The following is a 72,089-nucleotide window of genomic DNA, read 5'->3' on the forward strand; positions in this document are numbered from 1 at the left end:
AAGAGATCAACTTAGCCTGAAACCATTCGAAAATATACCAAAGCCATTTATGTGTAAATATCCCATTGGCAGATATGTATGTAGACGTGCATGTATATGATTAGCTATATATATATATATATATATATATGTATGTATGTGTATGTATATATATATATATATATGTATGTTATGTATATATATATATATATATATATATGTGTATGTATATATATATATATATATATATATATATATATATATATATATATATATATATATATATATATATATATATATATGTATATATGTCTGTGTATATATATATATATATATATATTACAAAGAAAAGAAAATATGAAATTATTATTACTATTAGTTTAATATTTTCTTATTTAATGTTCTATTTAATATGTAATATGTATGTTCTTTGTAATGCATGTTTGATGACCCTGATAAAGGCCACAGGTCAAAACACATCAGCCTAACTAAAAATATTCTTCAATACTACTTAGAGGTGCAACGATTAATCGATTAGTTGTCAACTGTTAAATTAATCGCCAACTATTTTGATAATCGATTAATCGGTTTGAGTCATTTTGTTTATAAATAAAATAAGATTTCTCTGATTCCAGCTTCTTAAATGTGAATATTTTCTAGTTTCTTCTCTCCTATGTGATAGTAAACTGAATATCTTTGAGTTTTGGACAAAAAAAAAGACATTTGAGGACATGATTTCAGGTTTTGGGAAACACTGATCCACATTTTTCTCCAAGTTTTGACATTTTTATAGATCAAACCACTAATGGATTAATCAAGAAAATCATCAACAGATTAATCCACTTTGAAAATAATCATTAGTTGCAGCCCTAATTCTACTAGTGTTGCTGGTGTTTTGACCTCTCCAAGTTTGTGTCATGTGGTGTTTTGTAGAGAAAAACAGTGATGGTATCTCTGAGGGTCAGTGTAACGATTATCAATTCAATTTTCTAAGCACAAACGGACATTTGGAAAAACAGAAAAATGGGTTCAAATATCCAATTTCAAATTTTTTTCAGCCTTGACAAATAAAAAATTGAGTCTTTAACCTTTTTTTTTTCAATTTTCTGTTTTTATTCAAAGGATCAGAAATTTAGAAAATTGCGTCTGGGCTCCAGTTATTCAATACTGCAATGATATTCTCTCCCTCGTTCTGTCTAGCTACGTCCCGCCCCCCCACTAGAGCACAGCAGCCAGATCTAAAGACAGAATGAGAATGGAAGTCAAATATCCAAAAACATTCAGCGTTCACCGAGAGGTGAAACGCTTCTCAATATCCAGCACAGACTTGAATCAAGATCGCCTAGTGTCTATATCTATATTTAGTACATTGATCATCCATGTCAATCAGGTCTTCATTTGCCATCTCTGATGAGAGTGATTTTATGGGATAATTAACTCTACAATTAACCCTTCCCTTCCTAGTCTTGCATAATTCGAAAAACAGGTTAAAGATCAAATTTTTTAATTTGTCAAGGTGGAAAAAAATGAAAAATTTAATATTTGAACCCTTTTTACTGTTTTTCCAAATGTCCGTTTGTGCTTAGAAAATTTAACTGATAAGCGTTACACTGACCACTGAGGCCGCTTTTTACATTGTTTCTTTGTTGTGCAGATTTTTAGCACATGCACTGTTCCGTGCTAGCTGAGTGGTTACTGCTTCTTCAGAAACACTCTGCCTTTTTTTCTGACAAATTTTTCAAAGTGATCAGCTTTTGCTCGGGAGGCTCAGTACTTTTAAGGATCTCCTGGTCCACATTAGCATGGAGTGAAGTGAAATGGAGGTCGGAAAAAAAACTTGAAATGCTGGTTGTTGAAAATATTACCACTGATCAAGATGAGTAAGGCCACTAAGTAGATCCCGAATCAGTTGTAATGGTAAGAGATGCTCACTCAATGCTGGTGTAATAAGCCACATGCTGCTGTCGATTGGGCTGATGTGGCTGGACGGTGGAGTAAAGAGGTTCTGCCTGGCTCCTAGAGAAGTAGACTCTGCTATAGTGAAGCTCTTCCTGCTCTGCTGGTCGAGCTAAGATGTTTTCATACACAGGATCAGGGTTTAGCTGATGAGGGGACAAGACAAACAATATTACTTTGGTATTAGTATTTTATTAGTATCGTGGTACGCTTAACCTCTACAGGTTACTCTCTACACAGGTACTCTACACAACACTGGATAGATTTACATTTTTTGAGGGGGGGGCTCAGCAATATTTAAATACAGAAATGCACAGTAGGTATTAGAAAGTCAGTAGTGACCTTACAGCCTTAGAATGAATAATTCTGTCCAAAATATGTTTATTAATAAAATTAAGAAAAACTAATTCTCATCATGTTGATGATAAATTAATTTTGGCTCCTTTGCAGTCAATATTTGTAAGTGTTATTAAGACTTAAAAGTTGTTCAAGAATTAAAAATGTCTGATCTTTACCTGCTCTGTGTTGTCTGTTGCTTCCTCTTTAGGAGATTGACCCGAAGCCCTCTGTTTTCTGGTGAAATGAATGAATATGCATATGTTTATATACATAGACAAGGGATTTCAGATTAGCAATTGAATGTCATTGATCTGTGACGGAGAGCGCAGTGTTGCTCACCTAATCCAAAAGAAGACAACCAGAAGTGTGATAGCCAGGAGAAGAGCACAGACTCCTGCTGCAGCTGCTGCTGCTACGGCTGCTGCTGTCTGAATACTTAAAGCAGTCAGAATTATTTCACCAGATCTAATGATTTTTGTACCGTAATTGACAGCACAGGAGTAGTTTCCTGCATCCTGACTGCTAACTCTGTCTAGTTTCAGTTTTTTGGGGTTCTCTGGTTGGTCCAGACGTCGACTGTTTAAGTACCAGGTGTAGATTGCGTTGTTAGGCAGAGGACAGCTGGTACTGCAGGTCAGTGTGACCTGCTCTCTCGTCTCTACACGATCCATCCTAAGTTCCAGGCCTGAGAGATGATTGCATATGTCAGTAAATGTACTCAAACTAATAATATGTCCTTAATACCTTAACAAGAAATAGCTAATCAATTTTCAAGTTCCAAAGTGACTCATATAAAGGTTTTCTATTCTGCCACGCTGTGGGGTAAATAAATGCAAATTTGAGGCAGTTAAATTTAGGCAAAGATGACCTTAAAGGTTAAAAGAATCTAATGCCGACTGTTAGCAGTCTGATGCTTCGTGCACCCAACCATCCAGAGAAAAATAGTGAACATCTCGCTAATTCTGCTCTACCCTTGCTGTTTTGAGAGGACTGTTTTACTCATAGACAGTAAAAATGGACCAACAGATCCCGTTTATTTCTACGGAGACCAGTGAATGATATTAGAAGCACTTTTCCGGCGAGTGCTGAGCATTACTTCTCAGCCTCCAACTGAGCTTGAAGACGTAGATGTGACGTGAGTGGCAAGAGAAATCTCAATCATTCCCAATCTTACAGAGACGGAGAGCGTAGGTATATGTAAGGAGATAACATGGGCACAGGCTAATTACTGCTAACTAAAATGCTAGTTAACATTAGTAATTAAACTTAAACAGCTAATGTAAGTCGAAACTGCCTGTGAGCTTCTCCTGTACTATACGGTAATTCCTCTACTACGCGACAGCAAGTCGTTTGGTTATGACACAATCGTTAGCCTATTTTTACAAAAACGTCTGCTACGGAGCCATAACTTGAGGTACAAGGTAATGGAGCCTTATATACATTGTCGTGTTTCTTTAGAAATAAACAATGGACAAATAAAGTCTTTAAACACTTCAGATGTAAAGTTATTCTCTGTCAAAGTGACGCGAAAGTGAATGGCAGTCAATGGAATGCTAACGGCGGGTGATCGCTTGTTAGCATCAAAATGGCGCCATAGGAGCTACGCTCTGTGGAGGCAGGCTTACCCCCTTGCTTTTATTCACAATGAATAAAAAACAAAACAGATACACTGATTGGCTGTGCTTAATGGAATGACATCTGTAGGAAGAAGAATTTTTAGACCGCCCTTAAAGAAAGTCAAGCACAGACTGCAGCTCTGGGCCTCCTACACTTTTAGTCCACGAAACTTCAACGAGCCTTAAAATGCCAGAAACAGGCTCCTGAAACGCCCAGCACTTGTCAGTGAAGATAACTAAAGACTCTGGGCTACACAAAAGATCAGCTGTTCATGTGCACATTCCAACAACAACAACAAACAAAACGCTGTAATAAAGAGACCATCTGCGTTGTATTTATTCTACAGAATTACCTGTGACAACCAACATGACTCCAGGAAAGTCAGACTCTTTCCATGTTTCTTGATGTCTGAGTCTGAATGTGTATTCTGCTGAGTCATTCTTCTTCAGGTTATTGATTGTTAGGATGTGGTGATTGTTCTTGTCATGATACTCCACACGACCTGCAACCTCACTCAGTTCTTCTTTTTCTTTATTCCCAATGCCCTTTTTGTACCATATTTTTGACGTAGGATGAGTGTTGTTAGGGAAAGAATATTCACTTGAAATGTTCACTGAAGAGCCTTCCAGAGCACAGATTCTTCTCTGGACATAATTCACACTCCAGCAGTTCTTATCCTCAATACCTGAAATATAGATGAAATATAAAGGTTATTTTTTAGTTTGCAGTGTTTTTGTCGTAATGATGACTTTCATTTAACTCCTACCTAATTGACATTCAATTTGGAAAAATTGTTGCTCAAAGTTGGATGCTCCTGATTTCTCTGACTGACTTGACATGCTAGTGGCCACAAGTCATCGGCACAATTTCATCATTGATTTGATAGTGAGAAAAAAAAAAAAAATAATATATATATATATATATATATATATGTATGTGTGTGTGTGTATATGTATATATATATATATATATATATATATATATATATATATATATATATATATATATATATATATGTATATATGTTTCTATTTTCTAGAATCTAAAAATTAAATAAAAGGCTGTTACATGGAACTTATTTCAGGGCTACTCTGTTATCTTATCCACCACTATGATGGGGCAACATTGTTCAGCGTAGAGATCATCATATTTCTCATTGCCTTTCCTGTATTTAGATTTATGACACCAATGTGGGCTACCAATCCATAAGTTAAAACAGAGCACTCAGTAGTATGTTAACAGGCTCATACTCACAGACTTCAGGCGACAGCAGGCCTTTCACAGCACAGGAGAAGCTTTCATTAGACTGTGATACTGACAGCATATTCCCTTCAGAGTATAATGTTCTGTTCTGGTACCACGTATAGTCATGTTCAGCATAATTTCTACCACAGCTGGTGGTACACTTCAGTGATGCAGCAATCCTTTCAACATTAACTTCTGTTGGAAGATTATGAATATCCTTTTAATAAAAAAATGGGCCGTGTTACATTTTTAAATGAATTACATAAATTACATCTTGTGTTAAATATAACACATGTGATATGTACAGAAAGACAGAATGTGTAGTTAAATATGTAAGTAAAATGAGAATACAAAACACAAAGATATGACAGTGTTAACACAAAATAAATGGCCAACTCTGAAATAGATCCCTATTTTGACTAACAGATCAAGTTCTGAGGTTGAGAGGGTTGTACATGTTTGTAGAAACTTAACCTCTGGGATATGTGATGGAGCACGGCTCATCCACTGATTTCTTCTGACGAGAACACATTTTCCCAACATAGGTCACACTGAAGGTGCAAAACGTGACAGAATCTGGACAAACAAAAATTAGATTCAGTATTTTTATTCGTAATGGCATGTCATTAGTTCCACAATAATAATTTTTTTTTGAAAGTATAACGTGTTAACCACAGGTTGTGTAACATGATTGTGGAGCTAAATGCTGTCACTCACCCACTGAGACTTGAGGGGCTCTGAGATCCTCGTAGCCTTTGATAGCACAGGAGTATGTGACTGTTTTCTCACTGCTGACCAGCTGTTGGTACCAGGGAGACCAGTCCTGATAGAGGAACTCTCTGTTCTTGTACCAGATGTAGACTGCAGGGTTTTCAGTCAGAGGACAGCTGGTGCTACACATCAGTGTCACTGTCTGTCCCTCTGTGGCAGGAATCACCTTTACCTGCAGGTCTGAGGTTATGGAGAATAAAATAAGAATTTGGATACTAGCCTTAGTCTTAAAGTAATAAATAACTGGCAGCCACTGTACCTGCAACACGGAGCTCAGTTTTGTTGTTCCAGCAGAGTTCTGGGTCGTCAGTAGTCTCTCTGCAGCAGTAATCTTTTGCATCGCTCTCTCTCAGATCTTTGATTGTTAGAGTGAAGTTACTCTCTGCAGACATGTTGTACGTCACACGATTTTCATCTGTAGAGAGCTCCTTCTGAACAGTTTTAGATCCATTCCTGTGTACAGTGTACCACTTCATGGTTGTAGTGGGACGTTGAGCTGAGCAGGGCAGATCCACTGATGAACCTTTTAAGGCACAGATGCTGTTTGCTCGTCCATGAACTCCTTTAACAGAAGATTTTATTAGCAAACATCTGGACAAATTCGTACTTCTTACAGCGTTCTTCTCTGTACTAATCGGTCAATGATACTAAAATGAAACTCAAAGAATCTAAAGAGCTCATAGCCGCAGAATAAGTGAAGATATTGATAGCTAACATTATATAATTTTTATTTTTTTGATCTATAATCTGCCAACAACATGGCTGTTGTAGTCATTCAGCCTCTAATCGGAAAGGTATATAATTTAATGACAATGACATTATTCTTTAAAGCATATAATACACTTTCCCTGCAGAGTCCTTTTTTGATCTTTCGAGTTGGATGACTTTCTTCTGACATGTACACGCTTTTCATCAAACTCAATCAAAATATACTTTCCATCATCCCAGTGTTTAGTGTACCTTTTCATGCTTGAAGTGGGATATCTAGCTGAGCAGGGCAGATTTACAGATGAGCCTTTTAAGGCAAAGATCCTTATTCGTCCCTGAACCCCCTTAACAGACGATTTTATTCAAACATCTGGACAGATGTATACCTTTTATGAAGGTCACAATCTTGAGAGGGAAATTGTAATATATTCTTTTCATAAATCGATTTTCATTCAGTTGAAATATTTGGTCTTTTTTTTTCTCTTAAAAATGTCTTGAATAGTTTACAGTATATTATCATTTTACAAGAAGAGATAAACATAGTTCATACCTGAGATGTACAGGATGAAAATGATAAACGCACATCCAGCTTCTGCCAAAAACATGGCTGTTGTAGTCCTTCAGTTCCTAATCAGAAAGTTGATTGTACAGTATTTGTAAAATGGACTAAGAGCTACATTCGTAAAAAAAACATCCCAAAATAAATAAAGAAATGTAACCAAGTGGTTCAAATCACTGGCAGCTTGCTTACAGCCTAAAGGCTGCTGGTCAGAGTGAGGGTGGTTGGTAGATGGCGTGCAGTTCTGACATCACAACTTCACTTCCTTCCACTTCAACTGATTATTAGTAAAGGCAAACCACAGGTGAAGAAGCCATGTTCTCTAGTTTTTATACAATGCCATATTTCCATCAGAAAACCTTATTTTTTAACTATATAATATTATCTCATTAACTCTCTTTTCTCATAGATATTATTCATTTTTTCAATTCTTACTTCTTGTATTGGCTCTAAGTCTTTATGCAACATGCATGCAAAAGTAAATTGCATTATCTATTCATCGGAAGGTTGTCAGAGAGCTGCAGGATGTGAGGCCATCAGAAGATAGTGTTATCTGGTTGGTTTGTGGTTTTAAAATGAACCGTGTCAAGGAGAAAGCTGCAGACTTAACATTGATGCTCTTTTAATTCACTACACAACATTTCCATAAGCAGCTATCTATTTGGCATACATTGTATACAGTTTCACCGATCTATAGGTCTGCTCATTTGATCAGGACTGCTGAATACAAGCACAAAAGATTTCCTACATCATTTAAAGTAGGCCGTACAGGTATTGCCGCATGTCATTATAAAGCCTTTCTTTACCTGATTGGATAAACATATCACTTATCGGCATGTAATTTACTTTTTTGGAAACATAAAGGTTATTCTAATGTATGTACTGAAGCTATTTCCTGTTTACGTCTAGAGGTTTTACCTCTACTACACTGCCTAGTATTTAAGGTTTTGGTGTTTGGGGAGGCAGCGAGTTACATAATGAAAGCCTTGCTGGTTGATCATTATGTAGGATACCTGAATGAACTCAGTTGGTTGTTTCAGGACTTGAATTTGGCACGAGATTTAAACCCAGCAGGGACCAACCAAGTCTAAAGCTGTATCCAAAATCACTTCCCATTTCCTATAAAGTGCACCACATTTACAGCCCACTATTTTATTGGAATTTACAAATTCTGATTGTAAAATGTATGCATAATGTAGTTGCTCTCAAAAATCTCCACAACGGAAGGAGAAAGGTTTTCTTTAACAGTCCCACAATGTAATGCATCTCATTTAATAGATTCACAGTGTCCCAAATCTTAAATTCCTGTTTCACTACAGAGTGTAAAAAACAGTCAGGTAGGGGATAAAGGACGTGTGCTCTCTTACAAACAACTAGCATAACTAAAGCAGAAGTCACACAAGAGTCTTTAACAAATTAAAGTAACACACATAAAATCCACAAAGACCATCATTAAATATTACAGTGGTACTATTTTAATGCTTAAAAAAAGTTGTTTTTAATTTCTATATATAATACTGCGTCATACTGGAGCTAATGGCTGAATTTAATGGCAAATAATAATAGTTAGCACGTTTTAAAACTTTTATAGTTATAAGCAAGTTACTTGAGTGAAATTTTCTTTCTGATCAACTTAATTATGTTCTGTGTGACTGCCCCCACTCTTTACGTGGTGTTCTGTTGTCTCTGTTTATCACAGGGAGGGGTATGAAAAGATGCTTTCACATCGAAATTAAGTCTATTTCTTTGTATATTGTATTTGTCCCTCGTTGTGGGCTTTATACATAAATTAATACTCAAGATGAAAGTCAGAAATGTCTCCTTAACATCTCTCAAAGTGCACAACACTTCCTAACTGTATTGGGACGTCAGAAGGTGGGAAATGGAGCGCAGGCTGCTCTTTCTTAAGTACATCTGGATCTCTAACAAACATATAGACAGAAAAAAATAGCATGCGTCCATGCGTCATTCTGCTTACATTTATTTTTAAAAATACAAATTTTTCAGGGACAATGCACAGCTCCTTAGCAGTACCAGAGCTAGCTATAAACTAATGTTCATCTGTTGTCCCTGGGCAGGAAACAGAGTGCATGTAGCATGCAAAGGTTACGTTTCCACATAAGACTTAATCTTTCAGATCACTAATAGAAATATCAATACTTGACCTCATGATCTCAGCAGTAGATTATTGCAGTCAGTGAATCAAACTCGCGGGCATTTGGCCACATTTTCATGTGACATGTAGCAGTGTTAACTGATCGGAGCGATGTGGAGCTGTCTGGGGTTGGTTTGTTTTGGAAAAAAAGTTCAATGAAGACCAAGCTTCAAACGTAATATCTAGTATGTTTTAATACACTTTAGATAATGCAGGGTAGAACATGTTACAAAAACCTTTTTTACAGTTACAAATAAAATCAATAGCAATACAACATAGCAGAAAACAAAAACGCTTCAATGAGCTTACCTGACAAAGCCACGTTACATTTGGCAGTGCCATTACTCAATCTATTTACGACCTCATTTCAAGTTATCTGTACAATAGAGCAGGTGTGGTCAGTCTGTTCAATCAGCCCCTGAGAAGCAACTTAACCTGACACTAACATTGCTTTAAAACTGTGATGATTCAGCATTGACAGTATCAATGTACACAATCGGCTGCTTTTCACCTTTACAACATGGAATTATTAGATGTATTTAGATGTATTTATTAGTAGGATAACCCTTTGAGATTAATCATCTCATTTTTGATGGGGTCCTTTAAACAATTAAACAGTAAATACAAAACACAAAATACATTCACAAATACATACGTCACTCCCAAGCGTATTAGCTTCCTGTATATGAGTTTTAAATCCTTCCAACTGTCTGTCAACAATCCACAACACATCTAAAATCCAGTAGGTGTTATGGAACACAGGATGGTCCTTATGCTTCTCTTCCAAAATCATTTCATTTAAAAGTACACAAAGTGAGAAATCCTGTCATAACGTGGTCTGAATACAGCTTTCTGGACACCAGCTGCTCTCCGTGGATGATGCAGTGAAAAGTCCAAAACTGAAAAGTTGTTGCTGTGTAGAAGCAGAGTATGTATTCTGGCTCAACTTCCTACTACCAAGGTGTATGGAGAAGAGAAAAAAGTCTGAAGAGGTCAAAACTCTGGCAACTTGTTTAGTGAAGAGATCAACTTAGCCTGAAACCATTCGCAAATATACCAAAGCCATTTATATGTAAATACCGCACTGGCAGATATGTATGCAGATGTATATGATTGGCTATATATATATATATATATATACATATTGTGTCATTTGGTGTTTTGTAGAAACAAACAGTGATGGTGTCACTGAGGCCGCTTTTTACATTGTTTCTTTGTTGTGCAGATTTTTAGCACATGCACTGTTCCGTGCTAGCTGAGTAGTCACTTTGCCTTTTTTTCTGACAAATTTTTCAAAGTGATTAGCTTTTGTTCGGGAGGCTCAGTACTTTTAAGGAACTCCTGGTCCACATTAGCATGGAGTGAAGTGAAATGGAGGGCGGAAAAAAAACTTGAAATGCTGGTTGTTGAAAATATTACCACTGATCAAGATGAGTAAGGCCACTAAGTAGATCCTGAATCAGTTGTAATGGTAAGAGATGATCACTCAATGCTGGTGTAATAAGCCACATGCTGCTGTCGATTGGGCTGATGTGGCTGGACGGTGGAGTAAAGAGGTTCTGCCTGGCTCCTAGAGAAGTAGACTCTGCTATAGTGAAGCCCTTCCTGCTCTGCTGGTCGAGCTAAGATGTTTTCATACACAGGATCAGGGTTTAGCTGATGAGGAGACAAGACAAACAATATTAGTTTGATATTAGTATTCTATTAGTATCGTGGTACACTTAACCTCTACAGGTTACTCTCTACACAGGTACTCTACACAACACTGGATTGATTTACATTTTTTGAAGGGGGGGTAAGCAATAGTTGAATACAGAAATGCACAGTATGTATTAGTTGTCAGTATTGACCTTGTAGCCTTAGAAAGAATGATTCTGTCCAAAATATGTTTATTAATAAAATTAAGAACAACTAATTGTCATCATGTTGATGATGAATTCATTCTGGCTCCTTTGCAGTCAATATTTTTAAATCCTACGTCTGTGCTATCGAGACTTAAATGTTATTCAAGAATTTAAAATGTCTGATCTTTACCTGCTCTGTGTTGTCTGTTGCTTCCTCTTTAGGAGATTGATCCGAAGCCCTCTGTTTTCTGGTGAAATGAATGAATATGCGTATGTTTATATACATAGACAATGGATTTCAGATTAGCAATTGAATGTCATTGATCTGTGACGGAGCGTGCTGTGTTGCTCACCTAATCCAAAAGAAGACAACCAGAAGTGTGATAGCCAGGAGAAGAGCACAGACTCCTGCTGCAGCTGCTGCTGCTACGGCCGCTGATGCTGCTTCTGCTGCCTTTTCCTTTTAGTATTTACAGTCAGAGTTTTTACACCAGATGTAATGTTTTTTGTACCGCTTTTGACAGCACAGGAGTAGTTTCCTGCATCCTGACTGCTGACTTGGTCTAGTTTCAGTATTTTGGGGTTCTCTGGTTGGTCCAGAGGTTGACTGTTTAAGTACCAGGTGTAGATTGTGTTGTTAGGCAGAGGACAGCTGGTACTGCAGTTCAGTGTGACGCTCCGACCCTCTCTCACCTCTACACGATCCATCCTAAGTTCCAGGCCTGAGAGATGATTGCAATGTCAGTAAATGTACTCAAACTAATAATATGTCCTTAATACCTTAACAATAAATAGCTAATTTGTCAGTGCCCTAAAAGAAGTTGTTCCTGACCGTTCCAAAGTGACTCATATAAAGGTTTTCTATTCTGCCACACTGCGGGGTAAATAAATGCAAATTTGAGGCAGTTAAATTTAGGCAAAGATGACCTTAAAGGTTAAAAGAATATAATGCCGACTGTTAGCAGTCTGATGCTTCGTGCACCCAACCATCCAGAGAAAAAGACTTTTTGAAGTGAACATCTCGCTAATTCTGCTCTACCGTTGCTGTTTTCAGAGGACTGTTTTACTCACAATGAATAAACAAAACAAATAACAGATACACTGATTGGTCGTGCTTAATGGGATGACATCTGTAAGAAGAAGCATTTTTAGACCGTCCTTAAAGAAGCAGTCCTTTCAACATCATCTTCTGTTGGAAGATGATAAATATCCTTTTATTAAAAAAATGGGCCATGTTAAATTTTTAACTTAATGAATTACATAAATGACATCTTGTGTTAAATATAAATAACACATGTGATTTGTACAGAAAAACAGAATGTGTAGTATATGTAAGAAAAAAATGAGAATACAAAACACAAAGATATGACAGTGTTAACACAAAATAAATGACCAATTCTGAAATAGATTCCTATTTATTATTATATTATATTATACATTATTATATATTATTATGTTATATTATATATAACAGATAAAGTTCTGAGGTTGAGAGGGTTGTAAATGTTTGTAGAAACTTAACCTCTGGGATATGTGATGGAGCACGGCTCATCAATCACCTCTACCTGCAGGTCTGAGGTTATGGAGAATAAAATAAGAATTTGGATACTAGCCTTAGTCTTAAAGTAATAAATAACTGGCAGCCACTGTACCTGAAACACGGAGCTCAGTTTTGTGGTTCCAGCAGAGTTCTGGAGGTTCGTCAGTAGTCTCTCTGCAGCAGTAATCATTTGCTTGCTCTCTTCAGATCTTTGATTGTTAGAATGAAGTTACTCCTTGCAGACATGTGCTGTAACATTCCACAATTTTTCATCTGTAGAGAGTTCCTTCTGAACAAATGTAGATCCATTCCTGTGTACAGTGTACCACTTCATGGTTGTAGTGGGACGTTGAGCTGAGCAGGGCAGATCCACTGATGAACCTTTTAAGGCACAGATGCTGTTTGCTTGTCCATGAACTCCTTTAACAGAAGATTTTATTAGCAAACATCTGGACAAATTAATACTTCTTACAACGTTCTTCTCTGTACTAATCGGTCAATGATACTAAAATGAAACTCAAAGGATCATATTAATGTAATGTAATTCACCTAAAGAGCTCATAGCAGCAGAATAAGTGAAGATATTGATAGCTAACATTACATAATTTTTATTTTTTTGATCTATAATCTGCCAACAACATGGCTGTTGTAGTCATTCAGCTTCTAATCGGAAAGGTGGTTGTATCATTTAATGACAATAACATTATTCTTGAAAGCATATAATGCACTTTCCCTGCAGAGTCCTTTTTTGATCTTTATAGTTGGATGACTTTCTTCAGATGTTTTCTTGCTTTTCATCTGCAGAAAGCTCAATCAAAATATACTTTCCATCATCTCAGTCTTCATGCTTGAAGTGGGATATTTAGCTGAGCAGGGCAGATTTACAAATTAAGCTTTTAAGGCAAAGATCCTTATTCGTCCCTGAACCCCCTTAACAGATGATTTTATTCAAACATCTGGACAGATGTTTACCTTTTATAAAGGTCACAAACTTGAGAGGTAAATTGTAATATATTCTTTTCATAAATCAATTTTCATTCAGTTAATATATATATATATATATATATATATATATTTGTTACTCTGAATATTTTACAGTATATTATAATTTTACAAGAAGAGATAAACATAGTTCATACCTGAGATGTACAGGATGAAAATGATAAACGCACATCCAGCTTCTGCCAAAAACATGGCTGTTGTAGTCCTTCAGGTCCTAATGAGAAAGATGAGAATACAGTATTTGTAAAATGGACTAACAGCTACATTCATAAAAAAATCATCCCAAAATAAATAAAAAAATGTAACCAAGTGGTTCAAATCAATGGCAGTTTGCTTACAGCCTAAAGGCTACTGGTCAGAGTGAGGGTGGTTGGTAGATGGCGTGCAGTTCTGACATCACAACTTCACTTCCTTCCACTTCAACTGATTATTAGTAAAGGCAAACCACAGGTGAAGAAGCCATGTTCTCTAGTTTTTATACAATGCCATATTTTCATCAGAAAACCTTATTTTTAACTACATATCATCTCATTACTCTCTTTTCTCATAGACATTTTTTCAATTCTTACTTACTGTATTGGCTCTAAGTCTTAATGTAAAATGCAAAAGTAAATTGCATTATCTATTCATCAGAAGGTTGTCAGAGAGCTGCAGGATGTGAGGCCATCAGAAGATAGTGTTATCTGGTTGGTTTGTGGTTTTAAAATGAACCGTGTCAAGGAGAAAGCTGCAGACTTAACATTGATGCTCTTTTAATTCACTACACACCATTTCCATAAGCAGCTATCTATTTGGCATACATTGTTTACAGTTTCACCGATCTATACGTCTGCTCATTTGATCAGGACTGCTGAATACAACCACAAAAGATTTCCTACATCATTTAAAGTAGGCCGTACAGGTATTGCCGTATGTCATTATAAAGCCGTTCTACACCTGATTGGATAAACATATCACTTATCGGCATGTAATTTACTTTTTTGGAAACATAAAGGTTATTCTAATATATGTACTGAAGCTATTTCCTGTTTACGTCTAGAGGTTTTACCTCTACTACACTGCCTAGTATTTAAGGTTTCGGTGTTTGGGGAGGCAGCGAGTTACATAATGAAAGCCTTGCTGGTTGATCATTATGTAGGATACCTGACTGAACTCAGTTGGTTGTTTCAGGACTTGAATTTGGCACGAGATTTAAACCCAGCAGGGACCAACCAAGTCTAAAGCTGTATCCAAAATCACTTCCTATTTACTATAAAGTGCACCGCATTTACAGCCCACTATTTTATTGGAATGTACAAATTCTGATTGTAAAATGTTTGCATAATGTAGTTATCCCTACAATGGAAGGAAAAAGGTTCTGTCAATTGCATGAACACTATTTTCTTTAACAGTCCCACAATGTAATGCATCTCATTTTATAGATTCAAAGTATCCCAAATCTTAAATTCCTGTTTCACTACAGTGTAAAAAACAGTCAGGTAGGGGATAAAGGACGTGTGCTCTCTTACAAATGTGAAAGGATGAGGTTTTTCTCCTCCCTCTTACCTGCACATGGGAGTGTGGATCAGCATACCTGGGGCTCAATCCGCTTCATTGGGAGAGGTGGGGGCATTATTTAAGCCTGTGTGTGGACTCATTTTTTTCCTGTCTTCTCCTGTTGGGTGTGTGTGGAGACATGTCTGGGTTGGCGCGATGTACGTTTTTGCCACTGCCCTAGGTCGTCAGTTTGCTGCGGTGTGAGCCGACCCTGTCTTGGTTGTGGATGTCCCCGTGTGGGTAGATTTATGCCTGGGCTGCTGGCGTTGGGTGTCTTGTGTGGGCGGCGCGTTCTTCAACCCACTGATGCTGTTCTGGGTTCCAGTAAAACTGTTCTGGAGTCCGGTAAAAGTTTCCTGAATACTAGTACAAAAGCGGTCTGGATATATTGTATTAACTGTTGTACATATTGCATGTGGGTTTTTGTTGTTGTTATTTTGGTTGATTTTGTTTGATTTTTTTCTTTCTTTTCATTATGCATGATGGTTTATTGATTTGAATTGTGTTTTGTTTATTATTTTTCTAATATCATTACTTATTCATTTCTAACAGAAAACATATTGCTATTTTAAAAGAATATTTAACTAAATAAAATTGTATATTTTTATAATTACTTTATTGTCTCTGACCCCTGATTTTGAGAATGGACCTGTGTGCTTTTTAAAGGTCTTGGGCCTACCCCAAGTGGCATTGTCGGACAGTTTTAGTTTCTCGAGTGTCATAGGCCACTCTCATTGCCACACAAACAACTATCATAACTAAAGCAGAAGTCGCACAAGATTCTTTAACAAATTAAAATAACACATAAAATCCACAAAGACCACCATTAAATATTACAGTGGTAATTTTGTTTTTAATTTCCCCTTTAAACATAATTCAGAGACTTTTTAATTATACAATATTAGTAGATTTTAATACTTTTCTTAAGGATGTGCAGACACCCTGCCCAACTGTAGCAAGTCACTGATAAGAGAGGACACCATCTTGTGTCACATCTCATGAGGGGAACAACTACGTAACCTGAGCCAACCAAGTAATACTGCGTCATACTGGAGCTAATGGCTGAATTTAATGGCAAATAATAATAGTTAGCAAGTTTTTAGATAACTTAAAACTTTGATAGTTATCAACAAGTTACTTGAGTGAAATGTTCTTTCTGATCAACTTAATGATGTTGTGTGTGACTGCCCCCACTCTTTACATGGTGTTCTGTTGTCTCTGTTCATCACAGGGAGGGGTATGAAAAGATGCTTTCACATCTAAATGGAGTCTATTTCTTTGTAAATTGTATTATTGTGGGCTCTCAACCACTTTATACATAAATTAATACTCAAGATGAAAGTCAGAAATGTCTCCTTAACATCTCTCAAAGTGCACAACACTTCCTAACTGTATTGGGACGTCAGAAAGTGGGAAATGGAGCGCAGGCTGCTCTTTCTTAAGTACATCCGGATCTCTAATAAACATATAGACAGAAAAAAATAACATGCGTCCATGTGCTTACATTTATTTTTAAAAATAAAAAATTTTCATCTGTAGTCCCTGGGCAGGAAACAGAGTGCATGTAGCATGCAAAGGCTACGTTTTCACATGAGACTTAATCTTTCAGATCACTAATAGAAATATGAACGCTTCCTGACCTCATGATCTCAGCAGTAGATTATTGCAGTCAGTGAATCAAACTCGCAGGCATTTCGCCACATTTTCGCAAAACACCCTTGTGGGTTGTGTGCTCAGTAATATTTTCCACTGTTTGCTGATGTGTGATTAGGTTCAAGAGAAATGCGTGTTAAGACCAGAGAACGCTCATGTGGAGCTCAGTTGATCTCCCTGCTGTTTATCTAATGGAGGAAATTATATAGATAATGTGAGTAATACTTTTAGCAGTTGCAATGGGGTTTTTGTTAGTCTTTGAGTGTGTTAAAGTCTTGTTGAACGCGGTATACTGTCGTTTTTTTTATGAGCAAGGTGACAAAGAGTCTGAATAATATGTAATGGTAACAGATGTTCACTCAGGGGTCCTGTTTCGTCTAAAGTTGACAACAGCGTAGTGCACATGCTCCTGTTCTCGGGGCTGATGATGCTGCAAGGTGGAGTAGAGAGGATCCGTCTGGCTCTTAGAGAAGTGGACTCTGCTGTAGTGAAGACCAGCCTGCTCTGGGGGTGGAGCTGAGATGTTGTCATACACGGGACCAGAGTTTATCTGATGAGGAGACAAGAAAAATGACATGACTTTACTGCACTTAAATGTTTTTGCTCCTCCTATGCATGTTTTTCTAATGCTGTTTTTTGATATTTTTTTTTTTAAATTGCATTCCAAACTTTACCTGCTCCAAGTTGTCTGATGTTTCAGTTCTAGGATTTTGTCTGGAAGTCCTCTTTCTTCTGATTAGTGAAATAGATGAATATATAAATAAATAAGTGATTTCAGATGGGAGATTAAATGCCATTTCTCTGAAACAAAGCAAAGTGTGGCTCACCTGATCCACCAGAAGATAGTGAAGGGTATAATAATCAGGAGAGCAGCACAGACTACTGCTGCTGCTGCTGCTGGGTTCCATTTTCCCATTTTACTCTGGACAGTAAGGGTCTTTTCATTAGAGCTGATTTTGTGGGGGGTTTTGACGGCACAGGAGTATCTTCCTGTGTGCTGTCTGCTGACTGGGTCCAGAACCAGGTTTTTATTTTGCTTCTCTGTCGGGGTCAAAGGTCGACTGTTCAAGTACCAAATGTAGGTTGTGTTGTCAGTCAGAGGACAGCTGGTACTGCAGCTCAGGGTGACTCTCTGGCCCTCTGTCACCACTGCAGAGGGAGTAAACTTCACTTTCAGACCTAAAAGATGTACATTGGTCACTAATAGTGAAAAATACCTCATAACAAATCCTCATACGTAAATGATGAAATACTGTAGTTTTTAGTATCTACCAAAAACACCCATGCAGTCCTAAAATGCCTAAAGTATTTTAGGGCTATAGTGTGCAATACAAAAATGACTCCAAAGTACACAGACAGCAAGTCTCTAGCTTCCACATACAACAAGAGCCATAGCCCTGAAATATTCAGCAGTTTTGAGTAAGGCTGAACTACAGGCATTAGTTCTAATGTTCAGACATTAATGACTAAAGTCTGTTGAGTGCTGCTCATGAGGAGCTGTGAGGGAGCAACATGTTATTTTGTTGAAAAATATATGTTAAAAGTTACCTGTGACAATCAGAGTTACTCTTTTTTTTTTTTTAGTTCTTGTCAGCCTCAACACACCTGTTCAGTCACATCCTCAACACCACTTCTCATTATTTTATAATTCACACTCCAGCAGTTCCTATCCTCAGCACCTGAAATATAGAAGAGTCAGGACATGTCATAGGCGGCAAGTGTCTGTTTAAATAAATGGCCATGGAATAAAAAAAGATCTAAAGCTCTTGTCTCTCCATGTATCTGTATAAGGATCCACCCTGGTACCATGTAAAGGCAGTTTTTGAGTCAATCAGAGGACAGTTGGTGTTACAAGGCAGTCTGATGTAGTTTACTTCAGCTGCAGTCCTTTGGATATGTATGGAATGCCATTTTATTCACAATTAAATAAATTAATAAATGCATAAATAAATAAATACATAAATAAATAAATAAATAAATGAATAAATAAATACATGAATAAATACATAAATAAATACATAAATACAACATGAAATAAATAAATGAGGCAATAAATACATAAATAATTAAATAAATGTAATTATTTCATGGTACTTTTATTTCATAAGTCCATATTTATTTATTTCAAGAGACTTTTATTTCATAAGTCCACATTTATTTATTTCAAGAGACTTTTATTTTCCTAATACCATATTTATTTATTTCAAGAGACTTTTATTTTCCTAATGCCACATTTATTTATTTCCCTCTCTATTTATTTCCAGTTCTTATATGCAAATCAGGGGGCGTGGCTATCTTTCACATTCAGAACAGAGCCGTGGGCAAAAAAAGGCTGGCGAAGTGAGAGTGCAACACTGTACTCTTTACCCAGCGCACAGTCACCTATTCTGGGGTAATTAGACCACCAACTAGCGCTGACCTGACGGAGCACCACGACCGGCAGTTTGCGGTGCTGTGTACCCAGCCCACAGTCACCTATTCTGGGGTAACTAGACGACCAACTAGCATTGACCTGACAGAGCACCACTGTCTGAGGTTATGGTGAATAAAATAAGAATTTGGATACTAGCCTTAGTCTTAAAGTAATAAATAACTAGCAGCCACTGTACCTGAAACATGGAGCTCAGTTTTGTTGTTCCAGCAGAGTTCTGGGTCGTCAGTAGTCTCTCTGCAGCAGTAATCATTTGCATCGCTCTCGCTCAGATCTTTGATTGTTAGAGTGAAGTTACTCTCTGCAGACATGTTGTACGTCACACGATTTTCATCTGTAGAGAGCTCCTTCTGAACAGTTTTAGATCCATTCCTGTGTACAGTGTACCACTTCATGGTTGTAGTGGGACGTTGAGCTGAGCAGGGCAGATCCACTGATGAACCTTTTAAGGCACAGATGCTGTTTGCTCGTCCATGAACTCCTTTAACAGAAGATTTTGTGAGCAAACATCTGGACAAATTAATACTTCTTACAGCGTTCTTCTCTGTACTAATCGGTCAATGATACTAAAATGAAACTCAAAGAATCTAAAGAGCTCATAGCCGCAGAATAAGTGAAGATATTGATAGCTAACATTACATCATTTTTATTTTTTTGATCTATAATCTGCCAACAACATGGCTGTTGTAGTCATTCAGCTTCTAATCGGAAAGGTGGTTGTATCATTTAATGACAATAACATTATTCTTGAAAGCATATAATGCACTTTCCCTGCAGAGTCCTTTTTTGATCTTTAGAGTTGGATGACTTTCTTCAGACACACTGCATGAAAAGTGAGATTTCCGTCCCCGTAAACGCCTGTAAACGCCCGGAAATCCCCCTAATTTTTGGCAGTTATCGACAATTTACAGCGAACGTCACGTTCGTCTGTGCCACATATTGTCGGAAACGAACCATGACGTATGTGGAGAGCCCCCGCGGAGGTGCTAATGGATCTGATTAGCATTAGGGATGGCTGAAGTGAAACTAACGTTCCGAGATCCCGAAGCGCAGATGTTTCGAAACACTGATCCAAAGCGTGATTCAAAACACCCATGTCACGTGACTACGGCTAAATGCATGGAGTTATATTCGGAGTGTTTCACAAGTGTTTCAACAGGTGGCATGAATCAGCATTTGATTGACGGGTTCGGGAACACACAATCGCACATCAGTATAAAGGTGAAGTCAACGCATCTTGACCTTGTGGGTTTTTGTGACAGGAGTTTGATTTTGACAGAGCGGATTTTTGGTGATATAGTGACATTCATAGTGTGATTTGTTTGGTTATATTTAGGCTTACATTTAAATTTACACATTGACTGATAGGCTAGAGACAGACAGAGTATACATAGTGACACATTAACATATTAATAGGTAGATACATATATAGATAACCAGATAGATAGATAGATAGATAGATAGATAGATAGATAAAAATGGAGGCTCCACAGCAGAGAAATTAATATTTTTGAATAAAAATCTATAAAAAAGTGAGACATTGTGGCTTGATTTCTTTTATTGATCTTTTGTCATGACCAAAATAACATTATGCACAGTGAGGAGCCTACAGGTTACAAGCTTCACATATTAGAAAAATACAGTAATAAAAAAATAGCTCATTGTCAAGGTTGTTTCAGATCAACACCTGCAAGTGACCACTAGGTGTCATCGCTGAGACGGGTGTCGGATTGTTTCGAAGTCTCGACACAATATGGCACATTTGCTTCAACTGTTTCATTGTTTCACGAAGCCTCGATCTGCCCACCACTACCTGTTTTCTGGTTTCTCCACATGCTGCTGTTGCTGAGCCATCTGCCAAAGGGAGAGCTGGAGTTTGAAATTGTCCTTTATACTCCACCACAGGAAGTGGAATGAACCAACTCTTGGCAGTGGGCAGGGGGACTCTGAACTACAAAATACTTAACAACCCAGCAGCATGTGGATACTTTGTTTGTGTTAGATTAATATTGGGTTTTGGTAGTGTTTGTTTCTTTAGTAATCTCTTATGGTTGGTTGTGGGGTTTAATTTGGGTCTTGGTAAACATGTTTTTCCCTTTGTGTTTGGGGTGGGCTAGTCTTGGGGTATATATACACCTCTCTCCAGTGTCTCTGGAGGTTGGGTTTGTTTATGTTAAAGGTACCTGGCATTATTGTTATGTTGACCTCAGTTTTGTTAAAGACCCACTTCTGAGTATTTTTGTTGAAACTTTAATGGCTATATCTGGCAAAAATAAAGACTACATTTTTCTGAACAAAAACCATGTGTCCTTGCCTATGCTGCTTGGTCCCTGACAGAGTTGAACATGATTTGAAGTGCTATTCCATGCTATGTTGAAGCTATGTTACTATGTGGTATGCTAGTGCTTGAGTTTCATGTGTGTAGTGAAAATAAGAATTTAAGTTACTACAATTCATGAATAAGAGATTCCCAGATCTGGTAGTTATTGAGAAAGTAATTGAATATTGCCCTGCCCTGCAGGTTGTTTTTTTATGCATAATTTGAGAGAGAGAACGAGAGAGAGAGGGAGAGAGAGAGGGAGTTCCATTGGACGGTTCGCCATTGGACACACAAGGCAGAGGAGCAGAGGGCGTGCATGATCATCTTGCCTGCAACACGGACTGCTTCTACTCACCATTTCTTCTTTGCATCGTACAGATAAGCGCGAGATCTCAACACACTTTAAAAAAACATACTACCCGGGTAGATGGACTTTGGTTTATTATTTTGGGGTTATTTCATCAGAGCTCTGAGGTCATTTTATTTTTTTTATTGTTTTTTACTTATGTGGAAAAAGGTTGGAAACTAAGAGAAATACTGATTTTCACAACTAAAAGGACATTACAAAAGAAAAGAGACATAAGGTCATACTGTTGGTTAATTGATGTTTAATAAATGCGGGCTATATGTTCTGAGTAAACTATTTTGGTATCTTCTCCTCTTTTGAAAAGTTCCTTAGAAAGGCAGTACTTCACTCTACATTATAAGTGCCCCTTACAGAGGTCAAAACTCTGGCAACTTGTTCCGTGGTAGCGGAATGGTTATTGCTTCTTCTGAAAACACATCTGACAAATGTTTCAAAGTGATTATCTTTTGCTTGGGAGGCTCAGTACTTTTAAGGAACTCCTGGTCCACATTAGCATGGAGTGAAGTGAAATGGAGGGTGGAAAAAAAACTTGAAATGCTGGTTGTTGAAAATATTACCACTGATCAAGATGAGTAAGGCCACTAAGTAGATCCTAAATCAGTTGTAATGGTAAGAGATGCTCACTCAATGCTGGTGTAATAAGCCACATGCTCCTGTCGATTGGGCTGATGTGGCTGGACGGTGGAGTAAAGAGGTTCTGCCTGGCTCCTAGAGAAGTAGACTCTGCTATAGTGAAGCTCTTCCTGCTCTGCTGGTCGAGCTAAGATGTTTTCATACACAGGATCAGGGTTTAGCTGATGAGGGGACAAGACAAACAATATTAGTTTGGTATTAGTATTTTGTTAGTATCGTGGTACACTTAACCTCTACAGGTTACTCTACACAGCACTGGATTGATTTACATTTACAAGGGGGGGTAAGCAATAGTTGAATACAGAAATGCACAGTATGTATTAGTTGTCAGTAGTGACATTGTAGCCTTAGAAAGAATGATTCTGTCCAAAATAAGTTTATTAATAAAATTTAGAACAACTAATTGTCATCATGTTGGTGATGAATTCATTCTGGCTCCTTTGCAGTCAATATTTTTAAATCCTACATCTGTGCTATCGAGACTTAAATGTTGTGCAAGAATTTAAAATGTCTGATCTTTACCTGCTCCGTGTTGTCTGTTGCTTCCTCTTTAGGAGATTGACCCGAAGCCCTCTGTTTTCTGGTGAAATGAATGAATATGTGTATATTTATATACATGGACAAAGGATTTCAGATTAGCAATTGAATGTCATTGATCTGTGACAGAGCGTGCTGTGTTGCTCACCTAATCCAAAAGAAGACAACCAGAAGTGTGATAGCCAGGAGAAGAGCACAGACTCCTGCTGCAGCTGCTGCTGCTACGGCCGCTGATGCTGCTTCTGCTGCTGCCTTTTTCAATTCAGTATTTACAGTCTGAGGTATATCACCAAAAGCAATGATACTTGTACGGCTATTGACAGCACAGGAGTAGTTTCCTGCATTCTCACTGCTGAATTGGTCTAGTTTCAGTTTTTTTAGGTTCTCTGGTTGGTCCAGAGGTTGACTGTTTAAGTACCAGGTGTAGATTGGGTTGTTAGGCAGAGGACAGCTGGTATTGCAGGTCAGTGTGACGTTCTGACCCTCTATCACCTCTGCAGGATCCATCCTAAGTTCCAGGCCTGAGAGATGATTGCATATGTCAGTAAATGTACTCAAACTACTAATACGTCCTTAATACCTTAACAACAAATAGCTAATTTGTCAGTGCCCTAAAAGAAGCTGTTCCTGACCGTTCCAAAGTGACTCATATAAAGGTTTTCTATTCTGCCACACTGTGGGGTAAATAAATGCAAATTTGAGACAGTTAAATTTAGGCAAAGATGACCTTAAAGGTTAAAAGAATATAATGCCGACTGTTAGCAGTCTGATGCTTTGTGCACCCAACCATCCAGAGAAAAATACTTTTTGAAGTGAACATCTCGCTAATTCTTTTCTACCCTTGCTGTTTAGAGAGGACTGTTTTATTCACAATGAATAAACAAAACAAATAACACGCTACACATCAGTGTCACTGTCTGTCCCTCTGTGGCAGGAATCACCTTTACCTGCTGGTCTGAGGTTATGGAGAATAAAATAAGAATTTGGATACTAGCCTTAGTCTTAAAGTAATAAATAACTAGCAGCCACTGTACCTGCAACACGGAGCTCAGTTTTGTTGTTCCAGCAGAGTTCTGGGTCGTCAGTAGTCTCTCCGCAGCAGTAATCATTTGCATCGCTCTCTCTCAGATCTTTGACTGTTAGAGTGAAGTTACTCTCTGCAGACATGTTGTACGTCACACGATTTTCATCTGTAGAGAGCTCCTTCTGAACAGTTTTAGATCCATTCCTGTGTACAGTGTACCACTTCATGGTTGTAGTGGGACGTTGAGCTGAGCAGGGCAGATCCACTGATGAACCTTTTAAGGCACAGATGCTGTTTGCTCGTCCATGAACTCCTTTAACAGAAGATTTTATTAGCAAACATCTGGACAAATTAATACTTCTTACAGCGTTCTTCTCTGTACTAATCGGTCAATGATACTAAAATGAAACTCAAAGAATCTAAAGAGCTCATAGCCGCAGAATAAGTGAAGATATTGATAGCTAACATTACATAATTTTTATTTTTTTGATAATCTGCCAACAACATGGCTGTTGTAGTCATTCAGCTTCTAATCGGAAAGGTGGTTGTATCATTTAATGACAATAACATTATTCTTGAAAGCATATAATACACTTTCCATGCAGAGTCCTTTTTTGATCTTTTGAGTTGGATGACTTTCTTCAGACATGTACACGCTTTTCATCAAACTCAATCAAAATATACTTTCCATCATCCCAGTGTTTAGTGTACCTTTTCATGCTTGAAGTGGGATATCTAGCTGAGCAGGGCAGATTTACAGATGAGCCTTTTAAGGCAAAGATCCTTATTCGTCCCTGAATCCCCTTAACAGACGATTTTATTCAAACATCTGGACAGATGTATACCTTTTTATGAAGGTCACAATCTTGAGAGGTATATTCTTTTCATAAATCAATTTGCATTCAGTTAAAGTATGTACAGTATATATATATATATATATATATTTTTTTTTTTACTCTGAATATTTTACAGTACAGTACAGGCCAAAAGTTTGGACACACCTTCTCATTCAATGTGTTTCTTTATTTTCATGACTATTTACATTGTAGATTCTCACTGAAGGCATCAACACTATGAATGAACACATATGGAATTATGTACTTAACAAAAAAGTGTGAAATAACTGAAAACATGTCTTATATTTTAGATTCTTCAAAGTAGCCACCCTTTGCTTTTTTGATAGCGCTGCAAACCCTTGGTGTTCTCTCAATGAGCTTCATGAGGTAGTCACCTGAAATGGTTTTCACTTCACAGGTGTGCTTTGTCAGGGTTAATTAGTGGACTTTTTTCCCTTATTAATAAAAAAGCAAAGGGTGGCTACTTTGAAGAATTTAAAATATAAGACATGTTTTCAGCTATTTGACACTTTTTTGTTAAGTACATAATTCCACATGTGTTCATTCATAGTTTTGATGCCTTCAGTGAGAATCTACAATGTAAATAGTCATGAAAATAAAAAAGGAAACGCATTGAATGATAAGGTGTGTCCAAACTTTTGGCCTTTACTGTATATTATAATTTTACAAGAAGAGATAAACATAGTTCATACCTGAGATGTACAGGATGAAAATGATAAACGCACAGTCACCTTCTGCCAAAAACATGGCTGTTGTAGTCCTTCAGGTAATCAGAAAGTTGATTGTACAGTATTTGTAAATTGGACTAACAGCTACATTCATAAAAAATCATCCCAAAATAAATTAAGAAATGTAACCAAGTGGTTCAAATTAATGGCAGTTTGCTTACAGCCTAAAGGCTACTGATCAGAGTGAAGGTGGTTGGTAGATGGCGTGCAGTTCTGACATCACAACTTCACTTCCTTCCACTTAAACTGATTATTAGTAAAGGCAAACCACAGGTGAAGAAGCCATGTTCTCTAGATTTTATACAATGCCATATTTTCATCAGAAAACCTTATCTTTTAGCTATACAATATTATGTCATTACTCTCTTTTCTCATAGATATTATTCATTTTTTTCAATTCTTACTTATTATATAGGCTCTAAGTCTTTATGCAACATGCAAAAGTAAATTGCATTATCTATTCATCATAAGGTTGTCAGAGAGCTGCAGGATGTGAGGCCATCAGAAGATAGTGTTATATGGTTGGTTTGTGGTTTTAAAATGAACTGTGTCAAGAGAAAAGCTGCAGACTTAACATTGATGCTCTTTTAATTCACTACACACCATTTCCATAAGCAGCTATCTATTTGGCATACATTGTATACAGTTTCACCGATCTATACGTCTGCTCATTTGATCAGGACTGCTGAATACAAGCACAAAAGATTTCCTACATCATTTAAAGTAGGCCGTACAGGTATTGCCGTATGTCATTATAAAGCCGTTCTACACCTGATTGGATAAGCATATCACTTATCGGCATGTCATTTACTTTTTTGGAAACATAAAGGTTATCCTAATATATGTACTGAAGCTATTTCCTGTTTACGTCTAGAGGTTTTATCTCTACTACACTTCCTAATATTTAAGACTGGGACAATTTTGTCTCCAAATCCTTAAAGGGGTGATAGAATGCAAAACCGATTTGACCCTGTCATAGTTGAATAACGACAGTTCAGTTGGTAAATAGAACATACATAGAAGCTCAAAATCCCATTGACACCCCTTTACTATGAAAATCTCATATTTTGAAACTGCCGCTGAAAACGGGCAAATCTCAACAAAGCTAGAAGGTTACGTAAGCATTCCTGTACCTTTGTCACGCCCATGGATGTATTAAGAGAAAGGTCACGCCCCAACATTTACATAGGCTAGGCCATGCTATTCCATAACAAAATTCACATCTGAAACTTTTTTATGCGAGAAATCAACTAGAGGTCAAATATGGGCCTTTTTACGAAAATTGATGTCTAATTGCAAATTTTGTCCGACTGTGTGTTGGGGTTCAGTGGCCGGTGCTGCCTGTGTTGCTACATCGCCGCCTGGCCTGCCTTCCTTCACAGACCCCGGCCTGCTGTGAGCTCGATTGAGCTCCGTCACAGCTGGCAGTCCACGGCACTCCATACCCGCGCAAAGTCACCATTTTGTGGGTTAATGGACTACCAAACGCCGCTGCCCTGACAGAGCTCTAGGGCCTGCAGCTCCCCTCTTCCTGCTAAATGCCGGTGCGTGTAAGTGAGAGCGCGGTCAGCGAGCTTGTTACGCCAGCAATCTCTTACCACAGGTTCCAGTTAATCTTATAATGTGTGTAATTATAATGTGTTGAGTTATTTAAACAAACGATCGGTGAAATAAACGCCTCTTGTCCGTGAGTCTCATTGATAGAGCCTACGGCTGGATGGAGCTAGCTCTATCAATGAGAGCTAGCTAGCCTCATCTTAGAATTCCTCTGAAATTCACAAAAACTTATAAAATTGAAATCGGAACTAGCCGCAATCTGTACACATAGGATTGAAGGGAAAGTCGCAGCTAACGAAACCCGTAGTGTTCACAAAAATTCATTAAATTGAAATCTGACATCATTGTTAGCTTTGTAAGACCTTGGGATAGCTGTGATATAAGTGCCGTGACGAAATTCAAACTGTAAATATAGCTACTATAGTTATGCCGAAAGTGTAGCTAGCTAGCAGCGATCTTTTCCCATTGTACTGAATGGGACATATAGCTACCTAGCTGCTCCTCCTAACAAAATGCCTGACGTTCATAAAAATGCCTGACATTGAAATCGGACACGTTAGCTTTGTAAGACCTTGGGGTAGCTTTAATATAAGTGCCATACGAAATTCAAACTGTAAATATATTATAGTTATGTCGGTAGCCGGCAGAGCCCCGGTAGTGCAGTAGCTAATCCACAAAGTGTGATTTTGCACTGGGCATGGAGCCCAGCAGGCTGCCGCTTTCTCGTCAGACTGTGTGGAGCTCCTAAAGTACGACACGTCTTACCAATTTGCAATTAGCCATAAATCTTCGTAAAAACGGCCCATAATTGATCTTTATATGGTTGATTTCTCGCATAAAAAAGTCTCAGAAGTGAATTTGGTAACGAAACATTGCAGTGTCTGGAATATGAGATTCTGTTGCGTCTCTAATGTGTGTGTATGGGGATTCGCTCAACCAATCAGCGCGCGTCTCTAATGTGTGTGTATGGGGTTTTGCTCAACCAATCAGCGCGCAGCTCATCTAAATATTCATGAGCTTACCATATTTGGAAGAAAAGCTCTTGTTACAAATAGGGCCAAAACACAGGGATGCATAAGGGCCAATAAAATATCAACAAGGCCATTTTCAGCCCAACCAATGTTACATACCCCATTAGGAGACCATAAGGAACAGTGTGAAATACCCTATATAATCATTCTATCACCCCTTTAAGTTAAACCAGACCAGAAGTTGGTTCATACTCACAGACTTCAGCAGAGTGCAGATCCTCGAGGCCTTTTACAGCACAGGAGAAGCTTTCGTCAGAGGAGCGGGCAACTAAAAGCTCTTGTCTCTCCCTGTATCTGTATAAGGATCCACCCTGGTACCACGTAAAGGCAGTTTTTGAGTCAATCAGAGGACAAGATTACTTATTAAACTGTTAAATAAACTCTCAAATGTGGCAAGTCTAGGAAGACAAATTGTGCTGAGCATGTACTTCTGTTAGGAGATGAGGAATAGGTTTTTCATCAGTAGCTGTAACATTTTAAAATGTAGAACTTGGTGAATTAATTACATGCATTAAATGTGAACTCTCAAAACCTGGTCAGTACAAAATCAGTTATACAATGGTCATACAAAGTAGTACTACTCACTGCTACTCACTAACAATAGATTGTTTTCAAAAAACCAAAGATATGACACTGAACAATTGAAATAAATGATCATAATTACTCATCTCTTCTGTTAAAGTCATAACAGACATGAGAGGAGTGTCTGTGTGGTTGTGTGTGGAGTGTGGTGGTAACTTAACCTCTGGGTTCATCCTCTGATGTCTGCTGATAAGAACACAGTCTCCCTTCAGCATAGGTCACACTGAAGCAGGTCGCTGTTACAGAATCTGGACAAAAGCAAATGTGATACATTATTCTGAAATATTTTCTTGGAATAAATAGGTTTTGTAACATGACAAGGTGCTAAATGCTGTCCCTCACCCACTGAGACTTGAGGGGCTCTGAGATCCTCGTAGCCTTTGATAGCACAGGAGTATGTGACTGCTTCCTCACTGCTGACCAGCTGTTGGTACCAGGGAGACCAGTCCTGATAGAGGAACTCTCTGTTCTTGTACCAGATGTAGACTGCAGGGTTTTCAGTCAGAGGACAGCTGGTGCTACACATCAGTGTCACTGTCTGTCCGTCTGTGGCAGGAATCACCTTTACCTGCAGGTCTGAGATCAAAATTTGTGAAATGTTAATGTATATTCTGATATCAGACTTAAAATGGTTAAAATACTGACAGCCACTGTACCTGCAACATGGAGTTTAATGCTTCTGGACCAGCAGCGTAGTGGGTCGTCTGCATTCTCTCTGCAGCAGTAATTGTTTGCATCACTCTCTATTAAATAGTTGATAGATAGAGTTGGGTGACTTTCTTCAGACATGTACGTTAAATGATTTCCGTCCACAGAGAGTTCATTCTGAATAAACTTGTAGCCATCCCAGTCTACAGTGAACCATTTGTTTCTTGTAGTGGCATGTTGAGCTGAGCAGGGCAGATCCACTGATGAAGTTTAAGACACAGATGCTGTTTGCTCGTCCCTGAACCCCTTTAACAGAAGCAAACATCTGGACAGATTTATACTGTACATTTTTATTTCATGCTTGTCCATAAAAATCATTGAATAATAATAATAATAATAATGGTATTCTATAAATTAAAGCCATTTGAAAAGATCATTCCATCAGATGAAGCGATAATCTTAAGAGCTCACATGTAATATCTTTTGTTTTTTTAATCCTTTGGGTGTTAGTCATTTAAGTTTTCATCCATCACTAGTTTTCTACAATATCACTCCTTTAATTCACTAGAGCTGTGATATTTAAATTTTTTTTGTTCTTACAGGTGTAATATTTATAGTTGTGTATCTTCATAGAAGAAAGCAAAGACCATTCATACCTGACATGCACACCATAAAACTGATTAACGCACATCCAGCTTCTGTCAAAAACATGGCTGCTCCAGTCCTTCAGCTTGTAATCAGAAGACGATTGTTTCTCAATTGATACAAGGCAAGCTCATCCTCAAAAATAATTAAGAAAAATATAAGCCATCGGTAGAACCCAACAGCAGTTAACTTTTAAAGAGTAAAGGCTGGAGAGGACAGAATGGACTGTGAGAAGCTGTTTGAATGGTTAACAAAACATGCAGTATTGGAACTAAACACAAACTTACTTCCTCTTATCACTTCCTCACATCCCTTAACCCTATTTTCAAACCAGCCAAATTTAGCCCTCATCGAAACTTCTCCAACGTTAAAATAGTCTAGCAAAGCCAGACCTATCTACACAGCGCTGTGTCAGTGCTGGAGTATGGTCTGGCTACTCCGGTTTATCATTCTGGGATTGGGTTGTTTGACTTTCCTTAAACCAATTACAGTCGTCTTGGGTGGCACTCAGACCCGGATGCAGCAACAGTGCCTTTGCAAAATAAATAGCGAACATGGGGACCTCATGCGCCAAATGTCAGGCTTAAGCCCAGCACTGTACATCCGGTGAGCCAGATACCGGCACAATAAAGTGCAAAACTTTCTCTCTTCAGTACATCCAGTACTTAAAGAGACAGAACAGTCATACAGAAAAAAAGTACAAGTATGAATCAGATCACATGAAGCATGTGGTAGGAGCACCTGGCTCCTCATTTTGTTCTAATGCAGTTTATCCTCTAGAGGGCGCTATCATCCCATCCCATGATCTTAGCAGGAGAATGTGCTGTCAGTATGACAAAAGTACTATGCTGCTGAGGCATTTGGTCACCTGCATGCAGTGGTATGTATTCAGTATTGTTTTTTCACTTTTAGCCAGTGTGATTCTGTTCTTGAAAACATCTGGGAAATCTCTCATATGGAGCCCAGTTAATCCCCCATGGCTCTCAGTTAAACAAATGGAGAAAATCCAACAGATAATGTAGAAAATGCTTGATTCCCACGGCAGGTGCAGAGTGTGTGTGAGTTTAATAGTTAAAAGACGACCGCTGCCAAGACCTGATTACTGTCCAGCCATAACATAGTGAAGAAAGAGCAAGCCTCTGCTAGTGAGACAAGGCACGTGCGTTCGTATGTGTGCGTGCGTGTTTATGGTGTCAGTCCAGTAAAAGAGAGACAGGCTATGTGAAGACGAAGTGCTTTGATAAATGACGTTGAGCCATTTTATGTAATATCCAATATAGGTCTGTATTGGATAGTATTGTGTAAAAGATCATAATCTGTAAAAGAAAGACCAGCATATTAATCACTCTTTTATACTGCCATCATGTCCATTACATTAACACAAAGAAGAGGTAGTGGCTGAGAATGACAAAAAAAGGTTAGGAAACCATGAGGCAAAGGAAAATGGATCACATTTCTTAATGCAGCTTAGCAGCTGAAAAGCTAAACTGTCAGAAATGACCAGCGAGCCACTTTGAGCCTGCTTCTGTTTTGACATGACTCAAGTATTTTATCTGTGGTTAGTCCAGTTAAACCCATGAGCCCGCTTGACAAATTCTGACAGACAGACAGCAAGGGCTGACTGATTGTTCTCATGCTGTTCTGTATGAAAAGCCCAGACTGTGTTTGAACCTGAGACCAAGTTCATGCTTTGCATGCATCATTCTCCAAATATATGTCACACTTTATTTATTACTCACTATTAAGTTACGATAATGTGAGAGGTTGACACTTAATATAGTTCTTTTATGCTCAGGCCAGTAGTGTTTTGCAAAGGAACATTGCTGGTCTCTGGGGAATGAAATATATTCAATTTATTCACTGCATTAACTTTGCATTCCTGACTGGCGAGAAGTTAGGCTTAACTTAATTATTGTATTACCATGAGGTGCTCATGTTATGCCTGTTCTAAAAGTAATTCTTACGATAAGTATCATAATATCAAATATCACATATATCAAAAAAGATGCACTTGATGGAACTTAATCTGGTTAGTACCTTGACATTGTTTGAATCAGAATTTTTTTTTCAAAGTTTTTCAATCATCAAACTTTTTGCAAAAATGAAAATTTGACTTTATAACAGCAGCATTTTAATTGGTCAAACAGTTGTAATGAATAACATTAATACTGGCTGCATATCATTTCAAGGGACCCTTGCCAGCGCCCAGGTATTGTGCCTGCTGGCCATGCTGACCTCACAGCCAGGGTTCCAAATTAACTTTTTTGTCTTTCCAGCCAAATGGCTAGTGAATGTTAAAATTTTACCAGCCACCCAATAGATTGCAATTGTTTTTTTTGGCGGCTGAGTGAAGCAAATCTACCAGCCAATTGCATATGTTACCAGCATTTGGCTGGTGGATAGTGCTTATTTTGAACCCTGCTCACAGCTATGAGACTAACAGCAGGCGAGCACATTGAAAAAATAAAATATCACACCTGCATCTGTTTATACAGTTTATCAGGACCTCATCTAATCAGTATTTCAAGGTAACCTTTTATAATCAAAGGGCCAAATGATAACTTTTTTAGATAAACTGCTATAATAATAATATATCATAATAGTTTCTCAGAAACCTTTCCTGAAAGAGCTTTATGTATACACACTTAACGTATATTATTGTGTGATTCGGTATTGTGAACTTTTGAAAGTGTTCTGTATTGTAACCATATGAGTATACCATAGAAAATAAATTGTGATTCATTAAACCTGCATTAATGGAATGGAACAACCTGTAAACACAACATATACTCTTATCTTATAAGGTTGATATGGCTGCCTTGTGAGCACACAGTGGCTTATTTACAAGTTAAGCAGACACGGAGCAGCAAACAATAATGTGGAGTCATGTGTGTGGCCACCTGGCAAATGGAAAGTCAATATTCACTCTTCTTTTAGCTTCGTTTTGCTCTCCACCAACTCTTAAGGGAAATATCTGGCTCTTTGGCTGCTAACTGCTCCTGTTGTTCACCAGCTAGTTGTCAACTTTCTCGGTCTGCCATTTTGTGCTGGGTAGTTAGTGTACTGTGGGTCTCAATAGCTTTTCTTGATGAAAACAGCTGCTCAGGTTCAAAAATTTGATTTATTCTGTTTTCACTCAATACTACTATTTCTTAAGTGTAGGCATCATTCAAGTGTATTGTCAAGCTTTGAATAGAGGCAACTGTCCAGGCAGCTCTCAGTGCCAAACATGACCAGACAGACTATTAATACAAACCAGTAAGTAGGGCGTCTTAATACCAGGGGAAAGCCTCATCAGCTTTTATAACTTTTCCCTCTGTGGTTTACTCTCCACCCACTCATGTTCAGCCCCTCCAGCTCAGGCTTGTTGAGCACTTGTCTCTGTCTTATCAAGGACTTTTAATGACTTCTCCGCAGAGATATAGAGGATGATAATGAGGGCTGATGAAAGGGAGAGCGGAGCCAGGCTACTTCATGTCTCAACACAAATGAGAATCTCTTGTCTTCCCTCCATCACCGGCTGGTGAGTTGGCAAGCGGGTAATAACAACACTGTATAATTAACACATAAACACACTAAAGTATGCTTCAGTTTTGTTGGCTTTGCCAAAAATGCCGTATAAAAATAATACTGTCTCAGGCACTGCATTCCAGTGTGAAATGTGAAATACCTGTGAGATTTATACTGCCATTAGTGGCAGCTTTGGATCAAAGATGTTTTGTAGACTGTGTACACACATACCAGTGTAACAAGCTGGCTCCCACTGCTGACAGGCCAATTTCATCTTGCGTTATGTCTGTTTTCCGGCTCCCTGAAGTGAATGAGACATGTCTCTGCCTCTCACAGTTGGAGTCCAGTTGGCACTACAGCAACATGATGAGACAGTTTGTCGGGCATCTGGGTAGCTCACCTGGTAGTGTGCGCCCAAATACATAGGCTCAGTCCTCGCCACAGCGGCCGTGGGTTCGGTTTCGACCTGTGGCCCTTTGCTGCATGTCATTTCCCCTCTCTCTGCCCTTTCATGTCTAAGCTGTCCTATTGAATAAAGGCCTAAAATGGCAACAACAAAAAAATCTTTAAAGCTACAGTGCGTAGTTTCTGTTTCTGCCCATGAGGATTTCTAAGTAATGACAACAAAACTGTCAGCGCATATACATGATACAAGCCTTCTGTGATCGCGCACCCCCCACCCTTTCTCTGCTAGTAGCCAAGGAGGACACGGAGGATTGAAAAAACATGATGGACGCTTAAGAAGAGGGAATTATCGTCACTTGTGTTTCTGCGTGGGAAAGTCGCCGGACGACACTAGTTTCTGAACATAGCCATACTGAGAAATCCAGAGAGAGTTGTGTGGAGCTGATAGTCTTAATTAGCTTTGTAGCAACTCATTGACAATGGCTTGAATGTAACGGACGTTCGTTCATATAAAAAAGTTATGCACTAAAGCTTTAAGACACAACTTGTCTTTGTCCAAAGATCTAATATTCTAAACATGTATATATTATGAAAAAAATATAATTGTCACTTGTGTGTATGCAGTATCTCTCAGCATGCAGTAATGTATAGTTTCTCGTAGTCTTTCCTCTCTGGCATAACATAATGCACATATGCCTAATACCGTTCTGACATCTGTTTACACATTTACAGTGTCCCCAGCTGTGGCAGGTGAGCAGCGGAGGAAATGAGGTTGGTGACAGAACCACACAAAGCTGACATTTAACCTCTTATCTCATTCTGTTCTCCTGTCACTACCTCTGTGGCAGATCAAACAGAGAACACAGAGCACCTAGGGCAAGTCAACATCCTGTCAGGGGAGGCGTTATTAGATGCTTCTTGAAGTTTTTTTTTCTATTTCTTGTATTAGAGAGCTAAACATCAATGTGAAATCTCATTTAACTGGCAATAACAGATTTTTCTGGCCACTTGGAGGGGGGTGGGGGGGGGGGGCAGCAGAAACAAGCTGTAAACAACTTATCATCTTTTACATAAGTTTAAATGGTGAACATGTTATACTGTGTTCCATTTCCCTTGAAAACTTGGAAGCCAGAGCTGGGAAAGACGTCACACCCGAGTTGACTGCGTTCCATTTAACAAGTCGGAATTCCAAGTAGGGTTAACTCCCGGGTTAGCCATTGTTACACGAACGAACAGTTAATAACAACGTAATACACAGTTTTTTGTGCATACAAACAGCGTAACAACATGTCCACAGATAGACGTTTTACAGGACTGTGTGTAGGGCTGATTTAGTGAGACACAAATAAGACAGAAGTGCTAATAAACCATATTTTACCACAGCTTTCACTACTGTTGATAACGGAGCAGCCATGTTGGATTTTGAGCTTTGGGTACTCGCAGGTTGTCCGACTTCCCAACTCAGATATCCAAGTTCAGGAGGCGTGTTTACGACTTTGACCTTAAAAATTACGACTTCCGAGTACAAATTGGAACGCATTATTAGCAAACCGTTATCACATTCAGCAATTACTGAGCAACATAATTAATTTTACATAGTTTTTCCGACCACCCGATGAATGTAAAATCCAACATTCACTCTCATTTGAGCTCTGTTTTGCTCTCCATGAACTCCTGAGAGAATAGAAAATCTGGCTCCTTAGCTGCTAAATGCTCCATGTTTTGCAGGTAGTCGCTAACTTTGTCAACTAGCAGGTAGTGTACAGTGTCTTTTCACCAAAACCAGCTGTCTGCTGTGGCTGTAAGTGACCCTGACGAGCGCTGAGAGTAAAACAAAACAGTAAAGTTGTTGGCTGTAAACCAAAATGATAAGCTGAAAGAATCTAAAACGCTCTGTAGAGCTGAGGAAATTCTTCACCTTCTTACGAAGGGTTAATTTTTCATATTTATTGTTAAACATTTTAGATAATACTGTCTTTTATCAACACTAAATGCTAAAAATTATGCTATAAAAACTATGACAGCTCTGCATCAGGTCACATTAAAATAGTTCAATGAAGAAAATCTCATTCTAAAACACATGTCAAACTCAAGGCCCGTTGGCCAAATCCGGCCCCTTGCAGATTTAGAACCGGCCCGTATATCAATTTGGGTTCACAATAAATTTTGGCCCGCCTAGTTGTGCGCCAAAACAAAAAAAACACAGGAAAGTGTTTTTTAAACTACAATTACCTGACATTCAAAGCAGAATATGGCAGAGTTGCTGACTCTGAGACTCAGAAATTCCCCGAGAAGCTGAGAGTTTTCATATTCAGGCTCTGAAACAAAAATGTATCATTGTTTTGCTTGATTTACTAAATTCTATGATGGCTAAGGAACTCTTTTGATGACTTTTGTAGGGCTTCATGTCAACAAAAATGCGACAAAAAGCGTACAAAAATGTTGGAAAAAGCAACAAATTAACAAAAAGGTGACAAATGTCTGAGAAAGCCACAAAAAAGTCGGAACAAAAACCTAAAATCCCAAAAAAAGAAAGTGACATGCAGTAACAAAAGCACATCCATAAACTCTACATGTCTGGCCCTTGGTGTGATTCTCTTTTTCCAGTGTGGCCCTTAGTGAAAATGAGTTTGACACCCCTGTTCTAAAACATGAGCGATTAATGTCATATTATTGTCTTATTGTCCCACAGAAATGACCTGCTAGACTCTCGACACATTCAATAATCAAACTCATAACATCAAATTCATGACATAAAACCAACTTCTGACTAAATTCAAAAACATGTCTGCTCTGTTGAAAGTCAATGTGGGAAATGTAGGAAATCACGAACCAAAGTAAAAAAGTTGTAAACAGATTAAGTAGGACAGAACACAATTAATCATCACAGAAAATGTCCAAAATATGACAGACTAAATGCTTGAAAGCAAATTCTATTTAGACAAGTTTTACTTCACATTAACTTAAACACCAATACAGCAACAGCCTCACTCTCAGTTCCAGTCCGTCAGTCCTGCTGCTCATTACAATCACACAAAGCAACTGTGTCCTGATTTTGGAGATAATACGATGCTTCCTCCTCCATCTGGAAGCTAGTGTGGCCTACAGAGTGATGCCATGATGTCACCCCACTGTGTGCGTATGTGTGTGTGCAGCATGTGTATCACAAGTGAACACACACACACATACACAGGGCAAACACTACCTCCGCTACTTCCCTCCATTACCCTTCTTTAGACAGCGTAGCATTGTTTCCAAGCCAAAATTACCACATCAGCAGCCCCTCCAAATACACCCCACATCCTTCGCTCTCAACCCAGCGACAATGAGGGAGAAATCCTTCTTTTGGAAGAGGAGAGAGGGGGATTTCTTCACTCGCCAGTTCCCAGCGTGGTAATAACTGCCGTGAGAGCTTTACTAATTGGCCTCTTAATCTTTTGAAACGGCAGCGAAATAGAGCAACAGAGAATGATAGGAGAGAGATAGGTTTACCCACAGCGGATATCTGTGCTTATCTGCATGTTCGTGTTTTGAGCAAGCATATATGTGCATACGTGGTCTCTGCGAGTGTATATGTGTGTTGTCTGTGTACTGAATTTTATTGTGTATAAGTGTGTTGAGGATGTTCAAATGTGTGCATGTAGGGGTGTGTGTGTGTGTGTGTGTGAGGGGGGCAGTATGTTAACGTACTTGTGTGTCTGTTAATGTAGGCATGTAGGCTATGCATTTGCTCACTGTGTGTGTGTGTTTGCCTGAGCAGATATTTGAGTGTGTGTGGTCAGCGGGGTTCACCAACACTTCCTGATGATTCATCAATGGAAAACACAATTAACTCCCTCACTGCCTCCCAATTATTTCCGCACAGGAGATTAAAGTCTCCCAACTGAAACGCTGAACAATTGTGGACAGACGAACGTTAGAATCAAATGTTCCACTGGTCAAATGATCCAGCGGCGCCTGTTTTCACACTCGGCAGTCATATTTCCCTAACAGCTGACAGCTGGACAGGCCTTGTCAATCCAAATCAGAGTGTTTTCTGTTCTTCTTGTTATTTGTGGCTCGGTCCCAGCTGTGTCGATCATGGTTATGTTGATCATCGTCACCTTATCACATCAATCAATTGGCAAACATAGGAAGGAGATGTGATAGAATTGGAGGAAGAGGAAATGGAAAGAGGTGTTAACCTTCTACTGCAGCTGGCTGGAAGTGAGAGACGGTCAGCCTCGGGACACGCTAGAAGACAATTCAAATCCAAACATAATTTTATAAATATTTGCGATTATCACATGCAGATCTTTTGTCCCCTATTTGAAAACGAGGTAAAGATGCTATAAAAAAAAAAGAAAAATAACAATGCTATCACATAACTGATCGTTCTGCTGACTCCTAAAATGTCACAGATCTCAGTAACCAGTGTGAGCCTGCATAAATTAACATGGTAGCATAATCGAAGAAAAAAAGCTGAACTCAATATTCAGGTCTGTAGCTGAGCATGACGCTTAAAAAGGAATGTTCTGCTCCACATCCACATATTCACACCTGGAAGCTTCTCACAAGTCTGATCTGTTTGCCAGTGAGCAGCTCGAATGTGTCTTGCTCAAGGGAACCTCAGCATTGGTGACAAGGGAGGGCCAAATGCATGCCTTATCACATAACCATCCAAATATGATCAGTCCTGGAACAAAACAACCACTTTCCTGTCATAAGTTCAAATGGGGGAAGAAAAGAAGATGGACACTAGTGCTGCTACGATTACTACGGCTGATACTACTGTTAAATTTACTACTGTGAATGCAAATACTGCACTAGATTACTGCTACTCCTGTCTAGTTGTCCTTAAAACTCGACAATGTTCACAACAATGGCTTTGTATACTGTAACTGCATTTAGCACAGTCAGCAACATAAAAGGTGTCCACCTCTGTGACGTCTCTTTCCATGGGTTTTCTATTAAAGAAGAAAAAACATCTGCTGCATTTAAATGCATCACTTCCCAGCAAAAAACCCCACTCAGCGTTGTTTAGATTAGCAAAAGTGCAAGGCCTTGTGAATTGGTTATAGAGTGTCTCACAATTTCGCAACAATGCCGAAAGCAATTAGGCTCGTTAAACTCTAAAACTCAAGATGGGCCTCAGCTTTGCCGCTGGTATCGGGCGTTTATTCTGCTTTTGTAAAGCAAGTTTGTTCCTCTGTGTTCCTTTGTCCTAATGAAGCATCTGAAGTGGAGGTTAAAGCTGTTTTTTGAAGTGTTAAATCGAATCAAAGTTAACTGTTGTATCAATTTACCATCAGATGAGTTATTCATTTTAATATTGTCTGGCTTAAACACAACAAGTCCTCCAAAATACGGATTCTGTCATTCGTCTCCGGAAACAGCAGTGGTTTGTTAATCTGTTGTGGGAGTGTCACCGCCATGTTGCCTTGTCTGTTGTTCCAGACACGTAGAAGCAGCTCGTTGTCTTGAAGCACGTGAACACACAGAAGCATTACATATGTTAACAGTACAGGAAGTACTCTGCAGTATCTGTGATGTTTTGTCTCGAGGCTCAGATAGGAAGGCAGAGATATGTCCCTTCCATAGTATAAACATTCCCTTGTTTAGTTATCGCTGGTTTATTTGTTTCAATTTATATATTTCTTTGTACTCTTAAAATGTGGTATGGTTAACATTAGGTATTAGCTATTAAGATGGTGACAAAGATATTAAGCATGACAAAATATGTTTATTTTACTGTTGTTTCTCAGTGTTTATTTTTCCAACGCAGCTTAAACCCTTGTGTGGTCCTTCGGGTCCTGGTGACCCGAAGGACAAAACCAGGGTTAATACAGCACCTTAGTGCTTGTTTGAACAGCATTTTGGTCAGCTTAAACTGTGTTTAAATGTGCTCTAGAAACAAACTTTACTTACTTACTTTACAAGAGACAGGGTTTAGAGAGCAATTCTCAACAAAATAAACGGAAGTACATAACCCTTGTTTGGTCCTTTGGGTCCCGGTGACCCGAAGGACCACACAAGGGTTTTAACTAACCATGTGCACTTTATCAGCATCACACTGCCAGGCTTCACGTTCACACACAAATTCACACCTGAGATCTGCCCTGTAAAACCAGCGCTTTGGCAAAGCCATATCAGTGGAGGGTGTCGAAGGTCACTAGTTTACTGTTTCTTTTCACACTGTCGCGGCTGGCTGAGAGTCCCAGGCCTGGATGTCTATCCTTGAGAATAGGATACTGTTTCCACCGGTGTGTTCATGGATACAGTGTGTGGTTAAAACTTTTTTTCTTTTTGGCTCAGCCACACTGGAACATCCCCGGTCAATCATGCAGTCAGTGAAGCCACGTCCTCTGGCCTTTTGCCCTACTATCTGCTGTGGATGCCACCCTGTCAGACATTATGTTGCCTTTCAAAGCTAATGGAAAGTAGGGCTGCACAATATATCGATTTACTTTAAAATGTAACTGTCATTCTTTTTTTTTAGTGGTGCCTTTTTATTCAATTTGGTGTTCAATTTGTTTAATAAAAGAATGTTGGAAATTATTTCCTTTCATTTGTTTTAAATTCAACAAGCAATTAGTTGTATTTTAGCAGAATACTGAAAGCAGCAAAAGGGCAGAACTGAGTCCACTTTAATCTGTTTACTTATGGCAAGTAATATGGTTATTCGCGATATTCAGCGTTATCACATATTTTCCTCATAATCGTGCAGCCCTAATGGAAAGCACCTATACTTTTATGTCACATTTTGGGTGGGTGAAAAGATCTATGAAATTAGCAGTTTTTTGAGCTTGTGAAGTATTGATTATGTCAGCGAAGGATAGGTTAGGATATTTTGTGAAAGGATAGGCCACTGGACAACAAGTGAATAGTTTTGATTAGGATCCTGATCCAAGGGCAGATTTCTTAAAGTCACAGTGAAATCAAAATGACATTTTCCCATTTTTTTTAATCCTGTGACCTGTGTTAATTGTTTATTTTCTTCTTTTGTTAAATGCTAAATATGTGTCAAAAAGGATTAATCTGAATTTTTATAACAAAATCCTTCTCTTTCACTTCCCTAAATGTAAGAATACTTTTGTTGTATACTTTTCTTGCACTCAAAGGTGGTTAGGGTTCCAAAAATATATTTGTAATTCTGGGCAACGCAAATAGCTAACCCAACCCATCATATATAATCACACTTGATACATGCAAAAATGCAGAGGAAGGATGTCTAGGTTGTGTGTGCAATTGAACAGTCCTCTATACAAACATATTCTGTTTCACTCAAAAATTACATTTAGATTTTACACTTGTTTTCTCACAAACTGCTGCACCTACTGAAAAACAGCTGCCACATGATTTTACCCTATGATTATCTATCACCATGCCTATTTCAGATGTAATACCGAAATAAGAAAGATCCAGATGCAATAATACACACTTCTAAATATTTATCTTTTATTTAAGTAACATAGTTAGAAATGTGTGCAGCACTTGTGGATGTATGCGCTCTCTGAGTGTTTTCCAGTTTAGAGTAAATCTGATTCAGTTTGGTGGGAGGTCCAGCACTTACTGTATGCCCTTTCCAGTTAAGCTGGCTCTCTGTCTTCATGACTATGAGTTCACACAGTACAAGGGCCCTGTGTTTTCCACTTTCCCAAACAGCCCTAAATAAAGCATTCTCTCAGAGCCGTGTGGCCTGTGATGAACAGACGGGCGGGGTGGTTCTTTGGGGTGGGGGTGGGGGGGCATGGGGGTGGGGGGGTAGCATTACATATAGGTAAATGCCAGCATATTTGAGATGGTAATCCAGGATAAGTCTCCAGTTGGCTGATGACCAAACATTCATGTGTCGCACAATAGCTTTTGGCAGGTGTCCAATATTGGACTTTAACAGTTTACCGGTGAAATCCAGTCTGACTTTTTTTTTTTTTTTTTTTTTTTTAGAAAGGGCTTTAATAATTAATGTTGGATGGTTTGAAGAGAGAAGGAGAGGAAAATGTATATAAAGGTTTTTTTTTCCACCATGTGCTTGGTTTTGTGAAGAAATTCGGGGATAGCCATTAACCCCCACCCTGCTCGTAAAAAGTTTTTTTATCCCTTGCTGGATTAACTTTTACTGCCTCTCTGTCACGTAAACACTCTCAAACACCCTTCTCCACGAATCTCTGATATTTTCATCTTACTTTATTCCCATTGGTGGCTATCTCCTTTCCCACAGGACAGCGGTTTATTGAGTGTACCAAACACAGCTGAAGTGCTTCTGAGCAAGGTCACCGCAACATGGTGCACACACTGTATTTGAGTCAGTCTGCCTCTACGAAAGGACTGGAAAAGTTATATAAGTTATATAAAATGTGACACAACAAACTTTTCCCTGGGTTGTTATAAATGAACTATAAACTATTTAATCCACATGGTAAGTTATGTGGGAGAAAAAGAAGAAGGAAGAGTCTGCATAACTTTATTCAACGCTCTGCCCTTTTGGATCAGAATTCAGATTGTCTCAGTTTTTCCCAAACAAAGGCTGTCAGAAACTTGCAGACAGTTATGAGACAGGAGTCGATGGTACAAATATGTCTTTTGAATATGTAAACTTAGCGTGAGCTTACTGTAGAAAATGCCAAGGGGGAAGGAAACAACAATATGACTGACCAGCACTGGCTGTTAAGCGTCATCAAACTTCTAGAACTAGATACTTTGCAAAATCAGTTCAATTATTATTAATTATTATCACTTTCAGGTGTGACCAGGCCTCTGAAGCAAAAGTATGGTTTTCAAATGAATATTACTAGTGCATTTTGTGAAGTTGAACTTAAAGTTTCTCTCTGCCTGTCTGTCTGTCTGTCTGTCTGTCTGTCTGTCTGTCTGTCTGTAACATGCACACTTGAGCTTCTGACGGCAGGGAGAAAGACTGGCCCAGAGAAAGACAGCAGCAACAGAAGAGAAAAAAGAAGCAGACGGAACAGAATGAGTGGGATGATCCGAGGAGAAGCTGCTGCCAGGAGGAAGTGACAGCGTCACGGCACGATTGGCGCCATTCAAGATCCGAATTGGTTCTGACCCATTTCCCCCCCATCATTCCGGTTCTTTGTGTGTGTGTGTGTGTGTGTGTGTGTGTGTGTGTGTGTCTGGTGCACTGAAGCTATTCAAAGGGAGATGGAGGGAGAGATACAGAGGTGGATTTCTGTTGTGATGGTATTAGCCTCTGTCAGGCTAAATGGGCTTTAATTGGTGGTGTGTTTGGTCCAACAGAGCCTGCATTTTACATGACGCACACATTCACCCCGCTGTCGTTTTCTTTCATCCAAATAGGCTTCATCTTGGTATCAACAAGCTTCTTATCTCTGCCATTTTTGCCCTCAACTTCTTCAAGTTTCCACCTTTCCTCCTCTTTCTCTCCCCGACTTTGTTCTTCTCCCTTGGCCTCTCTCCTTTGTCCTCACAGGCCCTGTAGGATTAACAGTTGGTGTGGTGGGATGAAGGATATTGGGTAAATTGCTTTGCACCTGTGTGTTTCTTGCATGGGAAAGTGAGACCGACAAAGGGAGAGTAAATGTGTACGTGCATGTTTGAATGCTTGAGGCTGGATTTCCAGATTCCAGTGCTGCTTTGCGAAGCTTTAGCTCTGGAAAGTCTTTTACATTCCCTCAACAATTTACTAACCCAAAGAAATGGATCAATGCAAACTGCTTCTCATCTCACAGACTCTCAGTTAGATGCATAGGTGTTGCATGTTTACACTCATTAATTACAAATCACACCTCTGCCGACTATAACTATCCCAACATTATTTTTAGATTGATGTTGCCATTGATTTCCATTCATTTCTGTACATTACAAAGATGATTTTCCTTTAACAGACTGGTGATCGATCCAGGGTGTAACCTGCCTCTTGCACAATGTGGGCTGAGCTCCAGCCCCTTCAACTCTGCTCAGATGCGATGGATGGATGGATGGAAATTAACTGGAGTGTTCTTTCCTCAAGAACAATAATCTATCCCAGTGCACACTTAGGGTTAGTGTAAACAAAATGAGTTGTTTGACATTACCTTCCTAAACTAACAAATTCATTCAATTTTCTGATCTGGTGCCACTATCAGCAGGAAGAAAATCGTTTTCTCAGTGCCTTCCAAAACTGCTACTGTTAAAAATGATTTGCATAACAATTTTAAGGTTAAGGTTTGGTTAGGTTTAGACAACTAACACTACTTGATTAAAGTTAGGGAAAGATCGTGTTCATGGTTAAAAGAAATCAAAGTTGATTGTTGGCAGGAGCCAGGATGCCGGTGTGGTGTCTGGCCCCAGATCATTGTTGCCACAACCATCATTCCCAAACTTCTCCCTAACAGGTTTTGAGAATGGTACGACAACGTCACGCTACTTCCACCTTTGCTTCTGAGAAGCAGCAGTCATTATTTGCACGCCCACCACAAGAGGTCAAATTAGGTTCTTCCAAAGATTCTTGTTAGCACATTTCATGGGAAACTTTTCCAAATGGCTTATTCTACTATGGTGAAACCTTGCACATAGTACCACCATCAGGCCAACACGTTCACTTTTTACAAAAGGACAGTCTGTCTTGGGTCTGGACACTTATTAATGAGCTTTATTACACAGCAATTAAACACCGACACGGTCATTGATCACACACACGCACGCACCCCCACACACACACACACACACACACACACACACACACACTGCAAGAGTTTGGTGAGTAGGATAATTTAAGGGAAAGGTGTGACCATTGACTCAGCAACTGATTCACCAATGATTTTAGGAAGGTTAAAAATTAGTTTGAATAAAGACGGTTGATTATCACACAATCTAAACCAAATTCAATTTGTTGCTTTATCATGTTAAAGCATAAATGAAGTAAAAATCGACATAGCTACATATACAACATCAAAGCAACAGTCTCAACAAATGTTAGTTATATTGGCTAAAAATGTGTCTTACATTGTAAATTGGTCGGTTTACCCTGAGTTTGCGCTGCTACAATTAGTCTCTACGCAAAGCGCGCTCGCAGTTTAGTGCCACGGGGACGCGCACGGTTATATCCTGTGACTGAAAGCATCCCGACTTCATTCACCCCGGAGATCACAGGACCGCTGGGAACTGACATCAAGCTCCTCTGAGCTGCACAGCGGAGAGTTTTCTTTCTTGTTTCGTGCGTTGGTGCCATTTCACTTTTCCTTCTCGTGTTCAGGACAGAACTGGTCATATCGGGACATTTTCCATTTAAAAGATAATGCACATTGTAGACCAATGATTCACAGAAAGTGCCACGATGCTCAACCTCTGCAGGATGCACACATTTTGACCGGATTACAATGAGGATAAAGTGATGGATATTGTTGGATGTGTGAATGTAAAAGAAAAGGTTTCCTGTTTCCATTCGACTCCGGTTCTTTTCATGCCGACACGAAGAACTGCTGAACATCAACGTGACCTAAATTAGTTTTGATTGTTTTATGAACGTTGATGCTTCAAACTTCTGGACAAAAGGCTGTGCAACTGTGAGCTTTTCCCCTGCAGCTCGGACTTAAACCATATGCTTTACGGACACTTTAATATTATTTTAGAAATCGGCTCCTCTCTCACCTGCAGTGACTTACACTGAATGCAGGAGCAGAACAAGCTTGGCTCTATTCTTTAACCGCATTTCATTCAGGAGTTTACACATCATCTTAAGTTTTAGACGCGCCTGGCCCGCTCTTTCATTGAGGTCGTGGTGGTGGCTATTTCTACCGAGGGATGTTTCTGGGCTCCCGAGAACAGGGAGCGACAGCCCGGCTCCTGCATTGGACTTTCGCCTCGTCCTGGTGCCTATGCTGCGGATCTGAGAGGAGATGAGAGCTGCGGTATACCACCTCCTCGCCGGCTGCCTCTGCCTGTTACGTACCGCTGCTGAGGTAAGCCGAAGATAACTGCGGCACAGCAACACATTCAATTCACAATGCGTAATTTACGCACACATGTTTACTTTATTTTGGCGCATATATGCATTAATGCTGTCCTTTTTAAAGTAAATGCTAAAGTAAAAGTAAAAAAGCTGTCTGGCACTGAGTTTGCAGATCTATGCTTGCAGTGATGCTTGCATGATTCTGTGGAGCTTTGCGTCTCCATCCCCCAGTGAAGCGGCTCACCGACTGATTTTCTTCCCACAGGAGTCTCCTCTCCCCCGGGAGCTGTTGGAGCGGCTCTCCCGCAGCGAGATCCGTAGCATTAGCGACCTCCAGCGGCTGCTAGAGATAGACTCCGTAGGTAAAGCGCTTCATTATAATACAACTCTCTCACTCCCACAAGCTGGATTAGGGAGTTTTACAGCAAAACGAGGCTATTCAGCGAAATCTTCTGTTCATACATGACGTTTATGATATGAGCATAATGATGCACACCTGATACCTGCCCATACAAATAGGTGATTATTATGAGGATAAAATGCATGTGAACTTCTGAAGTTAGTGGTTTTATCAATCAAGTGTTTTTTTTGTTGGTTTTTTTTGCATTTGGTGGGTCCTAACAGCTGACAGCTGACAAACTTCAGCCCCCAGAAGCTTACATGTGTGCCAGTCAGGGCTGCTGCTTCCCTCCCTGCCTGCGCCTTGAAATACTCTAAATGAGGTATTAGTTGCATCTGGTTCAGTGCACAGTAAAAGGATGCTGTCTTCTTGTCTCATTACTGGAATGCCTCCCCAGATGTTGCTAGGAGACCAGCGGCCAGTCTCGCTCTTTACATCCTCCATGAACTCTGAGACAGAGTTAACTTTGTGCTTATCAGCCACTGCCAATGGTCAACTAGGATTCTAGAAATGATGTGTAGAGAACAGTGTTTGTTTAAAGGGGCATTCCACCATTTTTTACACATCAAAATCAGTTTACTGGTCATGTTAAAGGCTGCTTTATGCTTCTGCGTCGAATCGACGGCGTACCCCCACGAACCCCTCTCTGAGCCCTCCGCCGTAGCTCGACTGTGCACCTCCAGAAGTTTGTAACTTTGCGTCGAGGCGACGCAGACCGCAAGGACTGTGATTGGTCAGCTCATCCTGTGTGTTGATAGTCGGTGTTTCAAGCAGCCTACTGTGGGGAGTAGCAACATGCTAGTTCACTGACGTAAGCTTTTCAAATAAACTCAGACATATTTTGGTGACAATGACGGGGTCATCCGTTTGTAAAGTGTCTATATGTCAGTAATGTTTTGAAATTAGCACTTCGCCAGCAAGCAGTACTTTGTGGGCAGTTGTGCTAAAGTTTGCTTGCTAACATAACATTAACTGGCTCTCTCTCTTTCGCTCGCCATTGTCGGAAATGAAAATGCGGAACCAAAACAAACTATCACCCCCTAGCGTTCTGGCGGTGAAATGCACCGCGATGCAAAAAAAACCTGTTCAACCGCGACACAGAACTGCGAAAGGGTCACGACGCCTTAGGAAAGACTCCGTAGCTACGGCGTGGAGTTAACGCAGAAGCATAAAACAGCCTTAAGTCCAACTCAACCCGTGAAAACAGTTGCATGGTCTGCTGTGGCTTTGGAGGAGCTTCAAGTGGTGATGTCACAGTTATGTCACCAGGGTTGTCTAAGCGCGAGCTGGTAGGCTAAAAGTTTTTATCTGGAAACTGCTGAGCGGGTGGTGTTTTGAAAAAAGGGAGCATTGGCAGGCATAGAGAGTCTAATGCGGAGACAGTTGCATTGTAGGAAATGTAGTCTTTTTGAAGCTCAACCCATACTAATGACTAGAAATCGGGGTATCTCAACTTCCGCTGTACTAGGCTTACCAATTTTTTTTAAAACAGTTTCTTGCAAGTCCCTCAAAATAATGAAAGTGCAATACAACACCTTTAGTTTATGCTGATGGTATTGGTGGGCCATCTGTTACCAATCGTCCTGCTGGTGCAGGAACCCATTTATCGGCATTCATTTTCAACTTCCACTAAACAGTAGCCTAATTTACAGTTGTCTCCTGTCAAACACCTGGCACTCATAGGAGGAAATCCAAGTCTCCCCACCAGGGAATGATCCCCTTAAAAAAAAGATTTCCCTTTTAAAAACTTGTTATGAACTTGTTGTTCATTTAAAGCACCAAAAAGAAAAAGTCAACATAACATAACTAAAGTAAATTGGCTACAACTCTAAATAACGCCAATATTCACCTTCAATAAACACAGTCGATGCCTGTTCTCATTATCCAGGTGATAAATCAGAACAGACTGAATCAGTGAGGTGAGACAGGAGGAAATAACTGTGGCATTAAACAAGGTTTATTGCATTCACGCCCCGAGTTGGACTCTATATTCCTGCCTCACAAACTTTCTCCTGCTCTGAACTTCACGTTGCCTGTGAAAAACAGTCGATTCATTTTTTAGTGTCCTCTGCTGCGAGCGGTGCCACCATTAATCCTGGCATCATTGAGATGCAAATGCCGAGTGTGACGGCTCCCCGGCTCGGTGGGGGTCAAGTGGCTCACTTCATTATGCTGTTGTCATGCTGCCCATTATTGGTTTGAGAGAAGGGCTCGCTGGAAGGCTGCTGCGTTGCTATGTATAATTCATGCTCAAATTCCTGCATGTCAGGGCGAGAGAGCGAGAGCGGCACAGACAGAAAGAGAGAGAGAGAGAGATGTCGAAGGTGGACTCTGTTGTGTTTTAGAAACACATTGTGAATATAGGCGGGCGTGTGTGCGTGACTGGTGCACACACACACAAACACACAAAGACGTGTATTCAGAATCAGATTAAAACAGCCTTGCTCAGACATCATTTATGCTGATTTCCGGGAATCTTACTCTCTTTTTTAACCCCGCGCTGCAGACGCACGCACACACACACACGCGCGCACACACACACACACACTACAACACACACAAATTTAGCTCAGAATATATTGCCTCTGAACAAGTCTGTAGAGATCCCGTGGTTTGGCAGTGATGAAATGGTTTGATGGATCTGTGAACACTTTAGAAACGCTTGATTGACTTTGACAGCATCTCATCACATACACACACACACACACACACACACACACACACACACACACACATTATAAAAACTTGCCTTTTCTGCTCAGGTCTTGTTTTGTGCTTCACTTGGCTGCAAGACAAACTTCTCCTTGGAACAATAACATTGTTAATGTAAAGTTGACACTGCTACGTACCAATATATTAAGAATGAAATATGTGTTACAATAACAGCAGTTTTTCTGTTATTGAATCTCACTGTGGTAACCTCACAATCCTGGATTACTACAAATACTATTTTCAGTACTGGTCTTGATGAGAGTAAATGGCCAGGTCACACAACTCTATGAATAAGAGATAAGCTGGACTCCAATCAATATTCCTCTAGAATAGCAATACACGTATCTGAGTACAGAGTCAAGTATCGATGCGGGAGTATACATCATTAAAAATGCTCGTCAGATGGTCGAATAGCTTCAAAATCCCCATATTTAATCGATTATCTCGCCACTCTTAATGAAGAGTGAATGGCTTTTCATTCCACTTTCACACTCGAGTGCCACCTTTCGACGTGGTTGGCCAACATGTCGAAAGAACATTCTTTTCAAGCATACCTTGGTCAAACGTAAAAACACAACATCCAACCACATGGATAAACAAAAAGGTATCATACTCGCATAACAGCTCAGTCATCTAAACTAACATTTAGAAAGAAGGTCAGTTTGGCTTGTGACTTTATGTCACTTAGGTGAGTGTCCTTGCTTTTATAAAGTGTTTTAATTTCTGTCTGAACACGACAGCATTTTCTCAGCTGCAGAGTTCTGACCTCAGAGTGAACTCCTGATGCAGTGTGTGTGTGTGTGTGTGTGTGTGTGCGCGCGTGTGTGTGTGTGTGTGCGCGTGTATCCGTTTCTTTATGTGAATTCGATTTAAAACGTACGGATAACACGCTGTGTTTCTCACTGGCTACATTTACATTCAGAGAACTCAGTAACCTGTAGACAGATGTAAACATCATAACTCAGTTAGAATAACCTGGTTAAGCTTGTGCTCTGATCAGGAGAGACTTGATAAAGATGTCCGTAATAAACAACTTGCTGCAGCATGTAAACATTCTAGTCCTTTTCACTTTTCGGTGCGTTCTCGTGTGATCGGTCAGTTGGTCAGTCATCAAGATGTCTGATAACCAGCTATTTCCTTCTTTGCCTTGACTACCACTTTGATTTTTATTAAGGTCTCTTGAAAATGATTCTCATGTTCTCGGTGACCTCCTTGACTTTTTTTCTTTAGACCCACATTTCATGTTGTGCGCAAGAAAAATCCAGTCTAATGAGAAAACAGCCGGAAGAACCTCTTACATGTGTCTTATCCTTCAACGAGGTGTGTGTGTGTGTGTGTGTGTGTGTGTGTGTGTGTTTTGCAGGGATCTGGGAATATTTCTGAATGGGGTTGTTTAACAGTGAGTGTGTGTGACGTCTGAATGTGTGCGTGTGTTGTTTTGTCTTTATCCAGAGAACGAGGTGATCGAGGAGACCAAACACATCTACCACAAGGACTTCTCTCACAGCGTCCCCGACCTGAAGAGAGCACACACACACACCAGACGCAAGAGGAGCACTGGTGAGACACACACACACACACACACACACACACACACCATCAAGGTCTTAGAATCTGGAACACAGTGGCTAAATAGACATAAATTCTAGATATATGGAATAAAAGAGGGTTTATATTTTGCGTTGACATATTTAGCTTTGAAATAAAATGTCTGCCATGCCTTGTACCTGGATTATTTTTATGACAGGGTGTTAATTATCTAATAAAGCGGGACACCTCTGTGTGTGTGTATGTAAGTCTCTGTGTCTGTCTTTGAAATATCTCATGAACCGTTCATACAATCTACTTCACACTTTCCTGGGTACCCAATGAAATGGCTATACAGTGGAATTGCATATTAAGTGGTTTGGGGTCCTTCAGTAAGTCATTTTGGGGTATAATTTGGTTTTGGAGAAAGCTTCAAGCAGCTGTACCACAGGCCAAGCAATTGGCCCGTTCCAAACAGGCACATGTTCAACGGGCACTGTACTAGTTTTTCAAAATGAGCACAATGACCAAAATGACGAGAGCTTAATCTATCAATATTACATAGTTCATATTCCTGTAACGTATCATACCACAAATCTGAAAGTTCTCCATAGTGCTAATTACTTAATTAATTATGTGCAAGTGCACTGATGAAATGTGTGGTTAAAAGTGATTGCAAAGTTTCTGTAATCTTTGACCTTTTTGTTCCCCTGCAGTGGTGGAGGAGGCCTTGCCGGCGGTGTGTAAGGTGCGGACAGCGATCTATGAGATCCCCAGGAGCCAGGTGGATCCCACCTCAGCCAACTTCATCATCTGGCCGCCCTGCGTCGAGGTGAGGCGCTGCACCGGCTGCTGCAACACCAGCAACATGAGATGCCAGGCTGCTCGCAAGCACCACCGCACAGTCAAGGTACAAACAAGAACATGTTTCTACTGTATGTGTGTGTGTGTGTGTGTGGCAGTGAGTTAGTTCAAGAACATAATAGCTTCCTTTTGATATCTGCCAAAGCTGGAAATAAGCTCTGTAAACCCCAATTGGTTCACAGTCACAACCTGCTTACTGGGAGCTGACCCAAAGTGTGTGTGTGTGTGTGTGTGTGTGTGTGTGTGTGTGTGTGTGTGTGTGTGTGTGTGTGTGTGTGTGTGTGTGTGTGTGTGTGTGTGTGTGTGTGTGTGTGTGTGTGTGTGTGTAGTTCTGCGCAGGAAAGGGATCTAAGATTTACTTTTAAATCATGAGAATAACATAATTAACTTGATATTGATATTTTGTGTGTGTGTGTGTGAGGGCTGCACGATATGAGGAAAATATCTATTTGTGATTATTTTGACTGATATTGCGATTGCGATATGATTCAAGATATTGGAAGGGAATGATATTTTTGTATGATTCTCATTTTTATTGAAAAATATTAGAAATGAAAAGAAATTAAAATGATTATAGTGTGATGTTTTGCGAGGATTTGTACCAAACTAAGATTTTTTTTCTGTAGTCTGTAGGATAGGATTTGTAGACCGAGATGTCTCTGCAGCACCACAATAATTCAGAATGGTTTGACACATATTTTGCCTTACAAATATTGTGCCCCCCTTCGATTTGGATATTGCACTATTACGTCCATATTGTGATTTCGATAAAATTGTGATTAATTGTGCAGCCCTAGTGTGTGTATAGTGTGCTGCGTACAGTATTGATGACTGATTATCTAAAGGGTGTGTAGGTAGGTGTAAGTGTGTCACCAATGTTAAATTAACAAACTGTGCATGCATGCAAAGATAAAAAAACAGGTAAATTACTGATAAGATTAAAAAGTGGGAGCTGAGAGTGAGCGGGTGAGAAAAAAGAAGAGCGATAGATGGACAAATGAAGATAGGTATTAGTGTGTGTTGCCAGAGGTCGAGAGGGGAAAAGCTTGTGTAAGAAAAGGAGAGGGCGTGTTTGATTCTCTGCGCTTTTGGCCTGCTGATACCCAATCTGAGATGAAAGGACTCATCCTTTGTCTGCTTACAGAGGAAATCAAAAATAAAGTCACTCACATGTGCTGAGATCCAGCGTTCAGAGGGTAAACGGTCACAAGTGCAAAATGCACTCGCACACAGCCAGAGGGGAAATGGCAGGGCTTAGGGTTAGGTGGTGTGTCCATGTGTTAGGCAAAGAGAGAGAGAGAAGGAAAGATAACATCAGCGTCCTAACTTTACCACTTTCATATCAAGCTGTGATGGGGGATGACAGTCAGCACATTTAAGTCCGGCTGTTGTATACTGCTGGAAAATAATGGATTGACCCTTCTGTTTTGGAAAAAGGTGATGCCTGACATGAAGGAGTTCAAGTTTAAGAATGTGGTTAAGCTGGACCAGGTGATCAACAGGTGCATTGGCTTGGTGTTGGCAGTGATGTGGGTTTTGAAGGGAACCCCCTAACCATCACCACCATGGCTATTTTTGCAATCCAGTTCGCTAAAATTTATGTACATATACAACACATTTGCTATAGCAAATACGCTTTGTGGGAAATTATCATTGTATTATTATACAAATCTAGAAAACATACAAATGTATCTGCATACTGTTCACTGTCAATATGTTTATTCTGTAACAGTATCTGCTCCTGGCAACTAAAGCATGATTAACGTTTGGTAACACTTTACTTGAAGGTATCTACATAAGAGTGACTGTGCCATGACATAAGAGTAACTGTGCCATGACAGTGTCATGTGTTCATGACACTGTCATGGCACAGTCATGACACATGAACCCTAACCCTAACTCTTAACCATAACTTGTCATGACAAAAACTGAATGACACTTACTAAAAGAAGCGTTATGTAATAAACGTTTATGACTTGTTTATAATGTTTATGACATGTTCATGACAGTGTCATGTAACTCTTGTGTAGATACCTTCAAGTAAAGGGTAACCTAACGTTCTAATGGTTATGTTAGATGATATGGTCATGTCTGTCTGTTACTGTATACAGTACTGAACAATATGAAACAGCAGCTGGTTAGCTTAGCTTAGCGTAGTACAAAGACTGGAAACAAGTAGCCTGGCTCTGTCCAAATCTGCCTAAAAGCAACTTTAAAGTTCTAAGTTAATTAATATATCTTTTTTTCTTCAATCTGTACAAAAAAAACTAAAGGTAAAAACCTCAATTCACTGTTTTAATGGTGGGGGTTGTGGTGTAGCCTGAACCTAATGAGAGATGGGGGGCGCAGAACGTGAACCGTCCTGCACTTTATAGGAATAACCATCCACCCAGCCTCCTCCCATTGACTTCTGGGTAGCAGTGTATGTCACACTTATTGGACTGAAACAAATGATGCAGGCAGCACATATATTTTCTCCAAAACTACTTTGCAAAGCAAATTAGTAGTATATAAAACACATGTTGTGTTTGTCAGGGCTCACTCTTTTAGCACCCTGTCATGGAAGGTAAATCCTGGCCTAATCGGTGCTTTAGCAGCACAGCTCCTCACCTCAGCTGAACCTCCTGACGTTAACTGTTATGAAGTCCATGTTCGGCGGTCTCTGAATCTGTTCAGACTTGAAGCAGAGATGCTTTTGCAATTAGACCTGGAGCTCCACTCAGTTGGCTTCTTGTCTGGGATGTGAGCATCAGCATGTACACGTAGTGTGTCTGCTGTGCCATTGTTAATGTATGTTTACAGTATGCCTGGTATGTTGATGCATATGCTCGTGGATTTCTGTTTATATATCTGGGTGTGTATGTTTCTGTAACCAGGCTCAGACATTCAGCGTCAGCAGCAAGTGTGATGTGAGTTGACACAAAACAAAAAATGCTTCACTTAGTGTCGGTGAAATCAGTTCTCCTGGCAGTCCAAACAAGAGCAGACACACCTGTGTGTTTACACAGCCACAGTAGAGACACGGCTGGCATTTGTGAATTAACAGTAGAAGCTGAAGAAAGGCATTTTGTCTGTAGTACTTGTATGTGGCTAGTTATGGTTGCTAAATCATGATTGGACAATTGCTGTTTGGGAGAGGGTTTAGCAAACAGTGCATTTTGATTACTTTTAAGTTTTAAGTTCTCTCTCTCTCTCTCTCTCTCTCTCTCTCTCTCTCGCTCTCTCTCTCTCTCTCCAGGTGGCGAAGGTGGAGTACGTGCGACGGCGACCCAAGCTGAGGGAGGTGCAGGTGAGGCTGGAGGATCACTTGGAGTGCATGTGCACCAACAAACGGCACGTCAGCCCAAACTCCGACACAGACAATGGTGAGAATACGTGTGTGTGTGTGTGTGTGTGTGTGTGTGTGTGTGTGTGTGTGTGTGTGTGTGTGTGTGTGTGTGTGTGTGTGTGTCGGTTCATTTCTCATGTGAAGGCTGCTCCTGTCTGAATGTGTCTACTGACACCAAAAGAACTGATAAGAGATCTGAGGTATTTGCTGTGTTTTTCCTCTCTCCTTGACTTAGTCCTCCCTCAGGGCAACACCCCCCTCACATACACACACACACACACACATGCACACACACCAAACCCTGCACATGATTATCCAAATCTTTCCCCTGAACTAGAGCCAACCTTTGACAGCGCAATTGTAACAGTAACTGAAAATCCTGATCACCAGGACAGAAATGTGTCCATCAATCAATCTGCAGCTTTGCATCTTATACATGACTGTCACAACAGCACTCTTACTAGGTCACACGTAGAAGCAGTTCTGTGTCACTGAACATGACACAAGCCTGAATTGAATGCCCTCAGATTAACGTAAAGGCTGCAGCAGCACAGGGTTAAATACAGAGAGAGACAGGAAGAGATTAAATGCATGTGTGTTGTTCCGCTTGTTCAGAACACTGTACAAAATTCATCACTTTATTATCTTATATACACAAAGAAGATAAAATCAGTCTAATAAACCACGAAACACTAAATGAGCCAGTGTTAAGTTAGAGGTACAATAATAATGACACCAGCACTTATCTATATTCTTGATTTTCACCCATGCCAACTGCATGAAATTGTGAATATCATGAAAAAAATGTTTTGCATACAGCATGTGAGTAAATGGAAATGAAATGTTCCAAGTTAATGTCTTGTCATTCAATGCCTGTGCACTGTTGAGCATTAATGTGTAAGGTGAGGCGCTCACAATTATCATTATTGAATATATTCTATAATCTTTTATTAGTGTGACTCTGTATGTGAATCTGTCCAGGATCCAAAGATGAAAAATAGCATTTGGGCTAACTGACACATTTACAGCAGTGTTTATTAATGTGCACCGTCCTTGTTAAATAAACCAATGAATACATAAATGATGAAAGAAAGAAAGACAGAAATTGATTGTGGCTTGAACAACATAATAAAACAGGTAGCTTCTGTTTTTATCAGCCTCAATTGGCCGCCTCGACAGTCCCACTCATAACTAAGAAGTTAACATTAAAGTTAAAGTTACAGTTAAGCAAATATGTGTACGGTTTTGTATGAAACAGCATACATATTTAGTTTTGGGTACAAAAAGGAAATATGTTGAAGGATGAAGCTTAAATTGCCTTCTCGACTCCCCCACTTGCCTCCCTTCCTCAGTCTTACCTCATCTTTCCTCGACTCTTCTCCCAACAGGCATCAGGTGAAGAGAGATGGAGAGACGGAGGACAGGAAGAGGAGGATGACCTGAACCAGAGGACGAGCACCTTCAGCCTCCTACATCTCCACCACACCACCTGCCATCAAGTGACTGTCAAAGGATTGATGGAGTGTATTTAACCTTTGGGAAGAGCCTAACTGACTCACATGGACCTCCAACCAACTGTACTTTGAACGTTTTGCAAAACACTGAGAGCAACAAAGGGCCAGAACATGAAAGAGGCAGATGGTTTCGTGCTGGGATTCCTCGATGGAGAAAAGAAGTAATTAGATGCTGAAAAAACAGAACACTGGTAGCGGTGAGGTGGATTCTGGGATATCGAAAGACTTATTGTCTGCGTCTTGTTATTCTCCAGAGCATAAACCGCTCAGCGACTGGAATTATAAACTGGGTGGAATCCTTTCTAGAAACTGTTGATGGGCTTAGGTTTTTGTACTTCAAGATTTACTCTTCCTCAGTAAAACACACACACACCACCCCCACACACACACACACACACACACACACACACACACACACACACACACACACACACACACACACACACACACACACATATATCCTCTTATTTTTATAGCCCCTCATTTTCTATTGCTGTCTGTTTGTATTTCTGGTATGTTATCTGCATAAAGAATGGAGGGAATACAACCCTCCTGACATGTTACTGATACTAATAAACTATTTATATGAAATCAAAGTGAGCATGGTGATAAAAAAAAAAAACAGCTTTTAGAGAAACTGTTTTTTTACAAAATGCTTGTGAGAGCGACTGAAGGGTTCAAGAATTTATCTGAAAGAGGAACCGAACAGGCGTGTGTGTGTGTGTGTGTGTGTGTGTGTGTGTGTGTGTGTGTGTGTGTGTGTGTGTGTGTGTGTGTGTGTGTGTGAGAGAGAGATTATCTGGAGGATCATAATACTAAAGCTTAAAACCATGTGAATTTGTAACTGAGAGCAACACACGCTTCTAACGGAGAGAATAGAGATATACGTGTATGCCGTTAATACAGTGGAATAACTAACGGATAACAGGTGATTTTTCAGTGTTGTTGCTAAGCCATCAAGCTTGACTCAGTAAAGACGAAGGTAAATGTTTTTAGGGGTGACCTAAGCCAATGGCAAACACGGCTCGCCAAGTGTCCATTCTTATTAGTGTGTGTGTGTGTGTGTAATGAGAAACTCTCTCTCTCTTCTCCCTCACTTTCACAAAAAGACACACATGCGCTTGTAAGCACATCATCAGCCTCTTCACCATGGGCAACATCACAATGAGGCACAATAGACTCCAAAAGTTCCTGTCATACTGTCACTACAACTGCAAAGTGACTAGAAATTATGAAAAACCCAAACGTTAAGCTGTTGTACCACAGGTATCATTGGCACAAGAAATGGAAGACTGAATAACACCAAATTGAACTTGAAAAGAAAAAATGAAATGCTGTTTTTAGGCATTGCTGTGTGAATGGCAATATCAGACGGTCAGTCCACTTCTTTGGTCCAGACTAAAATACCTAAACAATTATTGGATGGATTGCCATGGAATTTTGTACAGACATTCATGGTTCCCAGAGGATGAATCCCAATGACGTTGGTGATCCCCTTACATTTCCTCCAGCACCACCCTTAGGTTGACATTTGTAGTTTTAATTGACTCATATTGTCATATTGCTGAGTATGAATAGTGGTAACTGGGTTTCTATGTTTGTGTGCATTGAAAAAGATCAGCTGCATTAAGTTCCTATTGCTCTACACCAGGGGTCACCAACACGGTGCCCGCGGGCACCAGGTAGCCCCCAAGGACCACATGAGTAGCCCTCAGGCCTGTTCTAAAAATGAAAATTTAATATTGATATTGTCTGTTTCCCACCTTTTTAAGTCATTGTTGATAATTATTGTGAGAAATCATTAACATGATCATTGTCTTCACATAGATAAGTATCATTAATCATTAATAATCATATATAACTAAAGGCAAACTGAGCACATTTGTTATTTCAGAAGAGTGTATCAAACTGGTAGCCCTTCGTATGACTCAATACCCATGAAGTAGCTCTCAGTTTCAAAAAGGTTGGTGACCCCTGCTCTACACAGAGACATATCTACACTGCATGCTGAATTAGCCAATTTGAGCATGGAGATTCATATATGTGTGATAAAAAAATTATTTTAAACTCAAGGTTCACTACTAGCGTTTCCTCCTGAGCTTTCAAACATACAGTATCCCCTAGCCATGTTCAGGAAACATCACCATACATAAATACTCCAACTTAAACTTCACCTACAATTGTGACGTGTACACCAGAACCATTGCTGCCATGTTTTATTTTACAATAGTAAAATAGTCTTTATGTAACAATTACTCTGGTTTGGAGAAGGAAGCCAATTAGTAAATTGAAAATTATAGGGTTTGTTTTGTGGTGGTGAAGCCATGGAGCCGAACCTTGTACACATGAGGCCATTCCAATCCCACAAACCTGCTATGTTGCGGCTGCACACAGCTTGCAGCCGTCTCAAACAGCTCTTTGTGTTTCAGACGTTAAACACTTATTAGGACGTGCTTCAACAGCCGACTGCATTTACAACAAGCCGAGGACAAAACTAATGTTTGTTGGTTGTGGTTGTGAAAAAGCAGACGAGGCAGACAGCCGGGTGACTTCATGCGCGCCTGACGTCGCTTTGGGTAACTCACTTTGCTGGCGTTTTGCTCTTGGAGGAGCTGGTGTAAACCATGTGTAGACATTGGCCAACACTGTAACCAGAGTGGCTAGTTGGTGTAAATACATACAATTCATAATTGAGTGGTTGTATTTGAGCTGCACAAAGACGACACTGTGCATGAAGGCTTTTGGTTCCAATCTGTGGAAACTTCTGCAATTTCATCCGTTGTGTAGTCAGGATGCAGCAAATATATTTCAACATATAAAAGAGAAAGTGTTTGTGTTAGGGGGAACAAAGAGAAGGAAGAGACAGATGGGGATAAGACTGTGTAACAGGGTCTGAAAGGTGAGAGGGAGGAAATGAAAACAGACAGGATGGAGTACTGTGTGTGTGTGAGTGTGTGTGTGTGTGTGTGTGTGTGTGTGTGTGTGTGTGTGTGTGTGTGTGTGTGTGTGTGTGTGTGTGTGTGTGTGTGTGTGTGTGTGTGTGTGTGTGTGTGTGTGTGTGTGAGAAAGGATGGAAGTGGATTTGTGTGTGTAAAACAGAGAGAGAGAAACTCCATCTCTCTCTAAAGCTCAGTTAAGCAGATTAACAACATGCTAGCTAAAATGCTGAATGCTCCGAAGGTCAAGTACAACCTGATATAAGCTGATGGAAGTCAGACTCGCCCCCTTCAGCTACAGATCTCAGATCAGATTATCAATCCTCAGTAGGATATCCCTACACCTATAGCCATTGAGAAGCTGAAAGTATATCTGATTCTGCATCAGCGGGTTTTTCTGGATGAACACCTGTAGGTTATGTTGCTGCTGCATGTCAGCGGACTCTTTGCCTCTCCACCGTTAAGCAGGTTCAAGTCACTTTCTTGACTTAAACCTGCTTATTGTTCACGCAAATAACAACAAATAGATTGAATCTAAAGCATCTAAAGTCTGAGGCTAAATCCAATACTATTTGTTTTAAAAGCGAATATCTTTTTTAACGTATACTTCAACACTACTCTGCCGTTTCCGAGCCCCTAAAACGGAGACATTTGGAAATGCTGCTGACCCCGTTTAAGTTTGATAACTCCCAGGCAGAAACAGAGACCTTTGGAAATAACGACACAGACACCTAAGTCAGTAAGTCTTATCTGTTCGTAGGCTTACAGACAGTTCACCACCTTGTCGTCTCTCCAAGCAAATAAATCCCTAGTCCTACTTTTCGCCTTTGTTGTTCTTTCTCCTAATTATTTTCCGTATTCTCAACTACAACCATGATTTTCAACCGCAGAATAACATCAGACAATCTGATTCCTGTTTACACTGGCAGCCCAAGTCCAGTGTATTTGAATGGTCATGTGTTAAAGCAACACCAAATATTCTTTTGTACCTTAAAATAATGTTTCCAAAATCGTTTCAGTGGTTCATCAACTTGTAACAGGGTGAACGGCACTTCTGCATTCGCTTTGCGCCCCTCTATCGGCTATAACCGCACTATGCAAGTTTGCCAGATTGGGTGGCGGATCTGTAGTTTCGAATGAGACATAATGGACACAATTCCGCTTCCAACCTGTAGGGGGACAGAAGAGGAAAAGTGCTTTGGTGTTACTTTAATATAGACTAGACTCTAGTCTATATTAAAGTAACACCAAAGCACCAAAACAATCTCAGTGTCAGAAAGGATCTCTAGAGATCCTTTCTGACACTAAGATTGTTTTGGTTTCAAAATGCCGATTAAAAATGAAAACGTAGTCATTAGTATGGATGTTGCCTGACATTGCCTCCACTCTAACCGATTTTCGTGGGCGAGGGGGTTTGATTTTCACTGTTCTATTTTCTTTCTTTCTTTCACTTTCTTTGTGTTGTAATAAACTCCGGTGTATTTCTGAGGACTATAGTTAACTGCTCCTCAGATCTCTGCAGGGTAAATCCAGACAGCTAGCTAGACTATCTGTCCAATCTGAGTTTTCTGTTGCACGACTAAAACAACTTTTGAACGTACACGTTCCACCAAAACAATTTCCTTCCCGAGGCTATTTTGCAGCAGCACCGCAGCTTTTCCCGGAGCTTAGCACCGCCCAAGACGATTGTGATTGGTTTAAAGAAATGCCAATAAACCAGAGCACGTTTTTCTCCCATCCCGGAATACTGTGGACTAGCCAGACCATCCTTCGCAGCGCTGTGGAGGAAGGTCTGGCAATGCAAGACTAGATTTTACCTAACCAATCCCTAGAGACCAACGTCTATATTGTCCTTTTTAAGTTGGTTGTCCCGATTTTGCCAGGGTTTTAAAAGGGGAGCAAAGTAAAAACAAACTATGAGGTCGCCACTCTGTTTTTGGGAGACCACTCAAAATGCAGGGTGAACCTTTTAACAAGGAGGTGTTTGGAAGCAGAACTGGAACAAAGTCTTACTCTGTGACATACCGGTGGTCTGGGATGAATCTTCATCATGTTGGCAGTGGACAACACAAATGGCCAGCATCCCTCATGTTGGCCTTGTACAGTATACCGTCATTATCAACTCAATGTCTGTCTTTACTGCAGTAATGTCAAACTAAGTCTTTTTTTGAATCTTTTCTCCTCCCTGATCTCGTCCTTTCCTTTCGATGTGTCACACAGAGCTGCTTTATGAACACTCATCTTGCCAAATAAACATGTCCACCTCCCACCATCAGGCTTGTTCCCACCACTGGACACAGCAGGCATGGAGAAAGCTGAGGTTTGGCATCGCGGGATGAAGATTTACTGCTGTGCGGTTCAGGCTGATGTTTTGGTGATGGATCCATGTGTAGAGGTTAGATTCATTTCCAGTGAATAGGGATGATGTCCAAAATTAAATTCAGTGGATAGATTCAGAGAGAGAGAGAGAGAAAAGAAGGCAAGAAAAGGCTGTTTCTAACCTCAAATGGTATGACCTGCTATCCCATAATCTATATCCAGCTGGTCAATGGTAAAACAATTACTCTGATATTTTACTTAAAGCGCCCATATTATGCTCATTTTCAGGTTCATAACTGTATTTTAAGGTTTTACCAGACTAGGTTTACATGGTTTAATTTTCAAAAAACACCATATTTTTGTTGTACTGCACAGCTCTCTCTCACTGCTGCAGATCCTCTTTTCACCTGGTTTCTGTTTTAGCTACAGAGTGAGACCTCTTTTAATCTTCTTCTTCTGTACTATCTTTGATTGCACTCGCACATGCGCAGTAGCTCAGATGTAGAGCATGTCAGCTAGCTAACTCTAGAGACAGTAAAAGAAAGCCTGTTTCTCCAACTTTGGTCAGTTACAAGGCAGGATTAGCTGGGAGACTTCTAAATGAGGGCGCACATGTAAGTAGTTCTTTTGTAGATTATGGTGAACTTGTGTGTGTTGTAGCAGTGCTTTGCTATTGAGAACGACGTAGCATGCTAGCGTTAGCGTTAGCGTTAACGCTACGAGCTAACGGTTGTAGTTAGCCAGCTCATTTTGGACTGTGACGTCACAGTCCGAGACCGATTATGAACAGCTCACTAGGAGACTGAAAGCAGGACACATTCAGAAACCTGTATCTCACTCAAAACAGCATGGATGGATTTTTTTCAAAGTTTGTATGTGTGTGGAAGCACCAGAGACACAAAAGAACACCCCAAATCCCAGAAAAAGTGTTTTTTTCATAATATGGGCACTTTAATGTAACTTGAAGTAGCAATGCCACAGTGTGGAAATACTCTGTTACTTACATGCAACAGTTATGTGTTACACATTTTATTTAAGTAAATGTACAAAAGTATTATGATCAAGATATACTTAAAGTAACAATAATAAAAGTATTTTTCATTATCATTTAATTATTGGCCGTTAATGTGTATATCACTTTAATGTTGCAGCTGGCCAAGGTTGAGCTAATTTGAACTAATTTACATACCGCAGTTGTTTAATATATAATAAATCATAATCTATTAGGTGATTATACTTTGTATGAATCTTAATCTGCAATACAACTAAAAAAATCTATGTAGTGCAGTAAAAAGTACAATATTCCCCTGTGTAATGTAGTTTAGTACCGGTATAAGAAACTGGAATCACTCACATAAAGTAAACATACCTCACTTGAATAAATGTACTTAGTTACTTTCCACTGCTGCAGCTGGTCTCCACATGTTTATAATGAGGACCAGCTGGTCCCTTCAGTTAACAGTGTAACACCCTCCAGGTTTAAACTCTTGATGCGGCAGGCTATGCCAGTACGTTCTTGTTATAATAGACCATAACAAATTCATTTCTACATGTTGGTCAAAGCTGTTTCCTCTGCTTGTGTATCTCAACCCTTCCTGTTTTCCTCCTTAATGGCCTTCAGGTAAACCCGCTGCCATCCAAATACACACAAGAGTCAGACATGCACATACGCACACATGATGAGCAGATATTTCATTAAACACATAAAATGAAGAAAGGAAACCGTTAATTATGGGCTGCTATAACTCACCACAAACCTTCAAGTTCACAAGAGTGTGTGTGAGAACAGAGTGAGGACAATGATGAGATGCTTATTGGCAATCTCCTAAAAATGACTGGAAGAAGGAAAGAGACGGATAGAAATGAAGTGAAGTTTGTCTGTTTGTAACCTTTTGGATTTAATTTGAAATTTTGATATTAACCTTGTGTTTGAAACTTTACTTTTAAATTTGAGCAATGAGTCTAATTTCAACATGCGCTAGCCTAGCTTAAAGGTATACTATGCAATATTATCCTAAAAACCAATGTAAGACTAATAGACAGATATCCCTCTCAATCATCAATTATCACCCACTACTGTAGAAGTATGTCTTCTCTTTTCTTCCTATTTTTCTGTGTGTGGGATGTTTTTTGGCAGCAGCAGCAAAGAGCCTTTGGGCCCTACGTGGGTGTGTAACCCTCAGCCAATAACAGCGTGTGTGCAGCCCATTCTCATTCCCAATCGCCGCTTTGCCCCTCAGTGTCTCATACCGACGCACGAGTTTAAGCGACACACACAGAAACAGACAGGATGAAGCTCTGCATTTATACAAAATCCAGTAATGCGGCACCTTATGTGTATGTGCTTATTTGTCATTTAGAATGTAACTGCCATGAAACAATCAGAAAATAAAGTCTTATTTCTCTTATTCACAGCATTGTTTGGTGCCCTCTCTTCATTCACTCTCTAGCTCACTTGATTACTGCTGCTCTCTCTCTTTCTCTCTCTCTCTCTCTCTCTCTCTCTCTCTCTCTACGCTGTGTGTTTACAATTAGGAAGCGGTACTTACTACATATTTTTCCTTTAATATGAATTCATGATGCTGTTTTCATGCAGTATGCTGAAAATTAGACTTTGAAGACAAATTGGTTGTATTTGAAGCCAGTTCGTGCTCACATGTGATGTAGTCTTATGTAGCCAGATGGGTTTAGTGTAGTCAGCTTATGCAGGGGAGAGGCAGACAGAGGCTGTCAGTTTGGAGCTGAACAATTCCATAACAAGATGAGTTCCCAAGCAACAAAGGCAAGGTTTAACAACTACTGCAGTAAATCCACTTTGTTAAGACGTCGTAAAAGCATGTTCTGTAAGCAAATAAAAACAGTGGAATTGGTGAAGATCCTCTGTTTTTTAAACGGTTTTCAAATTTTTAAACTTGCTGATGATCTGCTCTGTTGTTTGAGGCTGGATTTGTCCATCTTCTTTCATCTTTTGACAGCACAGTGACCTTTTATGGCAAGCTATTTAGGTGACAAAAACAAATAAGGCATGAATGGAGAGATGACAAAATAAAGTGATGAGAAAAAGCAGCAGCCTCTACACCTAAAGTTTTCAGTAAAATTCTGCTTGTCATGTCCACCAATCAGGGAAATAAGAAAGAAAGCACCTTCATCCAGTTGTTCTGGGCCTGCTTTGTTTAATATAATGCACGAATACTTGAAATTCCAGCAGTTTTTTGACATTCACTGCAACTCTCAGACATCATAAAATCATCCTGTTGGAGCCATTTAATAATAAAGAAATGATTGATATAGGATAACAAGCTCTATAGTTTAATTGCAAGATGCTTAATTATGACCAATAACCGTTAAATGATTGGTTAAAATGTAGTTGTCTGTACTTGTAAGTAAATTTAGAAGAGGCTTCATTTTTGTGTTTTCTGAGTTTTATTGAAGCACACACGCCAACTATACAGTACAGGACAAAAGTTTGGACACACCTTCTCATTCAATGCGTTTCCTTTATTTTCATGACTATTTACATTGTAGATTCTCACTGAAGGCATCACAACTATGAATGAACACATGTGGAATTATGTACTTAACTGAAAACATGTCTTATATTCTAGTTTTTTCAAAGTAGCCAGCCTTTGCTCTGATTACTGCTTTGCACACTCTTGGCATTCTCTTGATGAGCTTCAAGAGGTAGTCACCTGAAATGGTTTTCCAACAGTCTTGAAGGAGTTCCCAGAGATGCTTAGCACTTGTTGGCCCTTTTGCCTTCACTCTGCGGTCCAGCTCACCCAAAACCATCTTGATTGGGTTCAGGTCCGGTGACTGTGGAGGCCAGGTCATCTGGTGCTCTCCTTCTTGGTCAAAAAGCCCTTACACAGCCTGGAGGTGTGTTTGGGGTCATTGTCCTGTTGAAAAATAAATGATGGTCCAACTAAACGCTAACCGGATGGGATGGCATGTCGCTGCAGGATGCTGTGGTAGCCATGCTGGTTCAGTATGCCTTCAATTTTGAATAAATCCCCAACAGTGTCACCAGCAAAGCACCCCCACACCATCACACCTCCTCCTCCATGCTTCACGGTGGGAACCAGACATGTAGAATCCATCCGTTCACCTTTTCTGCGTCGCACAAAGACACGGCGGTTGGAACCAAAGATCTCAAATTTGGACTCATCAGACCAAAGCACAGATTTCCACTGGTCTAATGTCCCTTACTTGTGTTTCTTGGCCCAAACAAATCTCTTCTGCTTGTTGCCTCTCCTTAGCAGTGGTCTCCTAGCAGCTATTTGACCATGAAGGCCTGATTCACGCAGTCTCCTCTTAACAGTTGTTCTAGAGATGTTTCTGCTGCTAGAACTCTGTGTGGCATTCATCTGGTCTCTAATCTGAGCTGCTGTTAGTAACGGAAAAAATTCCACTAATTAACCCTGACAAGGCACACCTGTGAAGTGAAAACCATTTCAGGTGACTACCTCATGAAGCTCATTGAGAGAACACCAAAAAAAAAAAAAGCAAAGGGTGGCTACTTTGAGGAATCTAAATTATAAGACATGTTTTCAGTTATTTCACACTTTTTTGTTAAGTACACAATTCCATGTGTGTTCATTCATAGTTTTGATGCCTTCAGTGAGAATCTACAATGTAAATAGTCATGAAAATAAAGGAAACGCACTGAATGAGAAGGTATGTTCAAACTTTTGGCCTGTACTGTATGTTTGCTCTATATCAGGGGTCTTCAATGTTTTTTAAGCCAAGGACCCTGAAAGAGAGATGGAGCAGGGACTCCCTATTACATATATTTTATAAAATGAAGTTGCACATTAAACTGGGCCTACAATAACTTGTAGGGCAACCTAAAGCATTTGTAGATACCTTTTTTGCATAGAATACTAAGCTATTCAATTAGCCTAATAATTGTTGCCATGATTTTATAAATCATGTTTTGATGTTAAACAAATATGTGGCACACATCTGTGGATGGCCTTAGTGACTACCTTGACTATAGTCCAGTAAGCAGTGTGGATTCAATATGTTGGATTTATGTTAAGACTTTTGAAAAAATTAAAAAAAATGATTGTATTAATATGTAATATAAATTAATTTGGAGGCCCCCCTGCATTGACTCTGAGGACCCCCTAGGGGGTCCGAGACCCCCTGTTGAAGATCCCTGCTCCATAGCGTTCAAGAAATAGATGGAGCCACGCTAAATGATCCATTTGTTTTTATCTGAAATGACTTGACCTTGTGCATGTTCCTACACGAAGCATGAACCAGGTACTGGCGGCTGCAGGTCTCCATCTCGCTGCAGCCTCAGGGGAAACAGCTGCCTGATCACTATCAAATATTCCTTAAGACACCCTTCACCTCTTAAACACACGCCTCCTGCTCTGCTATTCACGTTTTGACTTCAGCACAGCTTTTTAAAGTCGTAAGCCTCTTCCACACGCACACACACACACACACACAAACAGAACAAAAAAGCCACCCTGCTTTCAAGCACTCCAAATCGCTCAACCTTCCCCCCCCCACTCTTCCTCCTCCTCCCCTCCATCGTCGTCGTCTCCATCCCCTGCAGCTCCACCATTGTCTTTGGCCGGGCTGAACGAAAAGGCCTGCTGCTGCCGCGGAGTGTTTGTAGAGACACAAAGGGAAAAGCAGTGTGGCTGGACAGGGAAATAAAAACAGAGAGGGGGAATGAGCCCGGGAGGGGTTAAGTGCTTTTTGATGGACTCACTGGAGGAGGGAGTTAGATTGTTAAAGGATAAAGGTGTGTGTGTGTGTGTTGTGTGTGTGTGTGTGTGTGTGTGTGTGTGTGTGTGTGTGTGTGTGTGTGAGAGAGTGTGTACGCTCACTACGCCTGTGTCAAACCCAGCTGATATAATGTCACACAGTCATATAGGACAACATGAAGTCATTAACATTAAACTTCTTCCAGCAATCCATCCAGGGCTGGGACTTTCCTCTAACCTATTTTGCAGGAGCCGTGCGTGGAGATTAAGCCCGATGTCACATGTAGCTGTAAGCAAAGTCTGTCTATCGTAGTTATTTTTATGTCAGTCTAGCATGTTCTCTCTCTTTAATCCCTCTGTGGTTGCGTTCTCATTTACCACAAAGCCATTAAGAGTCACTGTGCTACCAGAGGAGAGCAGGAGCATCCGCAGCAAAGAGGATATTTAGATCCTTTTTTTGGATGAATATTAGTGTACATTTTAAAACCTGCAGCTCTCTTGATCCCTTTCATGTACATTTATGCTTGTACTTATTAAACTATCACATATTTTCTACCCCTACGGTTAAAAGGGACATAATGAATACAAACGTGCATTTCCCATGGCATAGTCAACTATTTCTCATGCTTTTTTTGTACTTTGAAATAATGCAGAAAAAGGAAATAGATGTAATCCTGTTTCACTCTCAAAATAAATAAATAAATATAAAATAAAAATTAACATTTCTGCTCTGAATTAAATTACAAAAATCTAAAGTTTGACTTCTTTTCATGTTTGCTTGTTTATCACGGGAAGAAAACACCCAAACAAGAATGAAATTATGAGAAAACCTCTTCTAATTAAACAATTTACTGTACAAGTAAAATCAAAGGGAGGGATCTCCCAAAACAGGACCAGATTTATGAAATCCATTTGCTGCTGTAACACGAGGATTAGCTGGAGTTTGCATGCAGGAATGAGGTCAGTTTATGAACCCAGTGAGGCTCAAGAGATGATAGAAATGATAATCTTGGGAATTATGGTGAGTGGGAGACACAAAGTACTTCTTAGAAGTCTTAGAGATAGGGTGAGAAGCTTGGTCATCCGTGAGGAACTCGGAGTAGAGCCGCCGCTCCTTTGCATCGAAAGGAGCCAGTTGAGGTGGTTTGGGCATCTGGTAAGGATGCACCCCGGGGTGCCTCCCTAGGGAGGTAATCCAGGCACGTCCAGCTGGGAGAAGGCCTCAGGGAAGACCCAGGACTAGGTCCTGGGACCGCCTCGGGATCCCCCAGTCAGAGCTGGTTAATGTGGCTCGGGAAAGGGAAGTTTGGGGTCCCCTGCTGGAGCTGCTGCACCCGCGACCTGACCCCGGATAAGCGGATGAAGATGGATGGATGGAGACAAAAAGTTGACAGGAAGTTTAAACAATAGAAGTCCAAAAAGAGGTGGTTTGCTCAAGTTGGACTGGAAACACATTAGCTGGTGTTTGGACGAAATTTTTAAACACAAACAAACAGGGGTGGTCCTACATTGAATGACGCCCCGCCCCCCCCGAGCGCCCCCTCCCCCTCTCCCCCCCCACCATTTTTTATTTTTTAAGGTTCACAATCTCTACCTCCAACATTGCCAAAAGACACAATATAGAATAAATATTCAAAATAGCAAATCCTTCATCACACAAATGTGAAAACACACTAAAGAGAATGTAATTATTACACTATAGCACTAAGAACAGAAAACACAAACTAAAACTAAAACCTGAGCTTTCTGGCCTTCCTTGATGCAAAATCATCAATGATGTAATTGTATGAAATCTGCTTGGCCCACCACATAAGATCACTGACTGACTGACTTACAGATTTTTATTGATCCCAAAAAAATGGGAAATACCAGTGTTGCAGCAGCATAATATCAGACACACAGCACACACAGAATATAAATGAAATAATAGGATACAATATACATGAAATAATAATAGGATAGAATATAAGAACAAATACTTTAAAATATATACAAGTTTGGAATAAAACTGTATAACTGTTTAACTAGTATTGATAAAGCTGTACCCGTCCTTGCGCTCCCCTGAATATGTATACCAACTCCTAAAACTACTAACGCCATGTAATGAGTAAGCAAGAATCAGTGAGAGATGACACATTAAGTACTTCAACAACCATTTATTAATACACTAAAACTGTATATTCCTAATGAATCATAAAACAAGCTCTCTCTCTCTCTCTCTCTCTCTCTCTCTCTCTCTCTCTTTCTCTCTCTCTCTCTCTCTATATATATATATATATTATATATATATAATTTCAAGAGGCCCTGTGCTTTAATTTGAAGAGGTCTATCATGAGTTTTTGTCTGTCAATGCAGATAGAAAAGCATCAATTCTCGTAAAGAAAGTTTGCATGATGTGCAACGTTTATCTACGCTATGCAATCATACAGTAAACCTTGCCTACTTTTTTATTGTTGTTATCATCAACAGTTTGTCCACCACTCAGTTTTATCAAGGGGCCAAAGTGTTTTAAGGGGAGTTGTGCTTACCGCAGGTTCTACTCTCACTCCCTCATCTCTGTCCCTCTCCTCCTGAGTCTCCTCCTCACTGTGCATATGCCACTGCTGCCGAGTCCCGACACCACTATCATCAGCCACGGGAGCTGATGAAGGTCCTGCTACTGCCGAAAACATGTCTTTTCGCTTTTTTCTTTTATTTGAGCCGCTTGGGTAACTTTGTTTCATTTTGGCGTTTAGACCATTGACATAAAAGAAAGGTTTAGACTCATCTTGCTCCGTCTCTGTGTAGCCTACTTCCCAGTTCTCCTGTCACTTTGTGTTTATCTTTCGCGCCGTGGCGCACTGTTACGGACTAATCCATTTCATTGTGAAAGTAGGTTGGCGTTGACCTCTCTCAGCAAGCAGGGCGCCTGCAGCTGCTGGGGGCGCTGATCTGCCAATTCCCCACACAAAACAGAAAAACACTTCGCGGCGCAGAGGATGTTTTTTAAGTTCTTGTGCGCCCCCATGTGACATGAAAAAATGCCGCCCCGGGTGGCTGCCCGGTTCGCCAGTACCAAAAACCGCCACTGCAAACAAAAAGCAAACTTCAGGCACTAATTCATGGGAGCAGGACCAATGTGAAGGTTATAATAAAACGCCTTCAGTAGTTTCCTGCTTTGGTTGTGAGGCATTTTTGGACAGATGTGGTTTCCAGAGAGACTGCCCTCCACCGAAAAAAGACGCCATACTTAATTTGTTCAAGCTGCAATTACGACCCATATTTATGTTAATAATAGCGGCGCCCTCTACTGGCTGTAGTATTATGACGGGACAAAGCAGGAAGTAAGTTAACAAAGTATAAAGCGGGATTTATGCTTCTGCGGAGGCTCTACGCAGAGCTTTCGCAGTAGCCTACATAAGTGGACTGAAGTTTATACTTTTGCATTGGTGTCTGCGTCTTCCTAGCGTATCTCTTTAAGAGAATAGCAGGGCCGGTATGTGTGTGTGGTGTGTGCGTGGGGAGTGTGTGGTAGAGCAAGTGAGAGAGTGACGGGGATTAGCTTCGCAGCGATTCCAGAGGCATAGTCTGAGAAACAAAGTGTCTCCCCTGTGCTTGCTGTCCACTAGCAGGACAAGTTAACTCTCTCCTTGATTTCATGTTGTTTATGGAGAAGAAGCACCCGGAAATGAGTCGGGGAAAATGCAACGATGCCAAGCCATGGCCAAGCGGACCGATCACAGTTATCTGTGTGTCTGCGTCGCAGCGACGTGTAGTTACATTTCTTTAAAGGTGCGCGTCGTCAGGCTACGGCGTAGGGTCCGGCTCCATATCTCCATGTATCTACGTACGTACCCACGGTGTCGATTTAATGCAGAAGCATAAATTGGCTTTAAGAGCGCCAAATCTCCGCTAAGGAGGGAGGTAGGGTTGGGGGATGGGTCAAACAAAAACAGGACTTTCACCCAGGAGACCTTATTTTTATTTGAAAAAAAAAAGGTAAATGACGATTTTCCTTTTAAACTTTATAGAACATACAGAACTTTATCACGTTCTGCGCCATGCGTAACCAGAAGTGAAGTAAAGTAACAAATGTACTGATTTTAACCCAAACCATTAAACTTAACTACGTTTTTGTGTCTAAATGTAACCAAACTGCGCCACTTTCCCAACATTAACGGCATGCTTAAAACGTAACGTTCACTGGTTTAGATATGATGACGGAAAACGCTGCTACAATCGTCTTTTCTTGCCACTGCTAGCGGAACTAATTTATAAACCGTTAGAGGGCAGGAATAAACAACCTTTATGGTCTACATGGAGACTGTTTCCAGGGGATGAATCCTAATGATGTTAGTGATTTCCTGACTTTTCCTCTAGCACCAACATAAGGTTCTCATTTGTGGTTTTTAGTGAAATGTCTCAATAACTATTAGATGGAATAACTTTGGGGATCCCTTCACTTTTTTATGCAATGCGACCATCAGGTCAAAATTGTAATTTGTCCAATACTTTGGTGTATGACTACATAGAAACATTATGGCCTACCTGCAAAACATCAGTGTGTTAGAATTGTCATTGTGAGCATTTCAGCATGGCTATAGTTGTTATTTTCTCATGGTAATGTGTTACTCATTCCAACCAACTGTCTTCTGTAAACCAGTTTTAAACCTCACCTAACACGTGTGCCAAATCTACTAACTATAGTTATAGGCGTAACTTAC

The 72,089-nt window shown here is 39.9% G+C and overlaps 2 protein-coding genes and 2 long non-coding RNA genes across 4 annotated transcripts; 1 reads left to right on the forward strand and 3 right to left on the reverse strand.

Annotated features, from left to right (window-relative positions):
- Window positions 1-1,546: 1,546 nt before the first annotated feature.
- On the reverse strand, window positions 1,547-26,792 carry LOC120567925. The gene is made up of 13 exons (XM_039815025.1): window positions 25,766-26,792; window positions 24,227-24,529; window positions 23,341-23,713; window positions 23,178-23,235; window positions 22,647-22,816; window positions 19,514-19,845; window positions 5,854-6,087; window positions 5,611-5,712; window positions 5,146-5,331; window positions 4,244-4,576; window positions 2,614-2,959; window positions 2,451-2,508; window positions 1,547-2,081 (listed from the first exon to the last, which is right to left on the reverse strand). The coding sequence occupies exons 1-13, from the start codon at window positions 25,818-25,820 to the stop codon at window positions 1,908-1,910; spliced, it is 2,724 nt and encodes a 907-aa protein (XP_039670959.1). The 5' UTR covers window positions 25,821-26,792; the 3' UTR covers window positions 1,547-1,907.
- On the reverse strand, window positions 9,506-12,889 carry LOC120567932. Its single transcript, XR_005640640.1, has 4 exons — window positions 12,826-12,889; window positions 11,527-11,895; window positions 11,364-11,421; window positions 9,506-10,985 (listed from the first exon to the last, which is right to left on the reverse strand). It is a non-coding gene; the product is annotated as an uncharacterized LOC120567932 (long non-coding RNA).
- Window positions 12,986-14,112, reverse strand: LOC120567935. Its single transcript, XR_005640641.1, has 3 exons — window positions 14,054-14,112; window positions 13,853-13,929; window positions 12,986-13,133 (listed from the first exon to the last, which is right to left on the reverse strand). It is a non-coding gene; the product is annotated as an uncharacterized LOC120567935 (long non-coding RNA).
- Window positions 26,793-45,226: 18,434 nt separating the features above from the next.
- LOC120568539 (platelet-derived growth factor subunit A-like) lies at window positions 45,227-57,007 on the forward strand. The gene is made up of 6 exons (XM_039816113.1): window positions 45,227-46,076; window positions 46,332-46,428; window positions 50,631-50,738; window positions 51,422-51,615; window positions 54,808-54,934; window positions 56,286-57,007. Exons 1-6 carry the CDS (start codon window positions 46,014-46,016, stop codon window positions 56,294-56,296), a joined length of 600 nt encoding a protein of 199 aa, XP_039672047.1. The 5' UTR covers window positions 45,227-46,013; the 3' UTR covers window positions 56,297-57,007.
- Window positions 57,008-72,089: the final 15,082 nt, after the last annotated feature.

The sequence above is a fragment of the Perca fluviatilis genome, chromosome 1 (assembly GCF_010015445.1).
Source record: "Perca fluviatilis chromosome 1, GENO_Pfluv_1.0, whole genome shotgun sequence".
NCBI lineage: Eukaryota > Metazoa > Chordata > Actinopteri > Perciformes > Percidae > Perca > Perca fluviatilis.

What these genes read in the sequence shown, in the direction of transcription:
- LOC120567925 (XM_039815025.1), bottom strand. Translation starts at nt 25,820, where the DNA reads ATGTTTTTGGCAGAAGGTGACTGTGCGTTTATCATTTTCATCCTGTAC. An exon ending in GCTTATTACACCAGCATTGA is followed by an intron (nt 19,846 to 22,646) that starts GTGAGCATCTCT and finishes TAATTTGTCCAG; the next exon opens with ATGTTTGCTCACAAAATCTT. An exon ending in AGCCCCTCAAGTCTCAGTGG is followed by an intron (nt 5,713 to 5,853) that starts GTGAGTGACAGC and finishes TTGTTTGTCCAG; the next exon opens with ATTCTGTCACGTTTTGCACC.
- LOC120568539 (XM_039816113.1), top strand. Translation starts at nt 46,014, where the DNA reads ATGAGAGCTGCGGTATACCACCTCCTCGCCGGCTGCCTCTGCCTGTTA. An exon ending in TGTTACGTACCGCTGCTGAG is followed by an intron (nt 46,077 to 46,331) that starts GTAAGCCGAAGA and finishes TTCTTCCCACAG; the next exon opens with GAGTCTCCTCTCCCCCGGGA. An exon ending in AGCACCACCGCACAGTCAAG is followed by an intron (nt 51,616 to 54,807) that starts GTACAAACAAGA and finishes CTCTCTCTCCAG; the next exon opens with GTGGCGAAGGTGGAGTACGT.